General features: G+C 45.8%; 3 protein-coding genes and 1 long non-coding RNA gene across 4 annotated transcripts; 2 read left to right on the top strand and 2 right to left on the bottom strand.

The window, feature by feature from the left end:
- Positions 1–7,476: 7,476 nt before the first annotated feature.
- LOC124690794 lies at positions 7,477–7,851 on the bottom strand. The gene has a single exon (XM_047224130.1). It carries the CDS (start codon positions 7,849–7,851, stop codon positions 7,477–7,479), a length of 375 nt encoding a protein of 124 aa, XP_047080086.1.
- A 6,888-nt stretch (positions 7,852–14,739) lies between these two features.
- On the top strand, positions 14,740–17,092 carry LOC124690793 (protein YLS7-like). Its single transcript, XM_047224129.1, has 3 exons — positions 14,740–15,163; positions 15,265–15,542; positions 15,959–17,092. Exons 1-3 carry the CDS (start codon positions 14,740–14,742, stop codon positions 16,745–16,747), a joined length of 1,491 nt encoding a protein of 496 aa, XP_047080085.1. The 3' UTR covers positions 16,748–17,092.
- Positions 17,093–19,260: 2,168 nt separating this feature from the next.
- LOC124693295 lies at positions 19,261–27,385 on the bottom strand. The gene is made up of 4 exons (XR_006999952.1): positions 27,167–27,385; positions 25,728–26,042; positions 21,198–25,218; positions 19,261–19,486 (listed from the first exon to the last, which is right to left on the bottom strand). It is a non-coding gene; the product is annotated as an uncharacterized LOC124693295 (long non-coding RNA).
- An 11,908-nt stretch (positions 27,386–39,293) lies between these two features.
- On the top strand, positions 39,294–41,864 carry LOC124693294 (subtilisin-like protease SBT1.4). The gene has a single exon (XM_047226771.1). It carries the CDS (start codon positions 39,406–39,408, stop codon positions 41,764–41,766), a length of 2,361 nt encoding a protein of 786 aa, XP_047082727.1. The 5' UTR covers positions 39,294–39,405; the 3' UTR covers positions 41,767–41,864.
- Positions 41,865–72,089: the final 30,225 nt, after the last annotated feature.

Genomic DNA, 72,089 nt, shown 5'->3' with positions numbered 1-72,089 from the left:
ACTCTGAATCGGATGCCCACGGGGTAGAGACATGCCTAAGAGACCTTATTCCAACACGCCATCACCACCTCTACCTCACCGATGCCGCTAGGGACACAAACCCAGAAAAAAAAAACAGACGCACAAAAAACAGACGATGAAGAGGATGGGCCTCCTCCTCTATCCGCCAGCGTGGCCACCAAACGGATGGGGGGAGGGAGAATGGGTTGGCCGGGAACTGAAGGAGGCGGCGGGTACGTGAGGGGGAAGGAAAGAAGAGAGGGTTTTTAGTCATGCAGTCGATTGGACAAGCACCAACTTACAATTTATGACTCTCTTTTGTCCGGGAACCCATACCTTATTGGATTTCAGGACTCGAAGAAGAGAAGCCTCCACCCGGCTGGGATCTTGTACCTAACCCTTGGAACTGTGTACCTCATCCTGGCAAAGGAAAATAAATTATTTCTTATATTATTGGACTTTCAATCTATGCTACTATTTTAAGGTACATATCATATACCTTGTTTCTTAATTTTGTGCTTTCGGTGTTGTGTAAGCATACCTTGTTTATACATGTTTTTTTGTTGATCCTGCACTAAATGTTTTGCTTCATTGGTAGAATGGATCCACGGAGCATAGAAAATATTAGAAAGAGGAAAGACAATGATGAGGATGAGGTGTTGTTATTTATTATTCCGGCACTGTACTGCATCTTAGTGGAGTTGAAAAAACTACACGGCATCCCTTCTTCCTATATATTTTGTTATAATGAGCGCTTTATTACTTATAGAGAAGCAATTACACCTGACTTTTGCATAGCTAAGATGCACACAGCCGTTCAAAAAGTCTCAAAAGTCTGGAGTGCTAAAAAAGGCGAATTACATATCAGACATGAGCAAATGTAAAACGCCTAAGGTGAAGGCGGATGTCCAATCCGTATATTATGCTGCCACCCATGTAGGAAAAAAGTATCCCTTCTTCCTATATGGCAAGCGGAAAGTTAGGAAATCCTTTGTGGGCATATTAAGAACTGCGTGCTGGATTTTAAAATGGAACCTCGCATCTTTATGTGGCCGTCAAACCATCTTAGAGATGAAGGATTGCTACAAGATACTAGGCTCAATGTGGAAGAGAAACCTGCAATATTTCTCTATATGATCTCACATAATGCTTCCTAGGAAGATTTACAACTAAAGTTTAAGCATAGTGGATGTTCATTCAGCAAGTACATCAAGCAATTATTTGATATAATTTCCATTTTGACAAGACAATTTGTGAGGCCACTGTCCATTAACAAACCTCATCCAAATATTGCTAGAGACAATCGTTTCTTTCCATATTTGCACGTTACAATTCTTCTTTGACCCATCTAGGTTCCAACTCTTCTCTTTTACCTTTTTACATCTAGGTTTTACTTCTTGTCTTTCACACTTATTCATACTTCAACACAGAACTATTTAGGATCCATAGATGGTTCTCATGTGCCCACCGCTATTTCTTCTGGTAGTCATGCTCCATGGCAAAATATGAAAGGAACCCTTAGCCAAAATGTGATGAAAGCATACGATTTTGACTTGAACATAACTGAAGTTGATGTTGTTCCTCACTACTTGGACACTGGTAGTTGACCACAACGAGGAAACAACTCCATTTATGCCTCTGTTTAGTGACTGCTCATTCCTTTTGTTTATGCATTAATAATACATGTTATTCCTTTGTTTAGTGAATTTGCTTGAGGTAGCACTTGGAACCATGGCACAGTTTGAATGCCTCTCATTTTGATGAGAAATGTCTTAGTATAGTTCAACTGAAGGCTTGGAACCATAGATTCATATGATGAATTGATTATTTTCGTCATTGCAAGGTTAACAGATGATTGGAAGGTTTCAGATGCTGGTAGATATTATTTGGTAGTACACGTGCACTTGCACTAAGATGATATTTCGTTGCAGTACATTGAAAGATTAAGCATGAGATGCTAACCGAGTCATTGGACAAATGGTTTTTCTTTGGTGACCAAGGGCAGATGGCCATTTTTGTTTTGCTCATATGGTTATATAATGATATGCACTCATAGACATCTGATTTGAATGTCTTTGCTTCTTACTCATAGGCATGCTCAATCGCCGCTAACTGTAGTGTATACCTTCCCTGCTTGCACTAGTAGGAAAACCATTATAGGTAGAAACAATAACTGTGGCACGAAACTGTCCATGCGCCACAAAATTTGTTCTGTGGCGCACCACATTCATGCGCCACAAAAATTTGACCGTTTCTGTGGCGCACCGTCAGCTCCATGCGCCACAGAATGTCGACTTTCTGTGGCGCACTGTGGCTGGTGCGCCACAGAATTTCCATGGGGCCCACGCGGGGTCCAGCACTGCACATGGGCGAAGTGAATTCTGTGGCGCATGGTGACATGTGCGCCACAGAAGTTCAAAATTCTGTGGCGCATGGTGGCATGTGCGCCACAGAAGTTCAAAATTCTGTGGCGCGTGGAGGCAGGTGCGCCACAGAAGTTAATATTTCTGTGACGCACCAACAATATGCGCCACAGAATTCTGCAGGATTTTTTCTCCCCACGCAACTCCACCCCCCTGTGGATCGCCTTTTTTACCTTTGTAAAAAATAAAAGAAATAGATAGAAATTTCAAAAAATAAAATCCTTCGAGATTCCCATATATTATGTCATCTAGCACCACTAAAATTTAACAAACATGAATTTTGACTTTTTTTGCAAAATTGCGTGGAAAAATCATCAAACTGGATTTCTGGTTGCATGTTAACTCGAAAAAAACCGCACAATATATCAAAATATTCCCACGAAAATTCTACATTCGAATTCACCTGGGCTTGCCCGGTTGGACAATTTTTAGAATCAGCAAATTCGAAAAGAGTAAAAAGTTACGGCCAGTTAAAGAGTTTTTCCTGCAAAATACAAAAAAAAAGAAGAAAAAAAATCTGTGGCGCACCAATGGTCCGTGCGCCACAGAAGTTTGGCCCGAAATTTTTGAATTTTTCCGGCACCAATCTCCTACTTCTTTTCTCCTCCACCACTTCTCCTCCACCACTTCTCCTCCACCACCTCTCCTCTCACTTCTCCATCTCCTCACTTCTTCTCCCACCACCACCACCACCACCTCCCTTCTCCGGCGACCACCACCACCACCACCACCACCTCCCTTCTCCGGCGACCACCACCACCACCACCTTCTCCGGCGAGCACCTCCGGCGACCACCACCTCCTCCTACGGCGAGCACGACCATCTTCGGCGACCACCACCACCTCCTCCGGCGAGCACCACCACCTCCGGCGACCACCACCTCCGGCCACCACCACCACCGCCTCCTCCTCCTCCTCCTCCGGCCACCACCACCACCTCCGGCCACCACCATCACCACCACCATCACCACCACCACCACCACCACCACCACCTCCTACTCCTCCTCCTCCACCACCACCAAAAAAAAATTGGCCAAATTCCGGCGGTCCCAGATCTAGATCTAGATCTGGCCGCCATTTTTTTTGAAATTTGAAAAAAAATTCTGTGGCGCATATTGCCATGGTGCGCCACAGAAGTTTGGCAGACAATTCTGTGGCGCATATTGACCTAGTGCGCCACAGAATTCAAAATTTCTGTGGCGCATGTATATGTGCGCCACAGAATTCAAATACTAGTCGCATAGCAACTGTGGCGACCTGGATATGCGCCACAGAATTTGATTTTGGTGCGCCACAGATAGCCTATTTTCCACTAGTGTTGGATGCTAGTTCTTAGGTGCCAATTTTGCAGAAACTACAAGTCCCATGTACTTTGACATCTTTTGTTGGGTCCGACAATAGAAGTCCATACTTCTACTACATATAATGCTTAGTGAGATGGTTAAACTTGAATTTAAGGTTGATGAGATGTTCTCGCCTGAGATATCGTTCCTGATTAAAATCAGTTTTGTAATAAATCAATGATATGCATGAGATGTTCCTGGTCATGACCAAAATTATTTTTTGAAATGTACTTGTTTTTGCAATTCTACATGACATGATAAAAAAGTATTGCTCATACTGTGTGCTAAAGTGCTATAAAGACTCAATTTTTACTGATGGTATACTTCAATCAAAAGTATTGCTTAAGTTGTGAAAATATCATGTTTTAATTGATGATACACCTCTTGGCAAACCCCTTGGCCAAACAGTTTGAGTTGGTGGTATGGAAAGAGTATTTGATCGGGAAGTATATTATGTGACGTGGGTGGTTTCACCAAAAACACTGGGTACAATACATAGGTCTACACTAGAAAATAAGCCCTCACGGTGAACTAAAGAAGGGCCATCATCGTACATTCTCTTCCAAGGTTATTAGCATCGAGATATGTACTGGGTAGTACCGTTTTCTTATGAGCAGTATTGTATATTAGTAACACTAGGACAATGCCCGCGCGTTGCTGCGGAATAGCAAATATTGTTGAGTCCCTTTTCCACCCGGTCCCGGCAAAGCACGCGCCATCGCCGTGTCTCCGTCTCTCCTATCGTCTTCCAGCACCGCTAGTTGCCCTGATGGAGAGATGGAGCTAAGCCAGGCCTTTCTAGTTTGGGTTGCTGGACCCGAGCAAACGAGCTGATGGGAAGATCGCTCGCTAGAGGCGCCGAGCAACGAACCATACAGAAAACTTGTGCGGACCATTTTTTTATAAGCGGTGGCAGGTTATGTAAATTTAACAGAATAATGTGAATAATTTTATAACATACGAAAATTTTGGAGAGGAACCTTACTTCCTTTATTAGTAGGTAATGATATTTCCGAGTCATCAAACCAAATGTATAGCAGTGTGTGTCGATCAAACCCAAATAGAATGCTGCAAACTACCATAGAGAACATGCCACATATATTCCTGCATTTCTATGTCTTTATAATAAAACCCTAATAATAAGTAGAGAACATGCCACATATATTCCTGCATTTCTATGTGTTTATAATAAAACCCTAATAATAATGTTATGACGTATTTAGGAAAAGAAAATAGTTCAGCACAACCGTAATCAGGAGCAACCACCTGGCCCACGCTGATCCTACCAGGCTCTCATCTGCCTTCCTCTCTTTGAAATTCGATTTTCCTTTCTCTCTTTCATATCTCGATCACTAGCGTGCAATTTTACCATATCTCCTTTAATTTGTAAAATTTCCTTCCTCGTGCATGCCGCCATTAATTTGGCTTCCTCTCATCTGAGACGTTACCTTTTATTCCTTCCTCATGCCACCAGCGTCCAATTCTCCTCTTTCAAATTCGCTGCCACATTATTAGATCTTAAATCATTAGATGCACCTCAATCCTAAGATCTATCACATCCCAGAAAACTTACACATATAAACTGGTGGGACTCCATATACGGGAGCGAGGTGGGACTATCAACATAAAATATCTATGTGCGTTACATGTTGAGCCATACCGATAATTCGTTCGGTGCTCCTGAATCGGAACGATCGGTTCTTTATTGGTTAATTGGGCCGTCCGGCCGCCGGCCCACGTAAAGCGACGCTACCGATTGCCCAGCTCGCACGAGCGTTTCCGCCGACCAGCGACGAAAACATCTGGAAAACGTTTCTCGGTCCTTTAAGCGGTGGCAACAGCAGTAATTTTGATTGATAAACAAGAGTAATAATAAAACGGACGAAATTTTTGGGGAGAAACCTTACTTCCTTTATTAGTAGGTATAGATGATACTATGCGATTTTTATTTTAAAATAAAAATATATTAAAAATATACATCGGCGTCTGATTCATGATAGGAACATAATTAATTACAAACTCACGTAAAAGAAGAGTAGTGTCATATACTTTGAAGCTAGTAGCCTAGTACATATGACTAGTTGACTACTTTCTTTGACGTAGAAGCATTTATACATTATTCGCCCGCAGCGACCGACAGGCGGGTCCGCGCGATTGTCGGACCCAGACGCAGCCTGATGCGGGTAGCACACTGACGTTGCATGTTTTTTGCTAGCTGTGAAAATCAGCCCACCCAACCAGCAGCCTCTCTCTTGACCAAGATCCAACGAACCAGATTGCCTAGACAAAAAAATCCAACGGCTGAGAAGCTGAAAACGCTGTGAGAAGCCCATGGGGGTGGAGCAATTATACCTTTAGATACCCATCTCGCACAAAACTAATGGAAGCCCATGTGATCAAAATACTTAGTTCAGCTTGTGACTCTTGAGATAATTTTTACTCTTCAGCTTTTCACGCTATTATGTCCTTATTTTTTCTAGTGTAAGCGTGAGATCCATGGTATCAAATTTGTATTGAGATACAAAAAAATACAGCAATATGTATCACAATATGGGTAATATACTACCAAGATTAATATACCAATGATCCGTATCAATTGGCAGCGATCGTATCATAGAATCATAAGATATTATGATGCATATTCGGATACTCACAACTAATGTTCTCATCTATGAATGGCCAATTATGAAGTTTGCATGCATGCATGAGAGCTTACCTCAGCTTCTTGTTATAAAATAGAATAATGTGAAATAACAATGAAAATGTAATACACATGACACATAAAATTGTCTGCATGAACATGTTGATCACCGTAATCGAGATGAGAAATGTGGTCGACGTGAACCCAAATAAGGTAAAGTCGGGCTGAAGAAACAAATGGCATGAGTAACTTGCATGAAGAGATAATATGTTAAATTATTTCTTTGGCAGATACATATAGAATAACACATAATATCGTTTATTAGTTAAATGATTTTTCTCATTAAAACGGTAGAACATTCACTTGGTTATCTAAAACGACACAGAACGGCAACAATTTGTGCTATTTAAGTTACTCGTGATTTAGTTATGTAATTTCATAGCGGGTTGATATAATCTCGTCCATCGGTCCCACGACTAAAAACGAATGATGTACTGCATTTGTTTTTTTAAGCTTCTTAACTTTTTCTAGATACAAAAGTATATAGATATTTTTTTTTATCTTAGATTCATGCATATCTAAAAAAAGTTGTGAAGCTTAGCTTTTTTTTTAGAAACGGTGGGTGTAGATAATTAGATTGATAAAGTGATGAGCGATATAGATAGCTAGCTAGGTTCAACTAGATGTAGACTGCTCTTGCCGTTGCATAAATTTTGACGTGCTTTTAGTTAAAATTATAGTAAAAAAACATCATGTGGGAACTAAAATGATTAAAATTACATCACATCATGTGAATTGCTTATATGTTGAGATAATCTATATGTTATAAATGTTATTCGATAGGTTTTACACTGAGATGCTCCCTCTGCTCATGATTACTCGACGCGACCTAGACACATGCATATACTACTCCCTTTGAATCACTCGGGTCGATTAATTCCGTCCCAAGGGAGTATGAGTGTGCAACAAATGGAGAGAAACAGGTGGCCTACACGCTGCAGGAGCCAGGTAGGGTTGATAACTTGATCTACGTATACAAGCCCGCGGTTCCTGCCGCGTCGGGACAGCCTTCAGTAGCGGCCGCCGACGGCGACAACGGGCGGGAATACAGTGCCGAAGGACCAGTCGGCGCCAGCCTCTGCGCGCACTGTGTTGGCCACAACGGCGCCGTCGAGGAGGTCCTGGAGCACCCTGGCGTAGAAGGCGCGCAACCGGCGCAGCGCCCGCCGGTACGCCCCAGCCACCCACCGCATCCGCAGCCGCCTGGCCGCCCCTAAAATGCTCCTCGGTGCGCCGCCGCCCAGCCGTGCCACCGCCATCTTCTTCTTCTTGCGGCCTCCAGCTACCGGCAGCAACGGCGTGCCCGTCGCCAAGGCCGGCCGCCGTGACATCCGGAATCGCACGGCGCCTCGCCGCGGCGCGCCAGTGCGCTGCATATCTCCCATCGGTCTCTCAGCTAGCTTGCTTGAACCGAGTATGAGGCTAGCTAAGGCCGGAACGAGCGAGCGAGATGCTGCTCCTCCTTTGCTTTCGGTGTGGTTCGTGTTAGAACACTACGCTGGTGCTGGTTTTATATGATGATGATGGCCTCTCGTTAAGCACAATTGTATGTAGGTAATATGGAGAGAAAGGACATCCCTTGAAGATGACCTCCGAGACGAAGAGGAGGTTACGGGAAGCTGGTACAGCGATAGGTCTTGGGTAATCCGTAATCGTGAGGTTGACGTGTTATTATACTGTCACACATACTGGCTCAGTACAGGTCATGCTAGCTGAAAAGTATCACATAATACCACCCTTTGAATGATACCACGATATCATTTGTCAAAATTCAAATATACAAGATTCTAAAAATTCAAAAACAATTGTGTCACACAAGATGTGTGTTTACAATCCCTAAAATTTTCAGAACCTTCTAAATGAGACAAACATAAAGAAACAAAAACGACAAATCCAACATAAACGGCGTCACAAAAATATAAAAGCACAAATGACACTATTCACATATCAATTTCTCTTTCTGTATTTTAAATTTGATTCTAAAAATTATGAGAGTAATAAACACAGATTTTATGAACACTCCCAATATTTTCTCAAAACAATATAGAAACATGTAAATTTAAATTTTCGTAAGTGGTATCATGGTATAATTTGAAGGGTGTTATCATGTGATATTTTCCCGCAAGCTAGCTCTGATCAACAAAGGGCATCTTTTAAATAAAACAAAGGGCATCTTCGGCCTACTGCCCTACTGGAGGTTCCATCTAACAAGACAAAACCCCCCTGACCACTTCCACGACATTTCATCAGCTATATGAATTGTAGTAGTTCAGCGTGGGGGCTTCTTCTTCCCTTCTCCGGCCGGCAGCCACACCTCATGCATCAGAATGATGCGGCCATTAATTAGTAACATCGGAGATGTGGATAATTCGCAACGAATAGCTTATAGGTCCCTTATTAGTTCAGGTTTATACTAGTACTTCATTTTTTTCGATAAAGGGAATATATTAATATCAAGAGATACCAATTACTCTCAGCCTCTGCAACAACGCACCACCCTAATGGCACTACGGATGCACACAGCCAAAAAAAGAAAAGAAAACTAAAAAATAAAGTCCCGCTACAGTATCTCGGGCCTAACAACAGCAATACACCCACCGCCATGACAACACCTGAATTACAGTCTCTCCAAAAAACGACGCCTTCAAGAAGGAAACAGTGCTCAAACACCGTCGTCGTCCGATCAAAGATCTTACGTTTTCACTCTGAAGATAATCCCCGCTTTCAAAACAATGCCTCCACCAAGGTCAAGGTCACTGCCAGGCACAACCAGTTAAGGCCAGACCTTGGGTTTTCACCCTGAAAGTTAGGACTCTGCACTTCACCTGTGATGTCGCCCCCACTTTCATACCGCTGATGTGAAGCTCGGACACCAAGCAAGCCCCTCAACAGTGTGGAGACTTGAACCTACCTTAGCTAGTCCTCCCCTCCGGTCTTCATGAAATTCTCTTCTTCCGACTTTCATCATGGATCCATAGTCACTTGATGTCAACACGTAAAAGAGCTTCGCGCCGCTCCCTCCGAACCAAACGGTCGGAATAAACGCATGGGTGCGCACGACCGAATACCTCCGATCCAGCAAACTCCAGGCAAAGCACTGTTACATTCGCCGGTGGAGCCTTCCGGAACTCAACCCTCCGGCCAGATCACGAGTCCAGGCCTCCGGTAGGTCCTCCTCTTCACCCAAGAGAGGCCCTAGGACCGCCGCCTTTATTCAGGTCGGACCCCCACGTCGGCGACCATCCCGGGCTGGCCAACCCAACCCTCCACCGGCGACACCATCGCCGGCTTCCATGCTCCTCCATCTCACCGCCGGATGGCGGTGATAGATCAAACCACCACCACCAACCGCAGGCCGACCCTCTCCGGCGAAGAAGAGGCCACCTCCTCCGTCGAACCCAAGGCTGCTGCCCCGGGCGCCCTCGTGTCGCGGAAGAAGCCCGAGATCGCCTCCACGCACCGACAAGAGGCGGGGGTGGATGGCATGGCGCGACCGAGGGCCCGGCCGCCGCCCACCACCAGCCCTCGCCGGAGTGCTGCGGGAAGCCAACGGGAGGAGGGAGACCGCAGCGCCGCCCATCCCAACCGCACCGGCCGGTCCGCCAGGGGACAGCCGACGGGAGGAGGGCCGCCGCCGACGTCGCCCATCCCACGCGCGCCTGCTCCGCCTTGCATCGAGGAGGTTGGATCCGGTCGCCGTTCTTCACGCAGGCGACGAGGAAGGGCCCCCGCCGCCGCCACGCCCCGAGGGACTTTGCCCCGGCGGCGCTACCGGCGGCGGAGGGTGGGGTACGGGAGAGGTTAGGGTTGGGGTCTCGTACGGGAGAGCCACGTACGGGAGAGCCACCGTAAAGGCGTTCCCTTGTCCTTACTATACTAGTACTTCATAGCACGCAAAAAACAAATCAGCCTATAATTGCAACGGATATTGGGTCGTGTGTGAACTGCAAGATGCGCGTACTTCAGCGGCCGTCTGTTGTCCACATATATGCAGTCTCAAACTTCACATTTGGAGCACGAGGCGACACTCGGGGCTGCGAATTCGCTGTCCATTTGGAGGTCTCCGATGTCCAAACAAAACAAGTCCCGGACGAAAACTCTGGACAAATCCATCAGTCGCTAGGTTGATAAATACACACGGCGCCTTTTTGGTCGTCTTGGCCAGGCATGTAGACCTCAATTACCTAGAGACAAACCAACCCAAAAAAAAAAAAACGGTTGAAGTTCAGTCAAAAAAATAGCTAAGCTGATGTTTCAGTTTTAGCAGCAGTGCTGTGTGCACAAGAGGGAAGTCCAAGAACTTTTTTCTTTTAGCAAAAAGGACCACCGATTTACTAATAATCATCAATAACAGTATAACAAATATTAAAACATAAAAAAAATTACAAATAGGTTTTTGCACCACCTAGCAACGACTACAAACACTCGATTGAGCCAAAGGCGTGCCGCCGTCCTCGCCCCTCCATCACCAGAACCGTGCAAAACTTGTTGAAGTAGAGTTTGTTATAGTAGATAGAATGGAAGTTAAAAAACTTAATTAGCAGTCGACATACCCGAAGCATATATTGACGGTACCGTGACCCGTCGATCACAAGCTATCTACAAAACTCCATACATAAGAATGCAATTTTGACAGTTAAGTTTTCAGAAGAACAAACGAAGCAAGGGAAATCTCCTAAACCATAAACCCGAACATACGGCAAAGGCTCTCAAGAAATGGCGAGACAATATTTTGGAGAACCTCGGTTCAGATTGCAGCAAATAATGAAATCATCCAGTGTCTTCTCCAAACTGAGGAGTCTAGACCACCTCAAGATGTCATGAAGGCTATTGGTTTTGGACAATTATGGTGTGACTGGGTATGTCTCTTGCTCTCCTTGGCCACCTCAAGAGTCCTTAAACGGTGAGCCGTGCTGCCCCTTCTGGCATGCCCACGGTCTGCGACAAGGTGACCTACTCTCAGCTTGGAGATTTGGAGGGTAATCTCCTGTGTCCAAAGTCCAAACAAATCCCGGACGAAAACTCTGGAAAAATCCATCAGTCGCTAGGTTGATAAATACACACGACGCCTTTTTGGTTGTCTTGCCCAGGCATATAGAGCTCCATTGTTCACAGGTTCGGGTGGTATTCGGTTGCGCGCACTCGTACTTTTATTTCGACCGTTTGGTTTCGAAGGGAGCGGCGTGAAGCTCTGCTCTGAGTTGACATTAAATGACTTTTGATCCATGGTGAAGTCAGAAGCAGAAAATATCATGAAGACGAAATTGGGGGATTAGCTAAAGAAGGACCAAATCTTCGTGATGTTGAGGAACTTACTTGGTGTTCCGGGATTCACAGTGGTATGAAAATGGGGGTGGAGAGCAGGACTATTTTCAGGGTGAAAATCTAAGATCTTTGATAGGGGGACGACGTCGCTGATGCACTGTTCCCTTCTTGGAGGCGTTGCTTTTGGAGAGTCTGTATTTCAGGTGTTGTCCTGGTGGATGTATTGCTGTTGCTAGACCTAGGATACTGTGGCGGGACTTTCATATCTTAGTTTTCTTTTTTCTTTTTTGGTTGTGTGCATCCGTACTGCCATTAGGGTGTTGCGTTGTTGCAGAGGCTCGGTGTAATTTGTATCTTTTGATATTAATATATTCTCTTTATCGAAAAAATGTAGAGCTCAATTGTCTAGAGACAAACCAGCCCAAAAAAAAAAAGGTTGAAGTTCAGTCAAAAAAATAGCTAAGCTGATGTTTCAGTTTTAGCGGCAATGCTGCATGCACAAGAGGGAAGTCCAAGAACTTTTTTCTTTTAGCGAAAATGACCACCAATTTATTAATAATCATCAATAGCAGTATAAAGAACACTAAAACGTAAAAAAAAATAGGTTTTTGCACCACCTAGCAATGGCTACGACCAGACGTCCTGGAAGTTCATCTGCGAGCACGGGCGGCCGAGGCGCCAGGCCGCTGCGTCCTAGGCGCGTGCCGCCTCGTGCGATGTCTCGTAGGTGCCGAGGTTGATCCGTTCCGGCTCGAACGGATCTCCACGTAGAACGCGCTGCTGGTGCGCTCCCGCACGCCGGTGTAGCCGATGGCGCTCGAGCAGCGCGGCATGGCGACAGCACGGCGCGGGGGGCTGCGGAGGACGAGACGCGTGCGCGAGGTGTACGTGGCGAAGATCAGACGGTGTGGGCGGGGGCGGCGCGCGCGGCAAATCGTGCCCGTTTCTTTCCCGCGCAGTAGTGGCCGCGCGCAATTTTCCCGTCTAAAGGCGCACGCGGCTGCTAACCCTGGCACGCTGCCACTATACGCGTATCAGTCGCGTGGCGACTGATGGCGCGCTGCGGATAAGTTTTGGACCAGCGAGCGGCCAGGGCCCACTTACTAGTCGCGTGTCAGCCTCGGTGGTCCGCTGCCACTACACGCGTATCAGCCGCGTGTTGCCATTCCGCACGCTGCTAAAAAAGAGCAGTCGCATGCGCTGGGGTTGGTCCGCTGCCAATAAGCTTGCCCTTATAGCCATTTTCCTACTAGTGGCAAGGCCGCCTCGGATAGCGAGGACGAGGATGACGAGGAAGATGAGGACGACGACAAGGAGATGGAGGATCGTGGTGCCTACCACCATTGTCAAGCTAGAGGCGCTCGTCCTTGACGATTTCGACGAGGAAGCGGCCACGGCCGCCGCCTTGGAGCAATCCAGGGCCGACGAGGAGGCCAAGTGGTTCCGGCCCGGGCCGGGGGACGTCATCTAGCTCACGGCGATGGTGGCGGAGCATGTCGCCTCACTGGCACCGCCACCACCACTGCCTCCACACGCGCCACCGCAGCCGTGTGGGACAGCCAGATGGTGTTGCCCCCTCTGTAGTACGCGACACCGGCCACTCCGCCACAGTGCACGCATCCGCTGCCGCAGTAGGTGCCGCAATCGCTGGAGGTCCAGCTATGGGTGCCTCCACCCTTTGTTGACCTCGTCTCTGACAGCGAAGAAGATGGTGACGCGAGAAACTAGAATTTCTTTTTTCTATGTAAATTATTATGTTTGAATGAATTAAATTTCTACTAAATTTTCGCCCTCCTTTCTAGCCAAACTATTTCATGTTTCTAACCCTTTTGTGTGGCTCCATTCGCAAGGGCGCCACACTATTCTGTGTGGCTCCCTTCGCAAGGGCGCCAAAGATTCTGTCATACGTGGCGGCTCGAGCTTGTCTGCCGACAATGTGTGGCGCCGCTCCCACGGGCGCCACACCTATGTGGCGCCCTTGCGGAGGGCGCCACACAAAAAGGTTAAAGGCGTGAAATAGTTGCCCAGAAGGTCATTTTGTAGGTTTTTTTCAGCAAAGGTTATTTTTGTGTAAATCGGCAATTTTACGGAGTAAAATACACCAGCAGTCGACCACTCCACCGACAAGATCAGTCAGTAGGCTTCATTCTTCACATCTCACATCTCGCGCGCGATTGGGTCGCCGCACCTCGGCCACCCGGCGGCGGTCCAACGGCCCCTTCCACCTCGCCGCTCCTCCCCCTCTAGTAGAGCGGCGACGGGCGAGCAGCTCAGTGCCCATTTCTTCGGCGACCAAGCACTCCACAGGTAAGGTCTGAAAACTAGATCTCTTCAGCTGGCTTAGCTCCTGAACCGAGAGTTTCTGCTCTGTCAGATGTTCTTGGCCAAAGTTCAGATGCTGTTGCAGATTGATGTTAGATACACGTGTGGTGGAGTGATGAAAATTGTAGCTTCATCTGATTTTCCTTTATCTTTAAATGCTGACGACTGTATAGTTTGGTTGAAGTGGTTCATTTCGTTGTTATCTTTGTAGCTCACAGATAAATCTGAGGTTGAGCTGCCACTAAATGCTTCTGCTTGTTAAGTGATGAATCATTACATTTGTGAATGCTCCAGTGATAACCTGTCAAAATTAATACTGTATTTTTTATGATCTTCCATTAGTCATTGGTCAAACATGCTGCTGTTAGCTGTTGGTGAGTATTAAACTTGACATGTACTCCCTCCGGTCGGAATAGATCGACGCGGAGTGGAAGCAAGATTAGCCTTTACGGGTAGGTTGAGCCGCGTCAATTAAATCCGTCCGGAGGTAGTAGCTATCAAGCCATTTCTCTTAGCCCAACCTTATGTAGCCAGCACTAGTTATTTATTTCAATTTCTGGTCGTATACCGCAGGTTCCAAGAATCAGGCTACAGGTTTGCTCTAATACACGGGGCAAATCAAAGAGTGCAGCTGTTCTGAGGTTATTGCATTTGGGTATGTGGGTGCGGCCATGATTTTGCCGGAAATGCAGGCTCCAGCTGGGGCTGGTGGAATTCGGCAATTGCTCTTGAAGGTCATTGTGTCTGCTGTGGCATTGGTGCTCGCCCTGGTGGTGATATCACTGTCTGTGGGCTCGTCCCTTCCTGGGGCATCGCTACGTGCATACCTCACTACCGGGGCTCGCGGTGGGAGCAAGAATGATGCTGCTGCTGATTTTCTGTTATCAACGCGGGTGTTTCAGGGTGACCAGGAACCCTTGCCTGGTACCGTGAATTCAAGTGAAGCGTCTTTGGGTACAAGAGAGGATGATCGCAATATGTCGGTACCAGTTGCTACAGGTGATACTGATACCACACCAAAACTTGATGAGGGAACTACACTTGACTCGTCGAAATCATCAAGTGATTTTCAAAGGGCTGTTCGAGTTGAGGTGTTAGTATGTTCCACTGGTTTTTTGCACACATCTTACAAACAAGAATGAATATACGTGTAACTGTACTTTTTTTTCATAATTACTTTGATAGGACAAATTAACGTCATTTTTGTACAGGTACCTGTGATCTATATCGTGGGGAATGGTTCTTTGATTCTTCGGGGCCACTCTACACAAACAACTCTTGTCCCTTGATTACAAAGACTCAGAATTGCCAGGCAAATGGGCGACCCGACAAGGGATATGAGAATTGGAGATGGAAACCTGAAAAATGCATTCTCCCACGCTTTGATGCGAGGAAGTTCTTGGAGTTGATGAGAGGCAAGACACTTGCCTTTGTTGGGGATTCAGTTGCTCGAAATCAGATGGAGTCGCTCCTTTGTATCCTCTGGCAGGTGAGGAACTTCAGTTATACTACTAACTCCTAATGGTTTATGTTAGAACTATAGTTAATCTTAGTAGACCTCTTTTATGAATGATATATCTGACTCAACAGTTGTTTGGTCTTATGGATAATGGATGGACCATCGTTATTTTTTTTTGGTCAAGTTATATGATGCCTGCTTATAACAACATTTTATTTTTTTTCCTTCCTAAAATAGAAAAGGGTCAAAACTCATTGGTTCTACATAGTTTCTCTGTAGTGTAAACTATCTATTTTCTGGAAGATTCGCTTCCGTGATGATTGATATCCAGATTTTGAAATTGTTATGCCTGCTCATATACTGAATGTACTTGTAAGTTGTAACTTGTTTAATTGACTAACATAATACCTGCATCTTGGAGCTGCTTGATATTCTACTTTTGACAGGTTGACACCCCAGTAAACAATGGCACAAAAAGAATGCAGAAGTGGATCTTTAGGTCAACGTCAACAAGTATAATCCGCATCTGGTCGTCTTGGTTAGTACACAGGTCAGTTGAAGCAGTGGAGTTTGCTCCCCAAGGTCTTGACAAGGTTTTCCTGGATATGCCAGATGAGACCTTCATGGAACTTCTCCCGAGTTTTGATGTGCTTGTCCTCTCCTCTGGGCATTGGTTTGCAAAGCGATCAGCCTATATCCTGAATGGCAATGTTGTTGGAGGACAGCTCTGGTGGCCGCGTGAAGCTGGGAATATGCAAATGAACAACGTTGACGGTTTCGCTGTATCTGTTGAGACTTGCCTAACTGCTGTGGCAATGAACCCGAATTTCAAAGGTATAGCTGTTCTACGCACATACTCACCAGATCATTATGAAGGTGGGGCATGGAACACAAATGGGTCATGCACTGGGAAGGTTAAGCCCTTGGATGAGGCGGTGAGGAATGGATTCACGAACACAATGTATGAAAAGCAAGTTGCAGGCTTCAAAAAGGCTGTCCAAAATTCTGGGGAACACGGTTCCAAGTTGAAATTGATGGACATCACTGAACCTTTTGCCTCGAGTGTCGATGGGCATCCTGGTCCATACCGAAGTGCCGACCCAAACAAGAAGACTCAGAGAGGGCCAGATGGAAGGCCTCCACCCCAAGACTGTCTACATTGGTGCATGCCAGGACCTGTAGATACATGGAATGAGATGCTGTTTGAGACCATAAAAAGAGAACTTGCTGGTTAGGCAATGAGAAAAAAAAAGTCTTGCTGGATACTTGCCAACTGCCACCACCTAGCGTCCCACAATATTGCTAAGCTAAACCTTGGTGTACATGTGTGGTGTACTTGTTTTACCACAGATAGGAAGAACCACAGTAGCTTCAGACCGCAGAGTTCTGATAGGAAGCTGTTTTTTTTTTCCTTTTTAGGTCCCAAACCCTTCAGAACAGGGATATAAATTATTGAGCAGTTGATCTGTACCTTGTAAAGTTGGTTGTACTTTTTGGCTGAAACATTGTTTGCCATATGCCATCTTGCCAAATTTTGTGCAAATGAAAACCCTATGGAACACTACTATATTGTAACTAGAATTGGGCATCTGAATTTTACTAGTCGGAAAGAAGTGATCGGTTTGCACTTCGCTGTTTACTACTTAGGGTGCCCGTCAGCGGTGATTCACACTTCTGACCGGCTCTTTATTGCCGCCTCCATTGTGCACTCTTTTGTAGTAGTGTTTATACAATTAGAAATTACAGTGCATAGAATAGATACAGATGTCAACAACCTGAATAAACATCCTAACCGTGACGGATAGAATTATATATGATACAAACCGAAATATCACCATGTTTGTTAGGTAAAACAAACGTATGCGGTAGTTTTAACCCGCCTCCTGTAGATCAACAGCCGACAGCCGAGCTACATGCAAAGAAAATGATATCAGTGTACCACACAAAGAAAATGAGCCGAGCAGAGAAACAGATTTCTGCAGGTTGCTTACACCGTTGGACGCCCTATTCTATTTATTTACTAGACACAGCAACATTAGACAAAGAAAACGCACAGCTACATCAGAAAAGAAATGACGATCTCATCCACTTTCCTTCTGTTTTTGTGCGCCACCACAACTCTGGCCACTTGCTGCAGCTGCATCAGGATGGAGCTCAACCACATGGACGCCAAGGCAAATCTTACGACGGCCGAGCGCTTTCGTCGTGCCGGCGCACGCGCCCGTCTCCGCCACGAGTCCCTCGGGGTGGCGGTGCCGCTCACCTTGGGGGACTGGGAGTTCATCGCACACTTCGCCATAGGCAGCCCGCCGCAGGAGGTTCATGCCGTGCTCGACACCATGGGCAGCCTGGTGTGGACTCAATGCATGCCATGCGGTAATGACTGCTTCCATCAAGACGTGGACATCTACGACTTCTCGCTTTCGAGCACCGGGATGGCCGTGTCCTGCAACGACTCCCTGTGCAGCGCCGGGCACGAGACCCAGCCGTGCACGGGCGATGATGGCCGCGCCGGCGCGTGTGCTGTTCGGACGACCTCCGTCGGTGTGCACCTCGCTGGCGTGCTACGCGTTGAGGAGTTCACCTTCGGCTCGGCAAAGGCAAGCATCGCCTTCGGGTGCATCACCAAGGCGGACACCACGGGAATCGGCGAAGGCGAAGGCGCCTCTGGCGTCATCGGCCTCGGCAAGGGCCCACTGTCGCTGGTCTCTCAGATCGGCGGCAACCGGTTCTCCTACTGCCTCAGCAACCGAGTCCAGTCAAGCCTTCTCGTCGGTCCCTCGGCCGTCCTGAATGGCGGAGCGCCGTTTGCGTCAGCGCCCTTCAGCCCTCGGTCCTCCTACAACCTGCTTTTGGCCGCGGTGTCGGTCGGAGAAGCTGATCTTAACATTCCCTCTGAGGACGGCGGCGTCATCATCGACGTGCGCACCCCCTTCATGTTCCTGGTTGACGCGGCGTACAAGGAGCTGATGCAGGAGCTGTCATGGCGGCTGGGCGGTAGCCTCGTCCCGACGCCGATCCACGACATGTTCGAGCTGTGCGTGGCGCCAGCGGACGTGAGCAGGCTTGTGCCACCGCTGGTGCTCCGTTTCGGCCAAGGGGGCGGGGCTTGGGCGATTCCGGCGGAGAACTACTGGATACAGCTGAACATCGAGGCGTCATGCATGATGGTTTCAAACTCGGCGGTCTCCTCCAATGGGGCACCGATGAACAGGACAACGGTCATAGGGAACTACATGCTGCAGAACATGCATGTTCTTTATGATCTTGACAACAAGGAGGTCTCGTTCCAGCCCGCGGACTGCAGCTCCATCTGATTATCCATCCACTTTCTACTATAGCTAGTACTCGAATAAGGCTACTGCATATGTACTATTCTGCCCACCTGTAACTTGAGAATATATTTTACTATATACCCACCCCTATAAAAAAACATTATACTTCAAAGAAATACAGAAGGATACATGCATTTTATTGGGTCACGGTATCTTCAATTGCAATATGTGTTTACTCAATCTGAGGCGCGCGATTAAGGAGCTCGCGCGGCGCAGATTTAATCTCTGAGCCTTGACTATTATGGAATGGAGGTAGTAATTCACAACTAATTCGCCTCTGGGTGTCACTAATCTTTGTTTTAGCAAATTAAAATGTTGTAATGTGGATCAGAAGGAATAAAGGAAGGCAACCTTGCAATTGCAAAATTTCCTCTTATTTACGCATTTTTAATGGCCAATTATGGCAAGCAAGCAATACAGCTAAATATGAGAGAACTAGAAATACCTGTGTGTGATGGGACCATATATATATCCTTAAATCGAAGGAAGAAGTTGACACATATACCACTACTATTGCATGCTTTTTGGAGTTCAATATGGTTATGTCCCTGCAGCATATGGATTAAGAACAAAGTAGTAATTACCCGAATCATATGGCCGATTAAGTTGCCTCATTCTGAAAGAAAGCTCACCAGTTATCTGCAAACATTGAACAAACAAATGTGAAAGATGCGGCTTACATGTTACGCACACGAAATCATTAAAAGATGCACAGGTAAATGCCTATTCAACATCTCTGAAGTTAAGCAATTTTTGTTATTTTCAATTATATTTGTGTTCACTACTTAATTAGTTCTCGAGCAACAGCAAGTTTCAGTTTGATGCTCCCCACAGACCTATCGCTCCAGCTGGAAAGGGCTCTGGCCGTCGCCTGAAGCTGGAGAAAAAGGCGCTCATAGGGGTTCACGTGATTAACCGAGGCCCAAGCGTTCGCAACCACCTCCTGGAAACCCTCAATGTGGAGCCAGACCTGTTCAAAGTGGAATCATTTCCGCAACGGCGGCAAGGGGGTGCAATCAAGCAGTAGCAGGCAATGATCAAGTCGTCGTGAAGATGAGGCAGCGAAGAGGACACATCCAGGCGCACGAGGGTGGGCGATCGCGCTCGTTAGACCACATGTACCTGCGCCCATGGAGGTAGATGTCCTTCAGGGCACGTTCATTACGAAAACGGTGGAATCGCCCCATCATTCGCCCATCTGGAAAACTCATTTCTACCTATTACTTATGATCTCTTCCAAAGCGTTTATCCCTAGCCGGTTGTAATGCTCATTTTAGTTTTAGAACTAACAAGTTATGTTGCTTTGACACTTATTTAGTCTAAACAATGTCTTCTTCCATGTCAATGATACTTTATGCAGAGCCTTGAAAGACATAGAGACTAAACAGAAATCGTGAGACTGTGTCCATAGAACATTATTACCAAAGCAATAAAAGAACACATGCAAACTGTAAGGTATGGTGAGCCATCCATCCCTATTAGGATCAAGGCTCTGGAGCAACTGCGGCTGTGATCCGAGATTCATCAGGCAATTTCTTGGCGGGAGCCTGCCACTTCCTCCCCCAGGTGGCGAAGCTATGACCATGCAATATGGTCTTGAACTCGCAGATCTACGAGGTTTCAACAAGGTACGGGCGGAATCGGACTGTATGGAGATGATAGAATTTGGGGACCAACCACGGCGATTTATGCGAACTGCTTTATCTCTGTGGGAAGAATTGGGATGGTGGAGTTTGCTCATTGTCCAAGAGAAGCAAACAAAGTAGCCCATGAGATAGCCAAGGAGAGCTTTATTTCAAACAATTCTTGTAATTGGATAGATGATCCTCCTTCTTTTCTTTTGGATTTGTTAGTAAACGATGTAATTTTATTCTATAATCAATAAAGCTTGCCGTGGTGGCTCCTATGCGTTGGATGGATGTTATGTGCCCGTTTCATAAGCAGTTCAAAGAAGCACAGTGCAGATTTCTGAAAAAAACGTATTGCCTTCGTCCCTGTTACTTTTGAATTATTTGAAGTTGCCTATTGTTTGGTGCGAAAGCGTGTGGTAAGCCACACTTCATACAAATATAATTTTCAGCAAGTGCACTCAAGCCACGTTTCTTGTCGTTTGATATTGCAGGGATTAATTGTGCTCTTCATGTCTTGACTAAATTTTTTTTAGCCTCTTCAAATTAAAAGATCTAAGTTCGTTTCCAGTTGATGAGGTATAGAAATAATATTAGCATGTATTTGTGTGTTCTTCTCTTCTGTTTACTGTCACGGAATTGTTTCTTGTGTTCTCATTCTGTCACTCAACTTGTAGTTCACCATGCTAAAACTAGAGCAACCAAATGGTAAATCCACTTACTTGCATATTCTGATGGGTTGGCAAGCCGCGCCCTCCTACATAGTAATTCAAGTGACAGCCCAAGTTGAAGCTTCTTGGAGAGCTTGAAAACCACCTTCCTTGTACTGAGCTATATAGCACATGGGTGTGCAGACAACTAGCTCAACTGGTGGTGTACAACCACCTAAGCTCAAGTGGCACCCCAAGTGGGTACGGGATGCCCAATTATGTGAGTTCAATTGGTCCCAAGTCAACTAGTACTGATCGTCGGTCCATTGAATATCATGCGTTCCTGCACGTCTTCCCTGATCTGTTCCATTCTTCTTCGTCTTCTTCTTTTTTGATGGATCTGTTCCATTCTATACATACATTTCTTCCTTCCAGCGTCAGTCATCTCCAATTCATTCACACTCTTCACCATGCCTCCCCTCTACATCCTACTTGGGCTTCTCCTCTTTTCTTCCTTGCACACACCTTCATGTTTCTCTGCAACTGCAAATGATACGCTCACAGCAGGCCAAGCGCTCGCTGTGGGCGACAAGCTCGTCTCAAGAAACGGCAAGTTTGCGCTCGGCTTCTTCCAGCCAGCTGCAAGCATCACCAGTAAGTCCGACAACACCATCTCCCCCAACTCCAACTGGTACCTTGGCATATGGTTCAACAAGATCCCAGTTTTCACTACTGTGTGGGTTGCTAACAGAGACGAGCCAATTACTGACTCCAAGCTCAACCTAACACAGCTCAAAATCTCAAGCAATGGTAATCTTGCCATCGTAACCCATGCCGGTACCGAATCCTTAATCTGGTCCACTCACATTGCCAATAGGACACAAAACAGCATAAACACCAATAGTGTCGTTCTCTTGAACAGTGGGAACCTTGCCCTCTTCGTAGAAAGCCCATCATCGAAGGTACCGTTGTGGCAGAGCTTCGATTACCCAGCAGATGTTGCCCTCTCTGGCTCCAAGTTTGGCCGGAACAAGGTCACCGGTCTGAATCGTCAGCTCATCTCAAAGAAGAGCCTAATCAATCCGGGCCTCGGCTCATACAGCATGGGACTAGACACTGGTGGGATGGTCCTCCAGCGCAGCAACCCGTCCATCGTGTACTGGTCTTGGGCATCTGGAACATCAACATCCAAGCTTATACCAATACTCGAGGCAATTTTGGAAACTGATCCACGGACCAAAGGTTTGTTTAACCTAACATATGTTGATAACAATGTAGAAGAGTACTACATGTACACTTTACCGGATGATACATATTCCGTATTAATATCACTAGACATCTCTGGTCAGATCAAGCTGAATATTTGGTCGGAAACCAAACAGTCCTGGCAAAACTTACATACTCAACCTGTTGATCCCTGCAGTCCGCCTGCTACCTGCGGACCTTTCACAGTCTGCAACAATAAAGCAAGTCCATCCTGTTCCTGTATGGAGAGCTTTTCTCAGAAATCGCCACATGATTGGGAGTTTGATGATCGAACAGGAGGATGCATCAGAGATACTCCCTTATATTGCACTGGTAAAGGAAACACCAGAAGTTCAACAGACATGTTCCACCCCATTGCTAAGGTTCAATTGCCCATCAGCCGGCAAAGCATAGACGCTGCCACCACTCAGAGCAAATGCGAAGAAGCTTGTCTCAACTCCTGCATCTGCACTGCTTATTCCTACAACAACAGCAGATGCTCTGTCTGGCATGGGGAATTATTTAGTGTAAATCTGAATGATGGCGTTGGCATTACTTCTGAAGATGCTCTTTACCTTCGCCTTGCCGCCAAAGATTTGCCAAATCTAAGAAGAAACAGAAGAAAACCAAACAATGGATTTGTTATTGCTGCAAGCGCTATTAGTTTAGGAATAATAATAACGCTCATGCTGTTGATAGTGATTTGGAGGAACAAATTCAAGTGCTGTGGTTCGCCATCATATGACAATCAAGGAAGTGGTGGGGTTATAGCCTTTAGATATGCTGATTTAGTTCAAGCTACTAAAAACTTCTCAGAAAAGCTGGGAGCAGGTGGTTTTGGTTCTGTATACAAGGGAGTGTTAAGTGACTCGACTACTATAGCAGTGAAAAGGCTTGATGGTGCCCGTCAGGGAGAGAAGCAGTTCAGGGCGGAGGTGAGCTCTATTGGACTCATCCAACATATCAACCTAGTCAAATTGATTGGTTTCTGCTGCGAAGGTGATAAAAGGCTGCTTGTGTATGAAAACATGTTAAATGGATCTCTGGATGCTCATCTATTCGAGAGCAATGCTGCTGTCCTGAATTGGAACACCAGGTATCAAATAGCCCTAGGAGTTGCTAGAGGATTGTCCTACCTGCATCAGAGTTGCCACAAATGTATCATACATTGTGATATTAAGCCAGAAAACATACTTCTCGATGCATCATTTGTTCCTAAAGTTGCAGACTTTGGGTTGGCAGCATTTGTGGGAAGGGATTTTAGCCGTGTCCTAACAACATTCAGAGGAACTGCAGGTTATCTTGCCCCAGAGTGGCTTAGCGGAGTTGCTATTACTCCAAAAATTGATGTTTACAGCTTTGGCCTGGTACTGTTGGAAATCATATCAGGAAGAAGGAACTCCCGTGAATCATACAGTAGCAGCAATTATCATATGGAATATTTCCCAGTGTTAGCCATCACCAAGCTTCACGAGGGAGATGTGCTGAGTTTGGCGGATCCACAATTACATGGAGACCTCAATTTGGAACAGGCTGAAAGGGCTTGCAAAGTTGCATGTTGGTGCATCCAAGATAATGAGTTTGATCGGCCGACGATGCTTGAAGTGGTCCGGGTTCTTGAGGGTCCACAGGAGATTGATATGCCCCCGATGCCGAGACTACTTGCAGCTATAACAGAACGCTCTGATGCAACTTCAATGCAATAATTCACAGAAAAAAGGTACTGGGTATACTGACTACCACCATATTTTTTGTGTGCATACCTTGTCTTTTGCGCAAGTATATTTGGAAACTAAGGTTCCTCTGAATATTAAGATCTTCATGTGGTTCCAATATAGAAAAGTAATCCAAAAAAAGATAACCTCACAAAGCGAAAATGGAATGGTTGTAAGAAATGTGTGTTTTGTGACTATGAGGAATCTATCAATCATCTGTTTTTCTCTTGCCCTTTTGCTCGCCTTATATGGAGAGTTGCGCATTTTACTTTCAATATTCCCCCACCTGCCAATGTCACGGATATGTTTGGGAACTGGTTAAACAAGGTTGAGAAAAAAACTAAGGCTCAAATTTGTGTGGGTATATGTGCTTTAGAATGGGCCATATGGAACTGTAGAAATGATATTGTCTTTAATAAGGAAATGCTCATTTTTTACAGGTTATTCATATGGTTAACATTGGATCTACAAGTGGTCCTAGCTTCTCTCGGAGGCGCAGCAGGCACCTATGGATTCTGGCTGGCAGCTTTCTAGAAGAATTCATGATACATAAACACCTTGTTTTAGACTTTTTCCGCTGGCTGATTTTTATGTACACCTTGTGTGATCCATGAGATGTAAACTTTGAATTCTGAAACTTTGCAATAAATCAGATGTGTGCATCAATTTCTGCAATGGCTGTGGCTATGTTCCCCTTTTCAAAAAAATACTGACTAGCACCATTAGGTGGTGGGCTGGGCAGCGATGGCTAGAGCTGTATTCGATGTCACTAATCTTTGTTTCAGCAAAGTAAAATGTTGTAATGTCGATCAGAAGGAATAAAGGAAGGCAAGCTTGCAATTGCCACATTTCTCTTATTTACGCATTTTAATGACCAATTATGATAAGCAAACATTATAGCTAAATATGATAGAATAAGAAATATCTATGTTTGCGGGACCTTTGATATATATCCTTAAATCAAAGGAAGAAGTTGACATATATGCCACTGGTATGGCACGTTTTGGAGTTCAATACGGTTCTTTTCTCTAACCAAATATAGCTACGGCATATTAATGAAGAACAAACAAGCAATTGCCCAAACCATATGGCCGATTAAGTTGCCTGGCTCTGAAAGAAAGCTCACCACTTACCTGCAAATCAATAAAAAAACAAAAGGTTAAAGATGACGCTTACATGTTACACATACTAAATCTTCAAGAGTTACAGGTAATGCCCATTCAGCAACTCCAAAGTTTAGCAAATTTTTATTGCTTTCAGTTATTTTTTCGCTCACTACTTTGGTGTAAAACATTTCATATTTGCAAGTAATTGTGCAAATATCTGATCTATGCAATCATGTACTTGATATTGCAAATAAAAAAAGCTTTCCCATTTAAATTTATGTACCTGATATTGCAAATTGATGAGCAACAATTGCTATACAGTTGAGTAACATTGTACAACTACAACATGACACCCTAATTACATATAGTTCGCTTGAAAAATGAAACTCACATCGTTGGAATAATTTATGTTAGCTACATCAATCCCTGTTCATAGTTGATGGAACAAATTTCTGTGACAATCAATTGTCCATCCTCAGCACAAAAACTAAACCAAGCAAGGAATTAAAATGGTCCTAAACAGGAGACAAACTAACCACTATCTGTTGACACTTGCACGATCTTGCATCTTCTGTATTGGTGTGGATTGAATTATACATCAAAGGTGACTGTTGCTGCTCCTGTGGGACACAAATATTGACAGACTTCCTCTTTCAATAATACCTTGTACTTTGGAGCTTCACTTCCTTGGTTACTGCTATTTCTCTTCTTCTCCTCTTTTTAATCCCACATTACTAAGTAGAGGCAACCACTATAAGGACAATGAAGATAGGACCACCCCTGACAATGCACCATATCTCAACAGACAAGGTCATACGACCAGACCTGTGCGACAGTGCAAGTGTGGCTGCCTACAAATTTTACAGAGAAAAACCAGCTGCAGTTTGAGAAAGTAAATATCATATTTTATTTGTACTGCTGGAAAAGTAGCTTTCGGCATGAACCAGACACTATTGCCAACTAGTTTTCAAAATTTAGTATTACCTCTGTTTTTTTTTTTGCGAATTAGTATTACCTCTGTTCCAAAATATATAACATTTTGGTAGGCTATTTTAGCCTACAAAAAACATCTTATATTTAGGAACGGAGGTAGTAGGTTAATAGTACAAGTTTGTGACTCCTATAACTAGAGTATCACCCTCATATGTAAGGGAGAGTTTTGGTGTGTTTAGTTTGTAGAACCCAAGTGTATAGTATTGTACGTGCTGCTGAGCACTAAGTCATAAGAGAATTAGCTCTAGTAAGAGGCTTGAGGAGCCTGCTCTTCAGTCCATTTAGAATCCTTGAGGTTCCCACTTGTGTTTCTTCTTAGATTCACAAGTCGGTTGTGTCTTTGTAACCCCAAACTTGGTTATCCTTAATATATTGCTACTGAAAATTATTGCTTCTATTCTTGAATTTATCCTTGATTATATGGTAATATCAAGAAATATCTGCCAATAATCCCACATTGCAAGGCAATCCCTGAAACCATCAAAGACAATGGAGAGAAAAATGTGTTCAAATGCTCCAGAAATATTTGGGGCTTCCTTACTATACATGTAACTTTTAAATGAACATAACAATATGGTTTTTTGTAGCAACTACACATCGAAATTCTTGTAGGCTGCAAAGGCAATATAGGTAGTAACATTAAGAAAAAGTTTCAGAGGCAACGTAGGTATTAAAAGATTTATAAAAAATCAAAGAGATACATGAAAAACTGCCAACCTCGAATATACTGTCATATGTAGTTTAGTGAAGGCGTTTTCAAGTGCTCCTAAATAACCTAATTTCGGTCTGCAGAAATCTAATTTCCTGCGGGTAATTTTATGTAGCCACACATACCATCCATTGTGCCAATAAACTGACACATACTCACAGTTCAGTTTAAGGCATGCAATTATTTAGCAAGGAAAAGCTACTGGGTATACATAATACAAATAGGGTTGAAAAGCTGATAATAACTTGAGTAAAAAGTAGATAGTGGACTGACCAGGCTGTTGCCGAGGAGGAAGCAAAAGTTGGCTTGGCGGTGTACTGTTAATCCGTGTCACTATGTCGCATCTCCACTAAGCCAGCGCTGGCGCCGCCGACAGTCCCGCTCCCTTCGGACCCGCCGCCGCACATGCGGCGAGGGCCGGAAGTGGGCAAGAACTCCTCGCAGCGCCGGATCTAGGCACCATGGACGAGATGAGGAGGAGGGAATCCACAGCGAGAGCGACCAGGAGACGCAGTCCCGGCGGTGTCGGAGAAGATGTGGCGGCCGATGCCATGCCGGAGAAAGTAGAGGGTCAGAGCTGCTGCCCCTGAAGTCTGAACCGAAGACATGTCAAGTGAAACTCTCCAGTCTCCACTCGTCTCCCCGAACAGGCCCCGGCGTGCCATTTTTTCATGAGGACGGCGAAAAATGGCCCAGCCGCGTCCCGGTTCCTCGTTTTTCGCCGGATTTGGGCTTTCATCCATCCGGCGAGCCCACGCCAACCCCGGCCTACCGGGGAGCGCTCGGGGACTCCGTATGAAGCGAAAGCGCGCGAAACGCCGAGAAATCTCTCCCGCGCTTTCGTTTCGTCTTCGCCGCGGAGGTGGCCCCGACCGGTCAGCGACACGCGCATCATCTTCCGCGCACGCATTGTCTTCCGCGCGCAGTAAAGGCTGCCGCCGGTCAGTTCGCCGCGGACGCGTCGCATTCCACGTGGCATTAATCGCCGGCGCCAGCCACGCCTATATACGCTGCTCCGCTCGCCGCGACGCGCATCCCTGCTCCACTCTCCCTCCACTCTCCTCCACTCTCCCGATGGCGTTCAACGACGAAGACGGCGCAGCCAACAACGGCTTCCCCGCCGGTCGCCGCACGCGTGGGAGGGGCACCTCCTCCACCGGGCGGGGTACCCCCGCCCGCCGGACACCGAGCCTCCCGGCGGCGGGTGGCGGCCGAGTGTTGGCGGCGTGCCAATCCCGCCGCCGCCCGTGGCCACGCCTCGACGCCGCCATCGAGGAGGCTCGGATGGCGATGACGGAGGACGAACGCGCCGACCCGCGCCACCACCCCGACAACATTACGAGGTGGAATTCGTTCTTCCTCCGGCGATGGGAGCGCGAACTGGCGGCCTACGACGGCCCGCCGCCTCCGCCTCCGCGCAACAACGCCGCGGGTCGCCGGCGATGGTGGAGCGCGCCGAATAGGACGCTCCACAACGTCCTCGAGCACATCGAGGGCGGCAACACCCCGCCGCTCACGATGCCCCTCCATCGAGGGCATCGGCCAACCGCCGCCGGGGAAACAGCTGGCAGCCACGGCGCATGGCTGCCAGCTCGTCGTCTTCCGACACGGCGAGGTCGCTCTCCAGGTCGGCGCCATCCTTGGCGCCGGTGAAGAAGGAGCCGGCTTCGCCGCCGAGCAACCAGACGCGCGGCGGCGGCGGCATCGTCATCCGCGAACCCTCGGCGGCACAAGGTCGCCTCCGCCCGAAGCGCGAACAGGACACCTCCGGCGAGCGGAAGCGCAAGCCGGCGAAGGTGAAGGTGGAGGAGGCCGAGAGCGCCGAGGACGCGGCCATCCTCGAGGCCGTCATCGCGAGGTCCCTCCGGGACCTCGTCCCCGCTCAGAACGACATGCCGCTCGACCAGGCCTGCGCCTGGTCGAGGGAGCAGTGGGAGAAGGAGGAGGCGGAGCGGCAGGCGAGGCTCCTCCAGGACGTCGCCCGCTTCCGCCGGCCTGCGACTCCTCCATCCGGCGCCGCCGTCCCCATCGTCGACCTCGAATCCTCCGACGACGACCTGTACAAGCCGTCCCCGCCTCGCACCAGTGGCCGGTGGGGAGACGCCGGCCAAGGCAGCAGCCAGGCGGCTTCGGCGCCGCCGCAGTTCGACGACGATGGCGGCGACGGCGACATGGACTACACGGTGTTCTACCGCCATTTCGGCATGTAGAGCGCCGTGTTTTAATATTTACAGTTGTATTCCCCTAGCCGAATTCGAAATATAGTCGAATTCGGCCTCTATGTATGAACTTCGCCCTCTATATAGTAAATATCATTAAATTTAGTCTAAATTCGACCGTTTTATGCCGTAGTTTGTGAAGTTTCCGTTTTTCAAATTTAGATCGCCGTCTTCGCCTGAGATCGCGGCTGGAAAACTACTCCTCCCCACGCCAAATTTACGTCCAATCAGGACGTAAATTTCTCCGGATTTCGGCGTGGGGAGGTCAAACGAGTGGAGATGCTCTTATGTACTGAGCCGCGTCAATTAAATCCGTCCGGAGGTAGTACATGTGTGTATTTGTACAAAATACTCCTAGTAATGATTAACTTTGTGTTGCTCTCTTAAAGGAAAAAAATATGGAACATTTGATCTAACCGGTTTTAATCAGATATCAGAAAAAAAAACCTTCGACCCCGCCCCCCCGAGGGTGACAGGGCGCCCTAGCCGCCGGCCGCTGCAGCCCCCCTCCGTCCCTCTCCCCCGTCGATGCCGGCGCGCAGGGGTTGTCGGGCGAAGCCAGGGCGACGCCGGTGGCGGTGGCTGTTCCCTACCCGCGCAATGGAGCGCCGGTCGGGGTCTCCCCCATTCTTGGCAGCAGTGCGGCTCGGAAGGTCCTGGTCCGACGCGACCGGGAGGTGCTAATGGCGACGACAGTCCGCGCCGGGGCTCCACGGCAGTGACTGCCGGCTACCGGCTTGGACATGGTAGGGGCATCCCGGGCGCCAGATGGGCTCGGGCGGGCCCATATGGGCTCAAGCGGGTCAAGCGCTGTTGCGGCCGTGGGGCTGCCTAGAGGTGGTGGCAACGACAATTCTAGGACCACAGCGGCGGCATTGCGGCATGCTTATTGCAGCAGGGCGGCCAGGGCTTTATGGGCCTAACTGGGTCCGAGCTGGCTAGCCAGGCCCTGGTGTGCCCCCGCTGCCTTATCCGGCTGATGACGGCCTCTCGGCGGTGGAGGTGGGTCCCTCTTGTGGCTGCAAGGCTGCTGTTGTTCGTCCAAGTGTTGTTGAGTGCCTCCATCCTTTGGGCCACTTGTTAATGTCTCCAAGAAACCGATGATGGTGGCGCATGCTGGTGGACGGTGAAGCTAGGTGGTAATGCCCCCTTGCGCAGGGCTTTTTGTGGACGGGGCGGGACAATCCTTGTCATCTAGGCTGACCCTGACGTGGTTCCGCCATCGAGTGGCACCATTCCTTCCTGGGAGGTGTCGTGGGAGTCCCCTGCCCATTGTACTCTTCGTGTCGAGGGAAACCGTAGGACCTGTATAGTCCGGGTAGCTACGTCGTGGTGGCGGTGCTTCCCTTCTTGTAGGGGCTGCTTGGCACGATGCACTTTGGTCTGCTTGGAGCGTGGTGGGTCAAGATAGAGGGCGAGCGGTGTACAATCTAGTTTCATGTGTAATTCACGGTGCAATTAGGACAAAGGATATGCAATTACATATGCATGTACAATTACAAATCTACGTGTAATTCTCATATGCACGAATCACGATGTAAATCTAACGGTCATCGAGGGGATCTGGCTCTAAGAGCAACTCCAATAGTATAGCCGGTTGTTGGCTATAAGCAAGATGCCATGTCATCTATAGCTAATATGTAGCCAACAAAGTACAATAGTTAGTTATAAGAATGTACTACTTTATTAATAGATGACCCACCTTTCGTTCATACAACTTGCCTAGGAGCACGTGCTAGAGCTAGCTCTTGCATTAGAGCCTACTCCTCTTCTCTCCTCCTCTCTCTCCTCCAACTAAAAAATATATTATTTTAACTAAGAAATATATTATTTTAATTCTTATAACCAGCTGACTAGAATTTATTGTACTTGCACTAACTTAGTTCCCCGCTGACCGGAAGTTAGCAATCCGCTTACTTAAAAAACGTAAAATATCTGTTGAAGATGCGGTAATGAATTAAACAACATTTGTCAAGGTGTACATGTGGCACGAGCGTATTCGCAAAGTCACCGTACAATTTGGATAGTCTGTAACGTGTACGCAAACCACGTGTCCCGATCCTGTACGTACGTACTGAAGACCATTGCTGTCCACGCCGTCGTTTCGTCCAAGCCACGTCTCGACTATCTGGGGCAGACAACAGGAACAGTGACTAGCATCCAAGTAGATGCACCTTGCAAGAAAAGAAAATTAACACACTGTCCGACCAACTTGAAATGAAGCAAAAACATATCGCAATCGCTCGGGGAATCTCTAGTTTTTGTTCCTCTGTTGCTTGCAAACACGACGTACTGGTACCTTGGTTACGTACTTACGTCGACCCGTGCGTGCTAAAAACAAGCACGCAACTGCTCTGCCAGGACAGTCCAAGTCAAGTGGAGGCGACGCGAATAATTTTTTTGAAAAATAAATAAATAATTTTTTATGAATATATTGTCTTGATAATTACGAGAGAAGTCCAATTTACCTCCTAAACTTGTCTCAAAGTTCAGCTTACAACCCTCAACTTTACTTTGGTTCAACTTTCAACCCTGATTTCTAAAACGGTCCAGAATCACCCCTTGCATTGTATTAAGCTCGTTTTTCTTGTACCGTGATGTTGTATGTTGATGAGTTGGCACACTATATAGGAAGAAAACCTGCTAACTGGCGAGAAAAAACCGGTTCAAAACATGTCAAAAAAGGGTAGAAGGTCCAATTTCGAACGATTTATATAATTCAGGGTTGAAGATTGAACCAAAATAAAGTTGAGGGTTATAATCTAAACTCTGAGACGAGTTTAGGGGGGTAAATTGGACTTCTCTCGATAATTACTCGTGCAAATTATCAAGTGAAAATACGACCATATCTAGCCTACACGAGAAAGAGAAAGTTGAAATTTGTATTTCTTTTAAAAGTGCAGATTCAGTGATTATAGTATCATTTGCATATTTTATCATTTTTATGTAGGTCATATACAATCGTATTTTTCCATCGTACTTTTCCTTGAGAATTGATACGAGTGATTATCAAGATAATAGGTATATGCAAAAATTTGTTATAATTTTTTCTAAAACTTTTAAATGGCATATTTTTATATTTTGAATAAACGGGTGCGCCTATACCCATGTTTCACTAGCTATTTCCAAGGCAAGCTGCAGCTATTTTTTTCTTCCTAAAATAGAGGGTGGATCCACAACCTCTCCATCAAAAGGATCCATACAATTTTTTTTTATTAATTCATCCAACAAAGCTGACAATATCAAACATCAAAAATACCTGAATGCACGATCCAACGCCCACACATCCGACAATGATAGAAGATCAGACCAACATGGCCTTAATACCCCGAAAACACGACCCCCCTCCCCATCAAGTAGGAATCGATAACTTCGCATGTCCCAAAACACCCTTGTGGCGAGCTAGAAACGCTCATCTGATCTACCAGAGTCTTATCGACCACATCATGCATACGCCCAAGTAGCGGTCATCACCATCAAATCGCTGAGCAACCTTCAAGATAGAAATCTGCACAATCTTTGTCATTTCGGGCATCGATGCCACAATGACGCGAGATTGCGCCTCTGCCCTGCACCCGGTGAACATCATGCGACAACCATCGGAACCTCGTTACGCCACACTGCCGGGACTCGTCGTCATTGATGCGCTAGAAATAACACTGTTCCTCCAAGCATACCCCTCCATGCATCTCGTGCTCCAAAAACGGTACCCTCAAGAAGGAAAACGACATCGAAAGTGTCTCCATCGTCTGATCTAGGATTAACATGATTGCAGCAACGACGCCTTAGACAAGGTAACGAAAGTGACTCCATCGTATTTCTTTCTTACTTTGCGTAAAGTTACTAATTTTAGCTCTCATAGCATGAATCTTATTGGCAGGAAAATACATATTAAAGCACAAATAAATGCATGCCTCGTTAATAGTAATTGGTTTTGGGACCAATGAGTTATACCAAGATTTTGCTTCTCATGCCAAAGAGAAAGAAAAGGGTATTCCTCATCTTTACCATAGAATTTAGATGCTTCGACTATTTCAGTTATTTTAGAATCAACATCGAACTTATAGTCTTTATCTTTAATGTAGATTGGAGGTGCATATGATTTACTAGCAACAGGAAATAATTCTCCAAGTGAAGTACTCATACAAGCATCAAAGTTGTCTAAATAATCTAAATTAATATTCATAAAAGCTTTAGTGAAAGCAATATCTTCTTCAGAATGTGTTGATTTAGAACTAGTTGCAATGCCATTTTCATCATAAAATTCATCTTCGTCATATTCAGATTCTATATCATCATTGGAAAAAATACTTACATAAATTAGGTGTCCTTCGTTATCCGCGCCATCATCCAACAATTTATTTTCAGTATTAGTAGACATCCTAGATAATAGTGAACTTAATAGAGCATTAGCTTTATTTCCAGTAACAGGAGTAGTAGCAGCATTAGGTGAAAAATGTGGCCTAGTAGGTAAGTCGGTACCTCTTCGAGTAGTGGAAGACATCAAAACCTTCTTAGAAACATCCTTATCCTTTCCCATGATGATAAATAAATAAGTACATCAATTAAATGATAAAAAAAAAATTTACCAAAAAAGCTAGGTTCCCTGGCAACGGCGCCAGAAAATATCTTGATGCCCACAAGTATAGGAAATCACTGAAATATTCGATGGGAAGTATTTCCTAAATTTATAGTTAGACTCAAGGAAAACACAAAAAATACTAGCAAGACTTTAGCAATTGAGGCCTCACTCTCAACCACACCCGTATATCAATATTCTCAAAAAGTAAGTGGCGATTGCCAGCAGTTCAATCAAATCAGTAACACAAAACAGTAAACAATAGTAGTGGATTTGCAGTTTTCACCGAAAATAGTGAACTTGTAACTTTAATGGATAAAAGTGTAGACATAAGGGGATAGCGGGGTGTTGCATGAATAATATTGATCATATAATATAATACAAATAACATAGTGTTCAGCTCTAACTCTGTTGTATGTAGGTATGGGTTCCAAATATTGTTATGCATACTAAACAAGAAAATTTGCACAACATCTATTGTCCTACCTACTCATTTCACCGAGACCAACTTAGAAGTACATGCAAATTAAGGTCTACCTTTTTGAATAGCCTGAAGCAATGCATTATCACTCCATGAACATATAATATCCTCAAACTACCAGATATTCTCCCGTTTTTTCCTAACTGTCGCTTTAGGGTTCGCCGGTTCAACATAATAATAGGCAATACATTTATACATACCAAAATCAAATATATGATGGCCAATACAAGTTCAATACTGAAATCATGTCACTTGGGCCCTATCAACAAGCATTAAATATAACAAAGGTGTATCAACACCATACAAGAATACCTCGAGATAAACACATCAAATTTCGATACATATGTATGACTACATTATCAATCTCATTCAATCCCCATTCACCTCACATGCCTAAAGAAAACTACTCACTCATGGTGATGGAGAGTAAGTAATAACATAAATTCAATGACCTCATTTTTGAGGAAATTGCACATTCCACCATATTCTGCTCCATTGGTTGCGCAAACCACCACATGGACAGAAGTTTTGCAGTTTTCACCATGTCTACAGCTAATCCGTTGCAACCCAGTCTAATACTCGTTTCACCACCGTTGATAGCCGAACAGAAAATCGGGTCCCACATGAATAAGCTGGACTGTGTTTTAGTCAAGTGCATGCCAAAAAATGGCATGGTGTAGCCATAAAAAGAGTACAATTGTGGAGATAATAAACATGAGATTAACAGGTGCATGATATATCGAAGACAAATGGATCATAATAGTGCATGATATATATGTAAAGACCATATATCAATAGGTTCCAAACACCAAAATAGAGCTACAGCCAACAAGTTATAGCATCGGTATAAGCCATATGGCCATTACACGTTAACACATAATCAAGTTTGCAACATCATGACGATCATTTTTGCTGGGGATTTTCATCATAGTTTTGGCCAGAGTAAAGTAAGAATACAACCTTGTGCCTTGATACCCTCCCACTAAGCGTGAGCCATTTTCATTATGAGCTCTTCCAGCTCTTCCAGTGACAGTGGACTCATGAGGAGGTGGGTGTGGCACAAAATGTGCTGGAGCTGAACCAGTATTTTGGCGAGGGGCTGGAGGTGGTGCACCATCTTCTGGTAGCCTTCTCACAGTCTACAAAGCATGTCAAATTTAGCAAACATTTCAGAATTGTAAAAAATGCAAACATTTTAGAACCATAAGTAAACGTTGTAGAAGAAGTACCTTGTGTTGTGCCTTTCTTATCGCCAAGTGGGGTTTCAGGGGCTGGACACAGTTTGTGTACCTATGGCCATGGAGCTTACAATTTGAGCACTGTATAGTTGTCATTCTGTTTTGAACGGTTGACTTGGATGATTCATGCTGCCCTCTGCGCCTTTTCTTTTGTTTTCTGCCACGTTTGGTTTCATACTCAGGTGGATCTATGTCAGGCGAATCAGTTTTAGTCCATCCATGTTGTCCCGGTACTGGATAGATCATGTTCTTATATGCCTCTTTGTACATGGGCTTCTTAAAGAAGTCACTAACATAATCTTCTGGAAAACCTTTGGCTTTGTAGATGGCACTTACAGCATGTTTGCAAGGTATGCCAGTCAAGTCCCATTTGAAGCAACCACATGTTCTTTCAGCTAGGTTGACCTCATAAGTCCTTTCAATATGTGTAACTTGCCATAGATTTTTCTTGGAACATACAATATTTGTACACCATCTTGCATTTCTTTTCTCCCACTCTAATCTTTCTACAAATGTTGGAGTAATCTCCCATTGAACATGTTCTACCCCTTCCCTTTTTGCTGCAAATCTAGCCATTAGTTTGCTCCTAATTAAATCTATCATGGTTACTATGGGCTTATCCCTAACTTTGAGTATGTAGCTGTTAAACACCTCACTAAGGTTATTGACAATTAAATCGGTCTTGCATTGTGTGTCAAGTGCATGTCGTGCCCAATGTTTAGGAGGTATTTTACACATCCATTCCCATGCTTCTTTATCTTCCTTTTTCCATTTCTTCCATGGCTATATCAAAGTCATGTTTATCAAAAGCATATGCTAGTATGTGCCTAGTTTTTTTTAGGTCCCCTGCCTACTAGTTTTTTTTAGGTCCCCTGCCTTATGTCCCCTGCCTACTAGTTTTTTTTAGGTCCCCTGCCTTATGTCCAGCACTCTTGAAATTTGAAAGTATGTGCCTAAGGCAGTACCTATGGCTAGAATTAGGAAATACCAAATGAACTGCAGCTAAAAGACCCTTCTGCCTATCTGACATGATGGTGTAGTTGCCAAACTGACCTGCAGTACCACCCAATGCATACTTTAGCTGATTGAGAAACCATGACCATGATGCCTTGTCTTCTGTGCCAACAACCCCAAATGCTAGCGGGAACAAGTTATTATTGCCATCTCGAGCTGTCGCGGCAAGAACTTGGGCTCCATTACCCAACTTCAAGAAACATCCATCAACTCCTGAAAGTATAAAAGCATTGGAATATCACACGGGAAATTCAAGTGAAAAAGAATAAAGAGTGCACATTACAGTACAAAGGTTAGATTCTTACCAATGAATGGTCTGCAACCATTCTTAAACCCTTCAATTTGCGCATGTAAAGCAAAGAAAAGTCCATGAAACCTTGGATTCCTTGCAGGTTCGTTTACCTTCTGCAAAGGATGTATTGTTGCTAAATGGCATCGAGACCCATTATTCTTGTCCATTACAGTCTGCAAGTAATCCTTGATTCGTATTGTCTATCAGCATGTCCTTCTATAGCTTGAAGAGCTTTATTCTTCGCCCTATATGCCGTGTGCTTGGAAATTTCAATTCCATGTCCTTTCATCACGGCATCAATTAGAGCAGTTATATTTATGGCTGGATCACTCCTAACTAAATCTTCATATCTTTTTGCAATCCAAGTGCTATTGATCCTTGAGGTATCCGTTGTAGTGCCACAAGTGTGAGGTAACTTGATCTGCCTAATGCAATGTGTGTTTTCCCCTTGGATTTGAGATGAGTAAATCATGAAAGAACACTTGCCTTTTGAGGCACAACCAACAATCACCCTTTCCTGGTTGTTTTTCAAATATTTGAAGTTTCTGATGTATGCTATGTGATAATTCTCCAAAGCCTTCCTTAATTGTGTGACACTATGAAAGCACAAATCCAACTGAAATTGCTCATGTGCCTTGTGCTTCATCTCATCATAGTACACTCTTTTCTTTAGTGGCTTTGCTTTGCACTTTTGCTTCTTCGAGGCTATCTCTGACTCCGACATAGCCCCATCATCATCACTTGAATCAATGAGTTCTTTATTATCATCACTACAACAATCACTAAGCACAAATGCATCCTCAATTGTGCCTTCAGCTGCCCTCAACTTCAGCTCCCGCGCTTTAATTGCATTTTCCTTCGCAAGTTTGCTTCTTTTTGCCCTCACCATACCTGCCTTGTCGTCTAAATGCGCCTCATCCATGTCCTCATCATCCGGTACAGGGAACAATTCTTGTACACATGTATCCTCTTCTTGCTGCCAATCGATTTCCTCCTCAAACTCAGACCCTGATTCATCACTACAATAAGACTCATGGACAATGTCTTCTCCAACATCAATGTGCCAATCCTGATGAATTGCTCTTGGTGCTTCAACAAACCAATCTGATGGCCACTCTGTGCTCAATTGTGTACTGATGTTGCTCTCCTTCCTGCCCAAATCAAATATAGTTTTTGGTCTTATTAGCACCCCAAAAATATGTATTCCCTGAATCGAAATTGCAACCAACACATGGGACCAGGTGTTAAGCACATTCCAAAATCAAACGTAGAATGAGAAAAATATGAATACTAATGCCCGAAATTTAAGGTTCCTAACCAATTACACGTCAATCTGTGGCAAAAATTAGGCGCAACAAACCTAGGTTTCATCGTCTGTATGGTGGCCTAACCCTAATCAATCATGCCCAAGGTAGGGGAAGGAGGAAGGGAATGGAAGGGGTTCGGACTTACCAGGCGGAGGAGCATCCTTGGATGTTCATCACCGGCGAGAAGCCTGCCGCTGATTGACCCGCCGCCACCACATCCTCTACTTGGCGCCGGTCACCCTCCTCTGTCCTTTTTTCGGTTTGGTCCAGGGGAGGAGGAGGATCCAAGTGGGTGGAGAACCATGGGCCTGGGCCCGGCTGCATCGTCGGCGACGAGTTCGCCGGCCACCGGCCGCCATCGCTGGGCTTCACGGGAGAAAAGGGGTCGCATATGAGAGATTAGGAGAGAGTAGGAGATGACGGCCAGACTTGGTGAATTGGTTAGAAATAACACGTTCTAGCTTTATCCATGTGGGACCTGGTAGTCAGATTGTCTATCAGTGTTAGTCAATTGAGATTTAGATTGGGTTGCAATGGATTAGTTGTAGACATGGTGGAGACTGCAAAATTTCTGTCCATGTGGTGGTTTGCGCAACGAACGGAGCTGAACCTGGTGGAATGTGCAATTTCCTCCCTCATTTTTTTGCCGGGAAATTAATGGCTTTATTCAAACAGTACCAGCGCAATCAGCCTGGATACGGGTAACCACGAAGCTAGGCAGAGAGTTCATCCAGCAGCTCATAACCTCCGGGGTGCAAGCATGCTTAGCACAAAGGTGGGCTCGAGTGTTAGCTAACCTCATTACATGAATAGTATGAAAAGATAAAAGAGAAGAAATCTAGCCCTTCAATATCTTATATGATAGGCGCTATGACAGCGTGAGAACCCGTACGCAATAGGTAGAGGTCGATGACCTCCTTGTAGTCCATCTACATCAACACTCGCGTAAAACCTCAAAGTTCTGCGAAGATCACCCCATTCCTGAGCGCCAAAGCCTCGGAGATCAAGGGATTAATAACACCCGGGTAGGGTTTATTCATCTGACAAGAACTAAAATACCACATAATATACAGTTTATACATTTCCTATAAAAAAAAGGTTGCGTATCGGCCGGGAGACTGGATGGAGCACGAGCGAGCAGCGATGAGCCCACGTTGGCAAGATCCCACTAGATGAACTCCTCCAGATTCCATCGCCGTGTCCAATCCCATCCGAAGAAGCGAATCCAAGATCCACACGACCGCGCACCCCACCCACCATTCATCTTCACGCGCGGGCCCGACTCCTTTTAAATCGCTTCCCGATTGGTTTCTTTTACACCAACCTTCTCTATCATCTGCTGCAGAGGCATTGACCAATCTGCTTCTACTGAGCTCCCCGCCATGGCGATGTCCATCGGGCCGCTACTCGCCGCCGTCCTCATCGTGCTCGTCGTCGCGGCCAGGGCGGCAGCGGAAGAAGCCAACGGCGCGCAGTCCACGTACATCGTGCACCTCGCTCCTGACCACCCGGCCCTGGCCCTATCCGCCGCGCGCAGCGGCAGCCACGGCGCGCTGCTCGGCCGCGTCCTCCAGCTCCCACGCCACCTGCAGGCACCGCGCCCTCGGCTGATATACTCGTACGCGCACGCCGCCACCGGCATCGCGGCGCGGCTAACCGCGGCGCAGGCGGCGCACGTCGCTACCCAGCCGGGCGTGCTCTCCGTCCACCCCGACGAGGCGCGCCAGCTCCACACGACCCACACCTCGACGTTCCTCAGCCTGAGCCAGGCGGCCGGGCTCCTCCCCGCCGCGGCCGGCGCGTCCGGCACCGCGTCGGACGTCGTCGTCGGCGTGCTCGACACCGGGATCTACCCCATCGGCCGCAGCTCCTTCGCGCCGGCCATCGCGCTCGGCCCGACCCCATCCACCTTCTCCGGCGGCTGCGTCTCCGCGGGCGCCTTCAACGCGTCGGCCTACTGCAACACCAAGCTCGTCGGCGCCAAGTTCTTCTACAAGGGGTACGAGGCGGGCCTCGGCCACCCCATCGACGAGACCAAGGAGTCCAAGTCGCCGCTCGACACCGAGGGCCACGGCACCCACACCGCCTCCACCGCCGCGGGCTCGGCGGTGCCCAACGCCGGGCTATTCGACTACGCGCGCGGCCAGGCGGTGGGCATGGCCCCCGGCGCGCGCATCGCGGCCTACAAGATCTGCTGGAGCTCCGGCTGCTACGACTCTGACATCCTCGCGGCTTTCGACGAGGCCGTCGCCGACGGCGTCAACGTCATCTCCCTCTCCGTCGGCTCCAGCGGCTTGGCCCCCAGCTTCTTCCGCGACTCCATCGCCATCGGCGCCTTCGGGGCGGTCAAGAAGGGCATCGTCGTTTCCGCCTCCGCGGGGAACTCCGGCCCCGGGGAGTACACCGCGACCAACATCGCCCCGTGGATACTCACCGTCGGCGCGTCCACCGTTGACCGGGAGTTCCCCGCCGACGTGGTGCTCGGCGACGGTAGCGTGTACGGCGGCGTGTCGCTCTACTCCGGGGAGCCCCTGGGGTCGACGCAGCTGCCGGTCGTGTACGCCGCGGACTGCGGATCCCGGCTCTGCTACCTGGACGCGCTTGACAAGGAGAAGGTGGCCGGAAAGATCGTGCTTTGCGAGCGTGGAGGCAACGCCCGCGTGGAGAAGGGCGCGGCGGTGAAGCAGGCCGGCGGCGCCGGCATGATCCTCGCCAACACGGAGGAGAGCGGCGAGGAGCTGCTCGCCGACTCCCACCTCGTCCCGGCGACAATGGTGGGGCAGACCTACGGCGAGAAGATCACGCACTACGTCAAGACCGACCCGTCCCCGACGGCCACCATCGTGTTCCGCGGCACGGTCATCGGGAAGACGCCGTCGGCGCCGCAGATCGCGTCGTTCTCGAGCCGAGGGCCCAACTACCGCGCGCCGGAGATCCTCAAGCCCGACGTCACCGCGCCCGGCGTGAACATCCTCGCGGCCTGGACCGGCGAGGCCTCCCCCACCGACATCGACATCGACCCGCGGCGGGTGGAGTTCAACATCATCTCCGGGACGTCCATGTCGTGCCCGCACGTGAGCGGCCTCGCCGCGCTGCTCCGGCAGGCGCACCCGGACTGGAGCCCCGCGGCGGTCAAGTCGGCGCTCATGACCACGGCGTACAACGAGGACAACTCCGGCGAGACCATCAAGGACCTGGCCACGGGCGCCGCGTCCACGCCGTTCGTCCGCGGCGCCGGCCACGTCGACCCCAACCGCGCGCTGAACCCAGGCCTCGTGTACGACGCGGACACCGCGGACTACATCGGCTTCCTCTGCGCGCTCGGCTACTCGCCTTCCCTCATCGCCGTGTTCACCAGGGACGGCTCCGACGCCGACTGCTCGGCGAAGCCCGCCCGCTCCGGCGACCTCAACTACCCGAACTTCGCGACCGTTTTCTCCTCCTACAAGGAGTCCGTCACCTACCACCGGGTGGTGCGCAACGTCGGCAGCAACGCCAGCGCGGTGTACGAGGCCAAGATCGAGAGCCCCGCCGGCGTGGACGTCTCGGTGACGCCGAGCAAGCTGGTGTTCGACGAGGAGCACGGGAGCCTGGCGTACGAGATCACGCTGGCCGTGGCCGGCAACCCGGTGATCGTCGACGCCAAGTACTCGTTCGGGTCCCTGACGTGGAGCGACGGCGCGCACGAGGTGAGGAGCGCCATCGCCGTCACGTGGCCGAGCGGCGGAGCGTCGTCCATGTAAAGAGATGTACACTATCACGCGATTGCTCTCGTTTTACTCTGCACGCGCCTGTGAATTTTACTCCATTTTACTCTGGAATAAATTATCTTTGATATATACGAGTATTTCGTCCTCCATATTGGTTCGGCTGTCACTGCCACGGCAGTGCCACCCACCGTGGTTTATTGCACTCTCGGTCCTCTGCGAGATAATGCACATGAAGCAATCGGCATGGACCTTGCATTCTCTTTATTTATCATAATACAGTAAAGTAGCATAACTACTATATTATTTGGGAACAAACATCTTTTTTGTAAGAATTTTGGGACCATTTCAAGGGGTCATGGCTGGGTGACACGTGTTGCATTGTGTGGTTGATTTCTCCTGTTTTACTCTTGTGTGCCCTTTTGGGTGTGTATAGAAATTAGGTGTAAGTGACTACTGGTGTGTTGTTCTGACTCTCCTTTCAAACTGGGTGTGTGTAGCAATTTCGTCTGTGTCCTCGGTAATTCCTCCCACCGCTCAGCTGCTAAGCCTATTCTCCTTGTCTCTTTTCCTCTCCCTAAATTGTACGGGACATGGAAGAGCGATGGGAGGAGACGCATTGCGTGTTGCTTCGTCATGCCACCGCCGACGAGCGCGTCGCGGGAGTCTCCGCCAGGATGTGTCCGACAAGCGCGAGGAGGCGCGTAGCATCGCGGGAGGATCCGCAAGGCTGCCGACGACGAGGGGCGAGGACCATCGCGGGAGGCTCGCTAGGACGCCTCCGGCGAGCACGAGGAGGCGCGTCTCGGGGAGAGCGGCGCTAGGCCGGCTCGTCGAATCCGCCGGGTACATCTTCCCCTCCCGGAGGCCACGCGTCCTCCTCGCTCTCCGGCCGTCGTGCGCGTCTACCGAGCCAACAATCGGACCCTCTTCCTCTTCCCGGGCTCCCCCAAGGAGGATCACCGCGAGGAGGATGATTTGGGTGCCCTCTTCGGCTCTTCCCCTCCCGGGGCGGTTCACGGGGCGGAGGATGTCAACGCTCCTCTCCCTCTAGAGCGGCGCGGCCATGGGAGAAGCCGGCTCGGCTGGTGCTCAAGGTGAGTCTTCTACCACCACCGGTCTGACTTCCTTTGCCGTGGACGGTTCGTCGCCTACGCGGCCGTTCCTTCCCATTTTGCCGTCCACCACCTCCTTGTATTTCTGGCCACGGTGTCGTGTGTTTCCAAGCCACGACGCCCTTGTGGCTGCTGATCTTTATTTGTATGTCACCTCGATACGATCGAGTAATGTGCAGCGATGCTTACTGCTCTTGGTTTCTCACGGGGGTCGCGAGTTGCTCTCTCTTGTGCGGATGAAAGCTAGCTGCTTGCTCATCTGTCTTTCTGCTACCTATACCGGAAGATATATTATACCACTTCATGGGATTCTGTGTACTCTCTAGACAAGGTAAATGAGAATTTGCTATCGCAGTTCCGTTTCCTGAATATAATGATCCGAGTGTAGGCCAATAAGAGGTATTGAAGGTTGTATTCTTTTTCTGAAAACCACAACTATGTGTCGTTTAGTTTCAGCTTCTATGCTTCTAATGTGTGGTGATCTGTACACATGTTTCCCTGATTTTAACAGTGTCATGATTCCGTTTTATCCCCTCCTCATACAAACATGAATTAACAGTTTCACACCATACTTTGTAAACTAAGATGTGCCTATGTTATAGTTTGTAAATAATATGTGATATCCAGTTGGTTGTTCGTGCAGAAACCTCAAAGGAATTCTTCCTAGATGAGTACTGATAGTCATGGATGCAGTGCGAGTAATGCCTGCCGCTTTGATGACAAAAGAGTTCTCAGGCTTTGATGCTATTTATGCTTGGTGTTGTTGGTACCTACCCACCAAATGAGTATCGTCAATGTGATCCCAACAAATGAATGCGTGATGCATAATCACAAGATAAAACTGATGGTTCATTCCTGCCACATTTGTATACTAATTGTTATATATGTGGGTACTGAATCCTCTCTCTTATCTTTATATTATCCATAGATGACGTGCACAGTTATGGTATGGAACTCTTTGCTTAAAGATTATCAGCATGCTTTCCTCGATGCAATTGAGACGAATGTTAGAAAAGCTTGGATTGTTATTTTTTCCAGTTTATAAGACAAGCAGAAACATAAGATAAAAATGTGTATTCCAAATGTCAATACTAAAAATCATTGCATCTTCCTCTGTTGCACTGTTAAAGTTTGGCCATGGCTAGACTATGTTCTAACGAAGCACTTCTCTGAATATTACTGTGCAAGTGGTACAAACTACCGATGGAGCTATAATACTACAATTGGCCTTCGACCACTTCCATGAAATGCCTAACCAAGTGATGTCACACAATTTGGCGCACAATAATGGCCTTCATTCTTTCACCAGGTATGTCGACTCAGCCTTGCATCATCCCCAGGCATGTTTTTGTATTAGTTTACCTTAGTTTGCGTGCATGCAAATTGTATTATGGTACGCTGATTCCGTGCAAAGCAAACTTAATCCTTACTGATATTGTGATATTCAAATATTACTGGATACCATACCATGTCTTGACCGTAGGTGCATGCATGATGTTTCAAGCTTGCACAAACCAATAAGGAAAGATAATATCCATACTTCTAATTACTCCATCAGTTAGTGGACTATATGTAGAGATGATTTATTCCTTTGCATATTAGCAATGCTGCTTCTTCTGGTGGTATCCTATTATTTTCCTCTTAATTACGATATCTTATATCGGATCTTTCCAACATGAACCAGTGAGAAGTATTAGCATATGATGATTTGTTTTATGACTTCCTTCTCATCAACCATTTCATGGCTGAGATTTCAAATTGTTCAATGTTGAACTATCATCGCTATTGTGGTTCAAAGCAGCGGTTTTACTAGATATGCTGCACCATTATGATTTGACCGAGTCATAGAAGAGCTCCAACCCTCTAATTATTGATCTTGAAATAAACTATTTTTTATAATGTTGAAGTGTTCTAATCTTGGAAAAGCTCTAAGCTCTCTGGCATTGAGGGCTTCTGTCTGATCGAGGTGTCGCTATTGTTGGCCGTACCTGCAAGTGATTTAGCGCTTAGCTGCCGGTGGATTTGGTAGTTGGTGGTTGCTTCATTCCTGGTTGATCTGGGCCTACCTGGTGGTATGTGCGATGGTCCCATATGGAAGGTACCGATGTCACCCACGCGTAAGCCCTAGGCGGATAGTCTCCTCTCCTGAATTTAATGCGAAGAACCAAAAGCCAAAGCGTGGTAGGCTGTGAACTGGAGGATTGCTGACCAAAAACACAAAGAAGAAGAAGAAATGCAGATCAAGCAGGTCATTCGTCTCGATGATGCCCACTTCCTCAACGTGGATGAGGCTGGACCTTCAGCTACAGCGGATGTAGCCCCTCTGTATCTTGCCCCCCCCCTCCAAAGACAACGAGATGGTCTTCTTCTCCACAATGAGGATGACGCGGTCTGGTGTTAACCGCTCCAGGGGCGAAAATTATCTACCTTTACGAAATGCTCCAGTTCACACTAATTGGTTCTATGTCATAGTACAATAAGTAATTCCTTTTCTATATCTTTTGTTGTATGTATGATCTGTGACCGATGTACTAAAGACTACCTCATCTTACTTGTCTTTCTGTTGCCCCTAATCCCACTTCAGCTAATAATAGGTGATGGTCTATATACGTTCAGCTTTTTGCTTTGTTTTCTGATGCATCACATTTACTTTTGAAATTCAGAAGAGAGAATTTCAAACTGGTTCATACAATAGCAGACATATAAAATAAACTTATCTTTTAGTAGTGCAGTAGCTTATTTTTTTACAAGGGGTCGCGTACTATCATATACTTTGCAGTGTATGGCCTTTCAAAAAATACCGGTTTCTTGCATGAGAGAGAAGAAACGAAAATAACAGCATTATCTAGGATATTCTGCTTCTTTCGTCGTAGAATGATGTTGGGTTTCATGCCATTACATCTGATATTTCGGTTGTTTCCATGAGTAACGATATCTACTTGGATTATAATACGGAGTATATATTGTCTCTTGGAGATTGAATTTTTCTTACGTAATCCATTTTAATTTGCAGATTCTCCTATCATGCGATCTGTATTGAGTTGATTTAAACTAGAACTGAGATACAAGTTATCTTTGAAAAAATGGCTATTCATTGCTCAAGGTTTCCTGAATAGTTCAACAGATTTGAGTCATTACAATAAATTGTTTTAACACCTACCATTGTTGATGTAAGTTTCAATTGGACCATATCAGCTTATTATAGACATGCTTGCACTTGGAATGCAAGTTGGAACTAATTATCTTCTGAAGGACAACTGCAGTTACTCAATGAGATGTTAACTAGAATCTCCAAGCAACATATTAGCTTTCAGTTGTTGCTCTCCTAGCTGGAATCACTATAGATGCTCACTGGAATCTGCAATTTATGTGGACACATTAGAAAACTCAAATGTCCTAGCAAGGAAGCCATCTCCTGAAGGTTTTATAAACGTTAACACTTAACACCAATACTTCCTTCATTTCTGAAAGTCCTCCATAGTGTTGTAACGGGCTGAAGAAGCAGAAGTTGAGGTTGTGTGCGCATCTCAGCGCGAACTTTGGCTGCAGAGCATTGTGATGGGATCTGATTGCCAGACTGATCAATTTTCAGGTCGCATAACCTCTCTGCCTCATTTCTGATTGTTGCTGTTGATTTTTTATATAGACTTATGAAAAAATTGAATTGGGGAGCTTGGCCCCGGCCTAGGTAGATTTTTGAATAATTAAAAAGTTTCATGTCGTGTGCACTTCCATTGAGAAAGAGTAGAAGACATACTAAAGTTTTTTCATAGCATAGTCTTCATTATTTTGGTATGGCTATGTGGTAGATAAGATATGTTTTCTCACAACATATTATGTCCACTTTGACAATCGAAGGCTCCTTTTCTTGAGGAACAAAAAAAAGAATCAACCTTATTGAATTGTGGTGGGCTTTATATAACTAACTGGATTTTTTGGTTGCCATTTTGAACAAAAACTTGATAATGATACAAGAGATATCATGAGGTTGAGCCCCATGTCATCCAATTGCGTGATAATGCGATGATCCAAGTAATCTAAGTACAATTGTATGGTTTAGTAGTTTGTACATTGGGACTTGTGATTTTGCATTTTTCAACTTATACTGCTCAGGTTTGCCAAGATTTTCTTGATAGAACCTAGCATCAAAGCATATCAAGCTCTTTCCTTGACGAATCTAAATATCGGAATCTTGAACAAAATGAACAATCCAATTTAGGATTAGAAAAAAAATATTATTGTTGCCAGCTTAGTTTATTGCATGATCTTGACAATTTGCTTATGGTGCTCTACTTTGAAATTACTTTCTTTCTGTCATCCAATATACTTTGTTCGTCATTTGTAGCTGAATTGTTGTAGGCCTAGCTTAGATGAAGCAAAGGATTGCAGCCCTCCGGATTTTGTTGGCTTATATTTATCAACTGAACAACTTGCTGCTCCTCAATAGCAATCTCTCAGTGAGTTCACCATAAATAAATTCCGTTCAACCAATAATATATCAGCTTATAGATTTTGGTATGTGGCTTTGTTTCTACCGTATTAGCCTCGACAGCTGCAGCTCATCGTGTTAGCCGTCAGTGAGCTTGTGCTTTTCCTAAGTATTTGATCTATGGCATGGCCTGCTTGAGAATAGTGATGCTGGCACCTGCGACTACACTTGCTCGCCCTAGCTAACAAGTTACCAATTTCCTCTCCCCTTTTGTTGGGTTTATCCTAGGAACGGAGGGCAAGATATGAATAAAGTCAACTCTATTTTTTGTATGGTGGTTTTTGCTGCATTTTGTACAAATATTTTAACAAATTGCAAACAGGTGGTATTGTGAATAGTGGAAGAACTGAGATTCCCTATTGCAGTTATTCAAGATGGCACCAAGATGCTGAAGGTTGACACTCGACACCTGAGAGACAATTAGTTTCCACAGACTGTTTGACAAAGTTTTACTTATTATATTATAAAAACATTTTTGTCCAATTGTTTATAAAATATTTACCACAACTAAAAAATACTACCAATCAGCCATTATATGGCGCGGCGTGCCGCCGCGCCTTTCATTGCTAGTATATATAACAATTCGATGATGGGCATGTATGACCTTTTTCCTTATTGTATATATTTGCATATATTTGCACACAAATTTCGGGAAAAAAAATCCCGTGTAAAAAGGTCAACGCTCGAGACACAAGAATTGTAATCCGGCAATCCAGACTTATTCCTCCCATCTCACCACTGAGGCAGACAAACATGGGGAACTCTTTGGCACTTAACAGAGCTGATTGGTTCCCCTCAAAGCCGTATGCAAACTTTAAATTGGGACGCATTGAATATCTAGAGACATGATCTCACCTCGTTGGAGCAGAGTTTCTTGGAGGAGGAGCTCAAAAATAAAGTTTTTGGGTTGCCGGTTCGGAAAGCACCTGGTTCAGATGGCTTCACATTCTCTTTTTACATAAAATGTTGGTCAATAATTAAGGATGATATGTTATTGGCTATCGATCAATTACACAGCTTGAGGGGCAAGAGATGGAGTTTGCTGAATTCACACATATTTCTTTGTTGCTCAAAGTGGAGGAGGCTTGCAAATTTAGGATTACAAATCTGATGCACTCCGTGGCTAAAATTGTTTGCAAGATGATGGCGAATAGATTGGCACATGGTTTGCAGACCATGATCCCTCACATACATTGTGCTTTCATCAAAACTCGCAGCATACACGATAATTTTGCTATATGTCAAAAACACCTTGGTTATTCCTTAAGTTGGACATTGAAGTGGGGTTTGATTCAATTTCCTGGTAATACATGCTTGAACTTATGGAGAAGTTGGGCTTAAGGCCTAGATGGAGGGACCTTTTATGACTGATACGGAGAACTTCTTCCTCTCGGATTTTGGCCAATGCTAAGGTTGGGGCTATGATTAGGCACAAGAGAGGCCTACGCCATGGGGACCCCCTCTCTCCAATGATCTTAACTGCGGCAACCGCGTTGTTGCACTGGATGTTGCAGCAAGCTGGTGAGCATGAGGTTTTGTCTCCGGTGGAATTGCCCTCTTCTCGGTTGAGAACTAGTTTGTATGCGGATGATGTCGCCCTCTTTGTGAACCCGATCGAGGCTGATATACACACCGTGGCTAAGTTTTTCAAGCTATTTGGGTAGGCATCTGGACTCAAGGCAAACCTGCAAAAATATGCAATCTATCCTATTCGATACGAACTGGTAGAGATCCAACCTCCCCAAGCCGCCTATACCAGTGCCTGCCCAAAAGTTCCCATGCCAGTATTTGGGGCTCCCTCTTCGTCATCGAAAGCTAACTAAGGTAGAATTGCAACCTTTGATTGATAAGGTAGTGGCCAGGCTACTAAAATGGCGTGGCAAGCTTCTTAATGATGTTGTTTGTCTCGTGCTTCTGAATTCTGTCCTCTCAGCGATTCCCATTTATATGCTCACGATCTTCCAGCTTAGAAAATGGGCAATCAAAAGGATTGACAAGATCCACATGGACTTCATGTTGAAATCCAAAAATGATGATGCAAAAGGGGTTTTATGGGTGAGTTGGAAGAATGTGTGCCGCCCCAAGTCTCTTGGTGGCTTGGACATCTTGTACCTAACATGTTTAGCTGGGTACTCCGAATGCAATGGAAATAGTATCAATGGATAGACCAGAAACATCTATGAATTGGTTCTTCGATGCCATGTGATTCAATTGACTCCTCTCTCTTTAATGCTTGCACCAAGATCAGGGTTGTCAAGGGCAACATCACCAAATTTTGGACATCTAGGTGGCAGGATGGGGCTTCTTCGGCTGAGATTGCATCAAGTTTGTTCAACATGACAAGATTTAAAAAGCTGATGGTCGAGCAAGCAATGTTGAATGTCATATGGATGACTGGCCTAAATCGGATCAGCTCCGAAGGATCACACTTCGTTATGGATTAAATTGCAAGAAATTATTTTTTATAACGGTGATGATCAAATATGTTGGAATCCCACCGCCTCGGCAAATTACAGCTCAACATGTGCCTATAAGGCCCAGTTCTTTGGCTCCTTCTCTCCGATTGACTACAACAAGTTATGGAAGTCCAAGGTTCAGCCTAAATGCAAATTCTTCATGTGTCTCTTGTTGCGGAAGCAGATTCTGACGGATGATGTGCTTCATACAAGGGGCATGAACCATGGGGAGCAGTGCACTCTTTGCGATCAAGAGCAAGAGACGGCCACACACTTGGTTTTCGACTGCCCATATGCTTGAGTTGTATCGCACATGTTGGCGCAATCGATGGGGCTGATGGTTTGGAAACACGGCGGTTTCAATTTGCCTCACCGGCTGCCTGGTGGCGCGCAAGATCGGGTTTGCTCTCTAAATATGAATTGATAGTGGCGATCTATGGAGCTTGGCATATTTGGAAAGAGCGCTACCGAAGAGTATTTTAGAATTTTCCTATGCTTGAGCGTCAACTACTTGAGCTGATCAAGGACAACTTTTCCTCTTGGTAGCGTATCCGCATGAACAAGATAGATGAGACGAGTTAGGCGCTCTGCCTGTTATAAGCGAGTAGTCCGCTTTGTGGTTCAGTATGTTAGTAATACTAGCTAGATGATGCCCTGCGCGTTGCGGCAGGATATTTGGACATTGATCTAAACAATTAAAATAGGAAATAATTTGGCTAAGTGCACGGGGTAGCTCTTGGGAATAATTACCTTGTTGTGTTACAAAATATGTTGCTAAACGTTGGTACATAGAAAAGGAGAATGAATCATCACAAATTCACAATCGAAGAAATATCATATATAAACAACTCACTTTTTTTGAGTGACTTTTACAATCTTTGATGATAAAAAAGTGCATCATGTACATGTATTTTCAAATAATCATCTAATGCTACATCCCGGTATTTTCTTTGTTGCCGTAAAGCACAACTACAGAAGATAGGCTTAGTAGAAGCATCAGCTTCACATAGGAAGAATGTTTCTCGTACAGAAACCTGCAATTATATATAAGAGATCTAGAACACCAACTTTCGTTGAGATGATGAGATAAACAATCATTAGCAGTAGTACTCTATGAAATAACATGTGCTGGGTAACGAATTTTGAGATACCTAATCCAAAAATTTCGTAGCATCATTCCAGCACACAAAGCATAGATGTACTCACCGCCTGACCATACTCCACTGTTAAAAAAATCTTGAAAGAATACAACTGGTCATCTGTTTCTGTATCAATCTACATTATAAAAAATTAAGGGGAGTTGTAAACTGAGAATCCAGATAGGAACTTACGCTATGGAAGATCCTCCAGCTGAGCGTGTCCAGATTGAGCTTGGAGAAGGCTCTATGTGATGGATACTCGAGCAAGATTTTGGGTTCCTTTTACAACAAATATCAACCAAATCGCCCGTCGACGATAATATAGTACATGTGGCGAGGAGTGGTGGCAGAGTTAGATTATATAGTAAGTGTGTTGCGCAGATCAATGGAGCAGAAGAGCGAATGAGACTGCTAATGACTCTTGATGCATCCATCAATACTTGGTGGACATAATGGAAGAGACGAAGAGATCTGACACGAGCCCTTTCTACTTCATCTTTTCCCCATTTTAATGAACCACTGAAAGCATGAAACAAAATAGGAGCATGGAGTTTTAAGCTGGAAAATAAAATCTGTGATACCTTCTCGTATGGCCACTGCGAGAATTTATGGAGAGAAATGGAGAGCGCCACCATGGAGATTTATTGGGAAGACGAAGCCTCAATGGCCGGCTGGTCCGGTGGCCGCACGATAAGGAAAATAATAGAGATGGACTGGCTCTTTACATGACATGCGCATTAGGGAAGACGTGAAAAGATACTATGGTGGGCTGCATGCTGCATGGTTGTTGTCTACTCGTCGATCAAGACATAGCTAAACATAAATTCAACACTCAAACATAACTGGTAGGAAGAAGTGATGTGGCATACAACTCATCAAAAACTGAAAAAGTGATGTGGCATGCTTGCATGTTCAAAGAATTATCCTTAGTGGGTTGCTCCTATTTAGATATTATAGATTTGTATGTTTTTTCTCTCTCTCTCTCTCTGTCCGTGGTAGTCCCTCTCTAGCTGTGACATAGGCATCCCCAAAGGGCCTGCCGAAGATAGTACCCGGGGTTTACTGAAGGCCCACTACCCGAAGAATAAGAAGATTCGGAAGCCCAAGATATTGTTAAGGAAAGCTAGAGTTGTAATAGGAAGCATTATTTGCAATCTTGCGGGATGAGTTAGAAACCTTCCCGGACTACGTAACTTGTACAATACGAATCCCTCGGCTCCGCCTCTTATATAAGGGGAGTCGAGGGACAAAGCAATCATCGAATCATTGTTTCTCAAACCCTAGTTTCATAATCGTCGAGTACTTTTCGGCTGAAACCTTCGAGATCTACTTGCCCTCTACTTCCAACTAAACCCTAGTCTACAACCCGTAGGCATTGACAAGTTAATACATTGTCAATTGGCGCCGTCTGTGGGAACTAGAGGCGTCAAGGATCCGATCTCGATGGCACGTTCAAGATCATCGACTTCATCAACCGCAAGCAACGCGATGGATCGAGGTAAACAGATCGCAAGCTGGTCTTGTCGATTTTGTTCCTCACCCGCCCTCCCGTTTGGATGCATATGCGTATCTGGAGGAGCCTATGGAGATGACGTTCGGGAGATTTCACTTTCGCGTTGAGAAAGAGGGATCGTATCGTGTCGAAATTCCGATTTCGTCGGGATCGTCGGCGGTCGATTCCGATTTTTCAAACTATACATCGTCAACCGAATCAGGAGAAGAAGAAACCTCGACGTCACGCTTCATCAGCACCAGGGCAAGAGAAAAACTTGCCAAGATCTTCAGCGACATGTCGTTTGAGTCATCTGCGGACTCCTATATAAGCGATGACTCAAGCGGTGTCGGCGACTTCAACTTCATCGACAAATCCACTACGGTGGGCAAGGTCTTCGCCAATCTTCATGATGGTGTCACCAAACCCAGCATAGATCTGAATACAAAGTATCATCAGATTTATGTCATCGGAGAGCCAAGTCGTGACCGGGAGGAAACATGCGAGGCTTTCGACGATTTGGGAAATCCATACGTCGATCCCTCGATTTGCGACGAGGCCTAGGCAATAAATATATCGGGCCACGGCCGCGAGATAGAGTCCAACTTCCGCAAGCGGCATGGGATAGAGCCACAAGAGCCATGGATGGCTCGGAACCAATGGCCACCACGGCCACACCGGAAGAGTTACAAGCATATCAATATAGGCTCGCACGAGCTGCAAGGGAGTTGGAAAAACGAGACAGCTGAGTTAAACGGAAGAAAGGAGGCAGCCTCTGCATCAAGTAGGCGAAGGGCAGAGCTGAGTCGACAATCTAGAACTTCGGGTGATAGCCACAGGGAGGCTCGGAACAGAGCAAGATCAAGGTTACAAAACGTACCTGAAGGAGAAAGATAGCACTTGGTTCAAAACCTCGACATGTCTTTTATGTCGATAGACACGAGAGGGAACATCATCCCCAAGACACCAGAAGCTGGGTATATGGCGACACAAGCTTTCATCCTTGCATCCAGGCCACTCCCAGGAGATCCAAGGGAGGCACTGTACAACATGGCGATGGCAGGAGTTGGAGCCATGGGAACGGCATTTGCGTCAACACCTCCCGAAGGAGCAGCAAGGCAAAATAGCCCACGACCTGCGGCAGCAACAGCAGCAGTTCCCGAAGGACCAAGTGGAGCAAGGGACACGGCAGCACAAGCAAGGGTCGACAGAGCGCGACAAAGCAGAAGGGAACATCGGCAGTCCCCAGAGCTAAACGACGAGGATATGTGTGGTTTGCCATGCTTCACAAGGAGAGTTCGAAAAACTCGAGTCCCTTCGGGATTCAAGTTACCTGATAACTTCAAGAAATTCGACGGCCTTCAAGATCCAGAGGATTGGCTAGTTGATTATCTCGAGACGGTGAAGCTCACGGGAGGAACCAGAGCAACGGCTATGCAAAGCATCCAGGTGCATTTGAGTGGAGCCGCACGATCTTGGATAAAGAAACTTCCTCCGGGATCTATCGACAGGCTAGGATAGCTTCGAGGACGTGTTCGTCAAGAACTTCCGATCCACATGCAAAAAACACTGCGTCATTAGAGGAGCCGAGGGCGTGCCGACAAAAGCCAGACGAGCCAATGAGAAAGTATATCCAAAGGTGGAATATCATCAAAAACTCGGCAGAAAACATATCTGACGAGAGAGCAATAGACGCGTTTGTCGCAGGTATCAGGCGTGGAGATTTTGTCGAGGACTTGGGGAGGACCAATCCAAAGACAGTATCTGCACTAATGGAAATAGCAAACAGATGGGAAGATGGAGAAGATGCTGTTCACAACAAACGACATAGGTCGCCAGAGGAAGACCGCGGTCGAAATTATCAACCAAGGCGACGATTTCCTCGGCAGTACTCGAGCTATGACGCTCCAGGTCAAATCTCGGCTGGCTTCCGAGCAAGCACCGGAGGAAACAACAGAGATGATTACCAGAGAAGCAATGAGCAACGAGGCGACAATAGAGATGATTCTCGAAACAATAGGGAAAATAGCGGGCCAAGGTTCCAGAGGCCTTTCGTGTCTCCCGAGGAGATGATGAACGGGCCGTGTCAGATGCACTTTTTCCTCGACAGCAACGGAAAAAGACAGTCAGGACATCTGCAGAAGGATTGTCGAAATTTCCAGGCAATGCTAAGGTACGCAGGGCATGCTAATACTCAGGTAACACAGAGAAATCCTCGAGAACCCAGGAGTGAAATTCACTTGCCACCTCCTCCCGCAATTACGGACGAAAATCGACATCAGCTCAGAATAGCGGCAGCACCTGCACCACCGCCTTATGTTGATCCTAACTCTAACGGAGCGGTCTCGATGATTCAGAAGGGAAGGTCATCCAATAGAGCTCAGAAAGTAATCTCGCGACAGGTGTTCATGGCAGAAAAAATGCCTCCACCCACAGTCCAGTATCTTAATTGGTCAGGGCAAGACATTGGCTTCACCATAGCGGATCATCCACAACAAGTTCCTCGACCAGGGCAGTCAGCACTTATCCTACCAGCAGTCATCGCGGGGTTTGACGTATCTCGCGTGTTCATAGATGGCGGCAGCAGCTTAAACCTTATGTATGCAGATACACTAAGGAAGATGAACATATCCCTAGCAAACCACGAAACCAACGGACACGAGGTTCCATGGTATCACACCGGAGAAGCCAAGTTATCCGCTGGGGAAGATTAATCTCGACGTTCAGTTTGGGACCCGAGAAAATTACAGAATCGAGAGGCTGGAGTTTGAAGTCGTAGATTTCCCGTCACAGTATCACGCTTTGTTGGGACGACCAGCATATGTTAGATTTATGGCGGTACCACATTACACGTACCTGCTGTGGAGGATGCCTGGACCTAAGGGACCAATCACAGTCAAAGGAAGTTTCGCCCTAGCCGATAAATGTGATAAGGATTTTCATCGAATATCAGAAACTTTCGGGATGCAAGCTGAGTATTTGGCGTCAAGGCTTATGACTGACTACGACGTGATGCCAGACGTTGGAAGGCCAAATAAAGAATCAACTTTCAACAACGAGAAAAATTCTAAAGAGGTGCGAGATTCACCCGACGGATCCAAAAAGACGACATCCATCGCAAACGACATGGACCTCGCATAGGAAAGCGCGCTCGTCGAGTTCCTCCGTGAGAGCTGGAAAATCTTCGCATGGTGTCCGGTGATACGTCTCCGACGTATCGATAATTTCTTATGTTCCATGCCACATTATTGATGTTATCTACATGTTTTATGCACACTTTATGTCATATTCGTGCATTTTACGGAACTAACCTATTAACAAGATGCCGAAGTGCCGGTTCTTGTTTTACTGCTGTTTTTGGTTTCAGAAATCCTAGTAACGAAATATTCTCGGAATCGGACGAAATCAACGCCCGGGTTCCTATTTTTCCCGGAACCATCCGGAACACCGAGAGCCGCCGGAGGGGAGCCACGGGGGCCCCACACCACACCGGCGCGGCCGGAAGGGGGGCCGCGCCGCCCTATGGTGTGGGCCCCCGAAGCCCTCTGCGCCGCCTCTTCGCCTATATAAAGCCTCCGTCGCGAAAACCACGAGACGTTCGACGAAAACCACGAAACCTTCCCGAGCCGCCGCCATCGCGAGGCCAAGATGCGGGGACAGGAGTCTCTGTTCCGGCACGCTGCCGGAGCGGGGAAGTGCCCCCGGAAGGCTTCTCCATCGACACCGCTGCCATCTCCACCGCCATCTTCATCACCGCTGCTGCTCCCATGAGGAGGGAGTAGTTCTCCACCAAGGCTGAGGGCTCCGCTGTAGCTATGTGATTCATCTCTCTCCCATATACCTCAATACAATAATCTCATGAGCTGCTTTACATGATTGAGATTCATATGAGTTTGTATCACAATTTATCTATGTGCTACTCTAGCAAAGTTATTAAAGTAGTTCTATTCCTCCTGCACGTGTGTAAAGGTGACGGTGTGTGCACCGTGTTAGTACTTGGTTTATGCTATGATCATGATCTCTTGTAGATTGCGAAGTTAACTATTGCTATGATAATATTGATGTGATCTATTCCTCCTACATATGCATGAAGGTGACGAGTGTGCATGCTATGTTAGTACTTGGTTTAGTCTATTGATCTATCTTACACTATAAGGTTACTTAAACATGAGCATTATTGTGGAGCTTGTTAACTCCGGCATTGAGGGTTCGTGTAATCCTACGCAATGTGTTCATCATCCAACAAAAGTGTAGAGTATGCATTTATCTATTACTGTTATGTGATCAATGTTGAGAGTGTCCACTAGTGAAAGTGTAATCCCTAGGCCTTGTTCCTAAATACGCTATCGTTGCTTGTTTCTTGTTTTCTTGTGTTACTACTTGCTGCAATACTACCACCATCAACTACACGCCCGCAAGCTATTTTACGGCACCATTGCTACTTGCTCATATATATTCATACCACCTGTATTTCACTATCTCTTCGCCGAACTAGTGCACCTATTAGGTGTGTTGGGGACACAAGAGACTTCTTGCTTTGTGGTTGCGGGGTTGCATGAGAGGGATATCTTTGACCTCTTCCTCCCTGAGTTCGATAAACCTTGGGTATCCACTTAAGGGAAAACTTGCTGCTGTTCTACAAACCTCTGCTCTTGGAGGCCCAACACTGTCTACAAGAAAGGAGGGGGAACGTAGACATCATCCAGCTGACATGCCAGGAGTACCCAGGGAACTTGCCGAGCACCACCTAAACTTGGATCCATTAGCAAGACCAATCAAACAACCTTTGCGACGTTTTTCGGAACCAAACCGCAAGGCTATCTTTGTCGAGAAATTGATCGACTAAGAGAAGCTGGTTTTATCAAGGAGCTGCATACAGAGGCCACATGGGTAGCAAACCCAGTGTTGGTGCCAAAGAAAAACACTAAAGTCCTCCGCATGTGCGTCGACTTTACGTGTCTCAATAAACATTGTCCAAAGGATCACTTTCCCCTCCCGAGGATCGACCAAATTATCGACTCCACGGCAGGATGTGAACATCTTTCCTTCTTGGACGCATATTCTGGTTATAACCAGATCAGATTGAAGGAAGAAGATGAAGTCAAAACAGCGTTCATCACACCTTACGGCGTGTTTTGCTACAGAACAATGCCCTTTGGTCTGAAAAACGCGGGAGCAACATATCAGAGGATGATGCAGAAGTGTTTGGCGACACAGATTGGAAAAAATGTGCAAGTGTACATCGACGATGTCGTCATAACGTCAAAAGAGGGGGCGACGCTGATCGAGGATCTCAAGGAAACCTTTGACAACCTCGACAAATTTTGCCTCAAGCTGAACCCGACGAAGTGCTCCTTCGGCATCCCAGCAGGAGAACTTCTTGGGTTTCTAGTTTCAGCAAGAGGGATTGAAGCAAATCCCGACAAAGTACAAGCTATCGTAACAATGAGGAAGCCAACAAAGTTGAAAGAAATACAACAATTAGCTGGGCGAGTCGCAGCTTTACAGCGATTCGTCGCCGAGTTGGGAGAGAAAGCGTTACCGTTCTACGCTTTAATAAAGCAAGGGGAGAAATTCCAGTGGAACGAAGAAGCCGATAGAGCTTTCGAGGATCTGAAACGCACAATCTCGACACCACCAATCTTGGTGGCGCCGAAGGAAACAGAACCTCTCCAGTTGTACATTGCAGCCACACCCCAGGTGGTTAACACGGTGCTAGTCGTCGAAAGAGAAGAAGAAGGGAAACTCCATGGAGTGCAAAGGCCGGTATATTTCATCAGCGAAGTTTTATCGCCTTCCAAACAGCGGTACCCGCAGTACCAGAAACTAGCATATGGAGTGATTACAACGGCAAGAAAGTTGCGCCACTATTTTTTGGCACACCCGATAATAGTAGTCAATGAAGCACCTCTTTCAAATATACTGAACAATCCAGAAGCTACAGGGCGTGTCTCCCTTTGGGGAATAGAACTTTCCCCTCGGGACATCACGTATGAAAAAAGAAAGGCAATCAAGTCACAAGTTTTGCCAGATTTCATTGCAGAGTGGATGGAGCTGCAAAACACGGGACCCCCAGATTTGTCGAGAACTTGGACTATGAACTTTGATGGATCCAAGAGAGTAGAAGGAGCTGACGCAGGAGTGATACTTATATCACCCGAAGGCGACAAGTTAAAGTATGTCCTACGGATGACGTTCCCAAACGCATCCAACAATGAAGCGAGAATACGAAGCCCTCATACACGGGATGAAGATGGCGAAAGCTTGCGGCGCAACTCGACTAAAAATCTTTGGCGACTCACAATTGGTGGCTCAGCAAGTTATGAACCAATGTGATGCAGTCAATGATAGCATGATAGCATATAAGGAGGTGTACAATGAGCTTGAGAAGCTGTTTGATGGATGCGAGGTAAATCACATCAGTAGGTTGAGCAATGATGAAGCCGACGTTCTCGCAAACATCGGGTCGCAGTGCCTTCGAATCCCACCAGGTGTATTTTGGGAAGAAATAGCGGAGAGATCCACAAAGCCGAAGAAGGCGCAGAAAAAAGCAAAGGAGGAAAAAACTTCGGCGCCCCTCAGAGAAGCCGTGGATGCCGAAGAAGACCAAGAACTTGTGATGATGGTAGAAGTTCCTTGGATGCAAGCGTACATATCGTATATCCTTAGAAAAGAAATACCCGACGATCCAGTTGTGGCAAGGCGAATTATTCGACGATCCAAAGCTTTCACAGTGGTCAAAGGGGAGTTATACAAGCGAAGTATTTCAGGCGTCCTGCAAAGGTGCGTCACACCCGAAGAAGGAAGGATAATCCTAAAGGATGTGCACGAAGGAATATGTGGTCACCATGCGAGCAGTCGAGCTATTGCAGCCAAGGTTTTTCGGGCAGGATTTTACTTGGTTGACAGGCAATCGAGGATGCAAAAGAGATAGTACGAACCTGCGACGCGTGCCAAAGATTCGCCGCAAAACCTCACTCTCCGGCGGCAGAGCTGATGCCAATACCATTGTCATGGCCCTTTGCCCAATGGGGACTTGATATGGTGGGCAAGTTGCACAAAGCTTCGCCAGGAGGATATGAGTACCTGCTGGTTGCTATCGACAAATTCACCAAGTGGGTAGAAGCGAAGCCAATAAACTCACCAGATGCAGCGTCGGCAATAAAGTTTGTCAAAGGCCTCGTTTTTCGGTTTGGAGTGCCTCACAGCATTGTCACAGACAACGGTACTAACTTTACAGCTAAGGAGTTCAAGGCATACTGCGCAGAAGTAGGCATCAAATTACACTTTGCGTCAGTTGGACACCCGCAAACCAATGGCCAAGTCGAAAAAGCCAATGGTATCATCTGCAACGGCATTAAAAAGCGCCTACTAGGACCGCTCGAAAAGGCTCGACATACCTGGCCAGAGGAATTGCCAAGTGTTTTGTGGAGCATCCGAACTACACCAAATACGGCGACACAAGAAACTCCGTTTTTTCTCGTCCACGGAGCCGAAGCAGTACTACCAATCGAAATAGAGCATGATGACAGAGTATGACGAGGAAACATCACGAAAAGCTCGGGAGGACGATATGGATGCACTCGATGAAGCTCGAGATGAAGTACTATCACGAGTCACCAAGTACCAGCAGGACCTGAAAAACTACCACAGTCGACGATTGCGGCCCAGATCTTTCCAGGTCGGCGATTTGGTCCTACGGCTTAACCAGCAAAGTACTGAAAAGCTCGAGTCACCATGGTTGGGACCTTACGTCGTCACGGAAGTCATCGATGGAGGAGCATACAGGATCAAGGACAAGAAGACAGGGTTCCCGAGAAAAACCCACGGAACGTGGCGCGGCTCGGGCGGTTCTACGTTTAGAGTCGAAATATAGTCCTCCTCTGTAAAAATACAATGTACTGAAACGCCCGCGAGTTTTCGGACGCACTCTTTTCCTTTTCGGGGCACCGAGTGGGGCCGGAAAGGTTTTTAATGAGGCGGGCTCGCGGTGCTGCAATATAATAAAGATAGTGGAGATATACTTCTTATTCTTCGACACGCTCGGGGGCTCAACGCCTTCAAGTTACAAAATATACACAATATAGATAAACTAGACTTACCGAAATATTTCGCCTTGGTACAAGAATACCTCGCCAAATAGAACATCGGGAGCTAACAACTATAAATATAGTGTACTCGTCAAAATTTTACTACTTTGGTCTGAAAACCTCGCAACAAAAATATAGAACGTCACCACCAAGACACTCGGGGGCTCGTACCCATCGACATCAGAATATATATATCTTCTTGCAACAAGAGAAAAATCTTCGGGATAACAAAACAGTATAAACTCCAGCCAAAGGCTCGGGGGCTCAACGATCAAAAATAGAAACAATACATATTTACAGAGTTGACAGCTTTACAATATAGATCATGTTTACAAATACACAAAGACGTATCAATGGTGAAACTACAGCAAGAAAAAGGAAAAAACCCTCAACGGATACCTAGCACATGGTCTATGGTTATTCGCTCATTGGAAGGACGAGTACTATGCTCGGCATAGCTACCCTTCACAAAAACTCAGCATCCATCCGAAGAAGTTCATCCATCATATCTTCGGCTACAGGAGTCACAAGATCATCAATCTTGCCCATGTTTCTCTTTTTCTTTGACATCTTAGCCAGGCACGTGGAAACAATTTGATCCATGGGCAATTTTGGATAGCAAATCTTTATCATCATCATAGCAAATCTTGCACCAGCAGAGAGTTGAGCCCGCACAAAGCCATGGATTCAAGGAGCATCTCGAAATTTTTCCATTAAAGCAGGAAGAGTTTCTGGCATCTTGTTGCGAGAGAACATGGTTCCATAAACTAAAAACAAAGTCTTCGTACAGAAGTCAAGGAAGTCACGGACCTGAGCCGCGCGATCTTGGAATCTGACAATTTGGCGGGTACGCTCAGGAGTAACCCAAAAGTTAGAACCATGTTGTGCAGCCAGTCTGAGCAGAACATTGGCTCGAGCTTCAACACGTTGATCTTCGGCAGCAGTATCCAAAAATGAGCCTGGTACAGCAAATAAATTGTCAAGGGAGGAAAAATAGCAAGAACAACATCCAGCATGGTTATGAACAGGAAACATACCTGTAATGTCCAGGCTGGCGTCAGTCATTAGCTGAAGCATATAATTTTCTCGAGAAGAAGCTTCGGTAGCCTCAGCAACAGCAGCATCCTTTGCAGCAATGGCTTCTTTTGCCTGTTGAAGAGCAATTTTTTCTCTCTCGGATGCTTGTCGTGATTGCTCCATCATTGCCAGAGTCTGTTTTTTCATGGATTGAAGTTGTTGGCGCAGTTCTTGCAAATCTTGCGACAAATGTTGGCTTGAAGAACCTTTGATGAGGTTATCATCGACCAGTATTTTCTTCGAGAAGGAGGAAGCAGGAGAAGTATCGGCTGAATGAGGATTGGCAGAGTAGTTATCAAATATCAACTGGAAAAGAAAATTTCAATATCAAATGTTTGCACAAGACAGAATTCCATTGATCTTCAGGAAATTTACATGGATATTACAGAAGGAGTTCTTCAAAGGGACTACTAAGGTAATTGTCACCAAAGCTAATATGGCGACAATAGCAAAAGAAACAGAAAAAACAAAGAAAGAAAAAGAAGAGGCATTCAACTAGACCTCCGGCTTTGATGATCTAGGAGTCGAAGATGGCTTGATTCCGAGAAAGGCTAGGATTTTCTTCGTATTGGGCTTTGCCGCCCTGATCAGCGATCGCCATTTTGTGGTCTCCATCTATTCCGTGTCGCCTACTTTTGCCCAGTCGATAGTTTGCTGGTTGTCAGCAACCAAGGCGACAGTACTTTCGACAACAATCTTCATGTTTTCTTGGCGCATCTTCAGTCCAAGATCTTCTGGTGGATTGAAGTCCTTGGCAAGAGCAAGGAAAGTCTTGGGTTCCGTTTTCTTCGGGAAGAAGTAGGGGAACAGCCGTGACAATCCTGCGTCAGCCTGTTCAATGCCTTCGCGAGCTTTGGTTCCATGAAATTCGAGGACAGAGAGTGCGTCCAGAAGAGGATCGTTGTCGGGATCTTCAAGCTCAAATTCTTGGTTTGTTTTACCTGTCACAGAAAATATATGTTGGTCGACAAACAAGTAAAGAAGAGCAAGTCTAAAAAAGATAGAATGGATCGATAAACTTACCGACAAAGCGTCGATTCTGCGAGTTCAAGCGCTTGATGATTGCCTTTTCACGAGTAGCCTGTGCGGCTTGATGCTTGTTCAACGAAGTTTCGGCATCGTGAAGCCTTTTCTGCAGATCTTCGATACCAGCAGCTTCTGCCTTAGCCTTCTCAGCTTCTGCTTTAGCTTTGCCAGCATCAAGTTCGGCCTTCATGCGAGCCGTCTCACTTTGCTCTAATTTCTGAGCAAGCGTTTCGGCAAGTTTGTTGGCATCTGCAAGTTTTTCTGACAAAATAATCAAAAAATAGTCAACATATCGATAACACAGGAGCAAGAAGCCATGAATAAAAGCAAGCAGTGAATCATCACCTTCGGTTTTGCTGGCGTATTCGCGATACCCAATGAATTGGGCACCAATGCGAATAAGTTCTTTGATCATGGGCTGTCAAAGAAGGAAAAAGAAAAAAAGCATAGGTATGAGAAAAAACACGACGGCACAAAGGAGCAAATACAGAAAATATAGACAATAACAGGAAAGAAATTACGGACTTACATCGTCCAAAAGAGGACTCGAGGAGCTACCCAATTGCAGGGTAGGCTCCATGATTGTTTCAACCCTTGTCCTTTTTGGTGAAGGGACAAGAGGACTTGCAGGAGGAGTGGGAGTGCCGACGTTTTGTTGAGGAGGCGAGGATTCCTCTCCTTCGACTGGCGTCTCCGAAACAACTAGAGTATGTGATGTACTCGTTCGAGTAGCCACATCAAAAGCTGGTACTTCTTCCTCATCATCACTGCGATTAAATGTCGGCAGCAAAAAAGGCAAGATAGACAAAAATCTTCGAGTACAAAAATAAAAGGAAATAAAAAGTGACTTACGAGCTGATGAGGGCCTCAAGGTATGGATCATAAGCTGCCTTTTGACGTGAAGGAACAGCATCTTCGGCTTTGGAGGTGCCGGAATCTTCGACATCATCCATTTTCCTTTTGTTCCTTGGAGAAACAGCAGGAGGAGGAGATTGTGCCGATGCAGTGCCTTCGGAGGCAGCCTCCTTTTCAGAAGATCCCGCAGATTTTTGAGAATCTACGGGTTCATTCACAAAAGAGGGGGCATCTTGGTTGTCGTCGATGACAACGGCCCTTTCATCGACTTCTCCACCTTCAGGAAGGGGAGGAAGCGAGACAAGATTTGGATGGTTCTATACAAAAAACAGGGGAAGATGTAAAAAAAGGAGTTACAAAAAAGATAGCAAGGCAATAACAAATCAATCGACAAAGGTTACCTTGGGAAGCGCATTGGTGGCGCTATATGGTTTTACACGGCAAGAAGAAGGGACAGGATCTTTTTTGCTGAGGGAGGAGATTTTTCGGATAAGCTTCTCTAAATCCTTGACCTCTAAATCCGCCGACAACCGATCTGCGTCCTTGTCGCCAGCATACTTCCAGAGAGGGTATTTGCGAGCCTGAAGAGGCTGCACTCTGGTTCTAAGAAAATACACCGTGATTTGAATACCTGACAGCTCTTTGCCGCGAGTATTCTGCAACTCATGGATGCGAGTCATCAGGGCTTCTGTCGATATTTTTTCTTTCTCGGTAGCCTCTGCATCCCAGGAGCGGCGGCGAAGGATTTTCTCGGCACCATCGAAAGGAGGGATGTTGTCTTCAGCACATCCATGGTTCTCCTCCTGAATGTACAACCACTTCTTGCGCCACCCTTGAACCGAGTCGGGGAGTTTGACGTCGAAGTAATCGGCCGTGGGGCGAACGGAAATAACAACGCCACCTATATTATAGGCGACATTGGGAGAGCCATTGCGGCGACAAAAGAAAATGCGCTTCCATAGCGCCCAGTTAGGCTGGACGCCAAGGAAGGCCTCGCAGAGGGTGATGAAAATGGAAATATGGAGGATAGAATTGGGTGTGAGGTGGTGAAGTTGCAGACCATAAACAAAAAGCAATCCACGGAGGAAAGGATGAATGGGGGCGGAAAGACCGCGGATGAGATGGTCGACAAAACTTACCCGATACCCCATTGGAGGGGTTGGGTAGCTTTCTTCACTAGGGAAGCACAGCGCCTTGGGCTTCTTGCTGATCCCCAACTTCTTCAAGAGGTTGATGTCCCGGGTGGAAATTTTGGACCTTTCCCACTCCGCGCTTCCCGGATCTACGAGCAGCCATTGACGATTCCGGCGTGCTTGTGTTTGATCAACCGACGCGGTGGCATCAACAATGGCGCGAGAATGCAGCTTGGAGAAGATGAGCTCGGGGAGTTGGGGGGCGCAGGAGGAAGTTTTGCGAGAGGAGAGCAGGAGAACGGCGCGAGCGGAAGTGCTCGAGGGAGAAGAAGGGGATCTTATATAGAGGTGCGGCGAAGCGGCGGACCGTTGGATGGAAAAAGTGTGCGGCAGATGATAACCACGTGGAAACAGGGGTAAAAAAGTATTTTAACATTGGAGAAGTTACAGTACGTGCGCCAGGAAAAGCGGAGGACGTGTGTCCCCCACCTGCACGACGTGTCAAGATAATGGATAAATTTGGCCCGCAAGGCAACAGGAGAAGACTTCTCGCGATTTACGGACTCGCAATCGTGGCTATCGTCAGCAATAACGTCACCTTGGAAGGAGAAAAATTCGACTCAACAGCTTCATAAAAAGGCGACATGGAAAAATATTGGAGAGCCTTTGATCAAATACAAGTTTTTGATCAAATGCTCGGGGGCTACTTTGAAAAAATGAAAAGTTCAAGAAAGACAAAATAGAAATGGCGTGAGCCTATGATCAAATACAAATATTTGTTCATAGCCTCGGGGGCTACTCCCATCGGGAGCGCTGTTCGCGCACCCGAGAAATAATAAAACTTCGGGAGAGAAAGAAAATATAGCAGCATAAGGCGTGGAGCCTACACCCAAGCACAAGTCCTTGGATGTAGCCTCGGGGGCTACTCCCATCGGGAACGCTGTTCGCGTGCCCGATGACATCATAAAAAAGAAAGAAAGAACGAGAAGAAGAAAGATAGAAGAGCAAAAGAGTGTATTTCGAGTTATAAATAACTCTGCATATACTCCCATCGGGAGAGCAATATAAGTCATCCGTTGACTCAATAAAATGTGCCATTCCAACAGCCGAATAAGCACTCGACAATATATTCTCAGAACGCCAAAGTTGCGATCAATTTCTGAATGCCGCAAAACTTTGCGAAGGTAAGACCCAGATCCGTTCGTGTGGCGTGGCGCCGTCTCGACGTCGGTTTGCTACTTTTATCCATATCAACGAGATACGAAGAAAAATCCTAACGGACGCGTTAGGTACCCGATAAATATGGCCGGGACTCGACAGAATGGTAAGACCTTAAGCGGCACCTGTCGAAGTTTGCACCGATATCCCGAGATCATGTCCGGGGACGTGATCTTGAAGTAGGTTTTTGCGGATTGCCACTAGAGCGGTTAACTAGTACCCGATCCGTCGGATGAACTAGCCCCAACTACCATTATCCCTGCACAATATAGAAATTTATGTGAAGAAATATAGAAAAGTTTTAAGTTGTCGGGTAAAAATAAACAGTGGAGATTTTCCCCGACTCTACGATTCAAGCAAAATCTCGGGGGCTACTGACATAGGCATCCCCAATGGGCCTGCCGAAGATAGTACCCGGGGTTTACTGAAGGCCCACTATCCGAAGAATAAAAAGATTCGGAAGCCCAAGATATTGTTAAGGAAAGCTAGAGTTGTAATAGGAAGCATTATTTGCAATCTTGCGGGATGAGTTAGAAACCTTCCCGGACTCTGTAACTTGTACAATACGAATCCCTCGGCTCCGCCTCTTATATAAGGGGGAGTCGAGGGACAAAGCAATCATCGAATCATTGTTTCTCAAACCCTAGTTTCATAATCGTCGAGTACTTTTCGGCTGAAACCTTCGAGATCTACTTGCCCTCTACTTCCAACTAAACTCTAGTCTACAACCCGTAGGCATTGACAAGTTAATACCTTGTCAAGCTGTAACTGAATTTCTTATTCCTCTTAATTGATTATCTAGAAAATTCAAGTTTTGATATGCTTCAACATGACTATTCACCGAACATTTCTTTTTTATATTTGCACAAGCCACATAAAATATTCTCTTTCCTGAAAACTTATGTGCAAACATGGATTCTCTGGAAGTACTCGCAATTTTTTATATTTTTATGACGTTTTAAAAAATATTACTATGTATAATAGGTTCATATGCACGAAGGAGCTAAAACACATGGTCCCTATATATCATTCTTGCAATTTAAATATCGGTGTTACTATATCTGTAAGAAGATTAAGAAATAAATATGTTCAAGCCAGCGTCGTGGAGATCCATTTGTTGATATTTCATGAATGGTGCTAAAAGGGGTGAGAAAATCCTATTCTATCGGATATTTAGACCGACATTTTTTTCTAAGTCGGCTTAGACACAACTACCTCCTAGATAAATATCGCAATGTTTTGGTTTGTATGTTATTGGATTGATTACTATATTATACAAAAAAAATACACATCTATGAAGTAGGGCATGTTTAGCTTAAGCCCAAGTTTATCCTACCAAATATTTGGCAGTCAACATCGGTTGCACTTCGTTCATCAGTTGATGTTGGTAGTTCTTCATGAGGAGGCTGATTATTCAGCTGGAGCTTGACTACTCCAGGATTATTTATGCTCAAATCAATATATGGGATCACGAAGTTTTGTTTGGTGACTCCAATGATATAATTCAGCGTTTATTTGTATGGTGTTCTTTTGCCCATGTTGATTGGCGAATAGTTCATGTAACTCTTAACTTACCTCCTCCAACCAACATAACAAATATGTTTGGAAATTGGTTGATGGGGTTAACAAAACTAATACCAAATTCGTGTGGGAATGTTTGCTTTATGTTGAGCTACCTGAAACTATTGAAATGACATTTTTTTAACAAGGCTATCAGTGCTCACCTTGCAGGTTACCCTCAAGGCTTCCCATCAAATCTGCAAGTGATATTATGTGCACCCTGCGAAGGAGTGGGATCACACAAACTTTGGGTGTAACCTTTTGGCGATGGTGGCTTAGGATATATCTAGCCTGTGCGGGTGCTGTCTAGTAATAGAACTTGGCATGTATATGTGCTACAAAATATTTTCAATTGCTTTGAATGCGTTTTGTATCCACTATCTATATGAAGTAATAGTGTGAATGATAACTTCACATTAAGAACATCTCTTTGCCTCAATGGATGGAGAGGTCGGCATTGCCGTCTACACGGTACACATGATATACTGATATACAGAAGTAAATTGCTGCACATGATGTTCTGATATTGATTCGATAATGACATATGTTCTTATCGTGAAAAGCATGTGCTTCTTGCTAATGTTGAAATTAAATATAAATTTTTTTCCATCATGAGGGCATAATACTTAAGATAATACCTTGACAAATAATTGTCTCATCAATGTGTGGTTTACGAGCTATAAAATCACAATAATAAGTAAAGTACTTTTATTACAATATACAAACATCAAACTTATGATGTCTTCTTATGAGTAATACACCGAGGATCATGCAAAATAAGAAATGAAAAGAGCTTGTGATTCAGATGTCCCAATGTCATGGTTCGTTATTTATGTCATTGGACATATTATTGTTTCTCATATATAATAAGTAACTTATATATCCGCCCATTCATCTTGTGATACGATATATTTGGTAAAACTCTATAATATTAGGTTATTATTATCTTTAGAACAACCTTGTGATACAATATATTTGGCCAGCCAGTATATTTGTAAAGTTTTGTTTGATCATGAGATGGCATCCCAAATTATTGACAACCATCGAGGAACAAATGAGCAAAATAGCAAAAGTTGGTTCACTAGATTTTGGTCACAATCCCACTACTCTTGGCTACAATGAAATTTAACATCTTCCCTTGTAATAAGTGATCTATATTCACATACTATTTTGTATGCAAAATATATCCAGCAAAGGCTCCCACTTCTTCTCTCACGCATGCCGTGATTTTGAGGTGTACATTGCATGCGATCGATGTTCCAGCAGATGTGCTTTCTGTGCTTAATCGGCGCTCTCTCGACTCCCATGCATGGATGTAATGCATTTACCCTGACGTGCGATACCACGCCATACTGAAATGCATTTACCTATATTTAGATTACAAATCAAGGTGAATCTGGGATAATTTGACCATTTACTGGAGAAAACCCATAAGAAGATGGATTCTGAGCGCTGGGAACCACCTGCGCCATTGGAGCGAAGCTTATAAGCATGTACAAGGGTTGCGAAGCAATCTTGTCTACTCATTCATGTCGTTAGAGAAGAAAAAACAATATGTTATGTCTTAGTGTTCTCTTCAACAATTAAATCATGTGTGTTCCCACAATCATGACATTATGAAAGTTAATCAACAAACTCCTAAATAAGAGAAGACATCTTATATAATAAGATGTCATATTTTCTTACTAAGAGATCGCTACTTAGATAAGAGAAGAGATTTTTATTTCTTTGTACTATTTTTCTTATTTATTCCACCCCATCTAGAAGATGAAAAATAATAGTATGTACAACAGATAATCTTAAGATAGCTTTAGTAATAAATGTTTGCATGCTACTAACTATAAGGGTCATTAAAATTAAACATAAAAATGTGAGTAAGACATCTCATAAATAGAAATAATGTGTTATGTTTTCCTACTAAGATATCATATCTTAGCTATGAGAAAGCATTCTGGCATTGCGAAGATAGCACCATTGTACATGCCCTGAATAATCAGCTTACGATGAATTTCTGAAATTAACCATTGTACATATATTGGCGCCACTAGTTCGTGTTAGTTTACTAGTTGGGGTGGATGGAACTCGTTCGTGCAACTAGCACATGTCAGGAATCGAGTCAACTGACTGATACATGTTGGAGATATGCCCAAGAGGCAATAATAAAGTGGTTATTATAATATATCTTTGTGTTTATGATAAATGTTTGCATACCATGCTATAATTGTATTAACCGAAACATTGATACATGTGTGTTATGTAAACAACAAGGAGTCCCTAGTAAGCCTCTTGTATAACTAGCTTGTTGATTAATAGATGATCATGGTTTCGTGATCATGAACATTGGATGTTATTAATAACAAGGTTATGTCATTGAATGAATGATATAATGGACATACACCCAAATAAGCGTAGCATAAGATCATGTCATTAAGTTCAGTTTGTGATACGTCTCGAACGTATCGATAATTTCTTATGTTCCATGCCACTTTATTGATGATACCTACATGTTTTATGCATACTTTATGTCATATTTATGCATTTTTCGGCACTAACCTATTAACGAGATGCCGAAGAGCCAGTTGCTGTTTTCTGCTGTTTTTGGTTTCAGAAATCCTAGTAAGGAAATATTCTCGGAATTGGACGAAATCAACGCCCAGGATCTTATTTTTCCACGAAGCTTCCAGAACACCGGGGGAGATACGAAGTGGGGCGACGAGGCGGCCATACGCTAGGACGGCGCAGCCCAGGCCCTGGCCGCGCCGGCCTAGTGTGTGGGCCCCTCGCGTCGCCCCTTGACCTACCTCTCCGACTATAAGAAGCCTTCGTCGATAATAACTCTAGTACCGAGAGCCACGATACGTGATGACGCGTAAAGCACACGCTCGTTGGGAACCCCAAGTGGAAGGTGTGATGCGTACAGCAGCAAGTTTCCCTCAGTAAGAAACCAAGGTTTATCGAACCAGGAGGAGTCAAGAAGCACGTTGAAGGTTGATGGCGGCGAGATGTAGTGCGGCGTAACACCAGGGATTCCGGCGCCAACGTGGAACCTGCACAACACAACCAAAGTACTTTGCCCCAACGAAACAGTGAGGTTGTCAATCTCACCGGCTTGTCGTAACAAAGGATTAACCGTATTGTGTGGAAGATGATTGTTTGCGTGAAAACAGTAGAACAAGTATTGCAAGTAGATTGTATTTCAAGTATAGAGAATTGGACCGGGGTCCACAGTTCACTAGAGGTGTCTCTCCCATAAGACAAACAGCATGTTGGGTGAACAAATTACGGTTGGGCAATTGACAAATAAAGAGAGCATGACAATGCACATACATATCATGATGAGTATAGTGAGATTTAATTGGGCATTACGACAAAGTACATAGACCGCCATCCAACCGCATCTATGCCTAAAAAGTCCACCTTCAGAGTTATCATCCGAACCCCCTCCGAGTATTAAGTTGCTAACAACAGACAATTGCATTAAGTATTGCGCGTAATGTAACTAGTGACTACATCCTTGAACATAGCACTAATGTTTTATCCCTAGTGGCAACAGCACATCCATAACCTTAGAGGTTCTTGTCACCCCTCCAGATTCACGGAGACATGAACCCACTATCGAGCATAAATACTCCCTCTTGGAGTTACTAGCATCAACTTGGCCGAGCATCTACTAATAACGGAGAGCATGCAAGATCATAAACAACACATAGATATAACTTTGATAATCAACATAACAAGTATTCTCTATTCATCGGATCCCAACAAACGCAACATATAGAATTACGGATAGATGATCTTGATCATGTTAGGCAGCTCACAAGATCCGATAATGATAGCACAATGGGGAGAAGACAACCATCTAGCTACTGCTATGGACCCATAGTCCAGGGGTAGACTACTCACACATCACACCGAGAGCGACCATGGCGGCGTAGAGTCCTCCGGGAGATGATTCCCCTCTCCGGCAGGGTGCCGGAGGCAATCTCTGGATCCCCCGAGATGGGATCGGCGTTGGCGGCGTCTCCGGAAGGTTTTCCGTATCGTGGTTCTCGGTGCCGGGGTTTCGTCACGGAGGCTATTTGTAGGCGGAAGGGCAGGTCAAGAGGCGGCACGGGGGCCCTACACCACGGGGCCGCGCGGCCAAGGGGGGCCGCGCCGCCCTAGGGTGTGGCCCCCTCGTGGCCCCTCTTCGTCTCTCCTTCGGACTTACGGAAGCTTCGTGGAAAAATAGGCCCCTGGGCTTTGATTTCGTCCAATTCCGAGAATATTTCCTTACTAGGATTTCTGAAACCAAAAACAGCGAGAACAACAGAATCGGCACTTCGGCATCTTGTTAATAGGTTAGTTCCGTAAAATGCACGAATATGACATAAAGTGTGCATAAAACATGTAGATAACATCAATAATGTGGCATGGAACATAAGAAATTATCGATACGTCGGAGACGTATCAGCATCCCCAAGCTTAGTTCGCTCGTCCCGAGCGGGTAAAACGATAACACGAGATAATTTCTGGAGTGACATGCCATCATAATCTTGATCATACTATTTGTAAAGCATATGTAGTGAATGCAGCGATCAAAACAATGTATATGACATGAGTAAACAAGTGAATCATAAAGCAAAGACTTTTCATGAATAGCACTTCAAGACAAGCATCAATAAGTTTTGCATAAGAGTTAACTCATAAAGCAATAATTCAAAGTAAAG

This window comes from Lolium rigidum, chromosome 2 (assembly GCF_022539505.1).
Source record: "Lolium rigidum isolate FL_2022 chromosome 2, APGP_CSIRO_Lrig_0.1, whole genome shotgun sequence".
In the NCBI taxonomy this organism is placed as follows: Eukaryota; Viridiplantae; Streptophyta; class Magnoliopsida; order Poales; family Poaceae; genus Lolium; species Lolium rigidum.
This window is presented reverse-complemented; position numbering and strand designations above follow the sequence as displayed.

Excerpts from the sequence above, each read along its gene's own strand:
- LOC124690793 (XM_047224129.1), top strand. The coding sequence starts at position 14,740 with ATGCAGGCTCCAGCTGGGGCTGGTGGAATTCGGCAATTGCTCTTGAAG. Across the intron at positions 15,164-15,264 it reads GGTGTTAGTATGTTCCACTG|GTACCTGTGATCTATATCGT; the intron begins GTTTTTTGCACA and ends ATTTTTGTACAG. Across the intron at positions 15,543-15,958 it reads TCCTTTGTATCCTCTGGCAG|GTTGACACCCCAGTAAACAA; the intron begins GTGAGGAACTTC and ends TACTTTTGACAG.
- LOC124690794 (XM_047224130.1), bottom strand. The coding sequence starts at position 7,851 with ATGGGAGATATGCAGCGCACTGGCGCGCCGCGGCGAGGCGCCGTGCGA.
- LOC124693294 (XM_047226771.1), top strand. The coding sequence starts at position 39,406 with ATGGCGATGTCCATCGGGCCGCTACTCGCCGCCGTCCTCATCGTGCTC.